This window comes from Numida meleagris, chromosome 6 (genome assembly GCF_002078875.1).
Source record: "Numida meleagris isolate 19003 breed g44 Domestic line chromosome 6, NumMel1.0, whole genome shotgun sequence".
Taxonomy (NCBI): domain Eukaryota; kingdom Metazoa; phylum Chordata; class Aves; order Galliformes; family Numididae; genus Numida; species Numida meleagris.
The window spans coordinates 52,937,757-53,009,845 of NC_034414.1; the positions used below are offsets into that span (position 1 = coordinate 52,937,757).

The 72,089-nt window shown below is 41.7% G+C and overlaps 2 protein-coding genes across 2 annotated transcripts in view; one reads left to right on the forward strand and one right to left on the reverse strand.

Moving 5' to 3' along the window:
- On the forward strand, nt 40,308–59,432 carry C6H14orf180 (chromosome 6 C14orf180 homolog). Its single transcript, XM_021402755.1, has 7 exons — nt 40,308–40,483; nt 41,629–41,807; nt 49,052–49,152; nt 49,952–51,376; nt 53,749–53,875; nt 55,641–55,667; nt 58,655–59,432. Exons 4-7 carry the CDS (start codon nt 51,323–51,325, stop codon nt 58,852–58,854), a joined length of 408 nt encoding a protein of 135 aa, XP_021258430.1. The 5' UTR covers nt 40,308–40,483; nt 41,629–41,807; nt 49,052–49,152; nt 49,952–51,322; the 3' UTR covers nt 58,855–59,432.
- The window catches only part of TMEM179 (transmembrane protein 179), an 8,797-nt gene continuing 6,846 nt past the window's right edge, over nt 70,139–72,089 (reverse strand). Inside the window, exon 4 of the mRNA XM_021402754.1 lies at nt 70,139–72,023. Within this exon, the coding sequence (XP_021258429.1) occupies nt 71,844–72,023 (180 nt within the window). The 3' untranslated portion in view covers nt 70,139–71,843. The remainder of the gene's footprint in view (nt 72,024–72,089) is intronic.

Genomic DNA, 72,089 nt, shown 5'->3' on the forward strand with positions numbered 1-72,089 from the left:
GCAGTCCTCATTTTGTCTCCTGCCTACTGCATTCTTTAAGGACCATAGCACTTGCCTTCCCACTGGCTGCAGTGGTTCTCTATGGCCAAACTATGCAAGTTGTAGGTGATGTCTTGGAGAAGAAGATGCCACCTAAGTCCCTTCTGCTTAGGCTCTTTTTGTTGCTGCTTGCCACTCCAGTGAGAAGCCAAAGCATTCAAATTAGTGAAAAATTTCTCCAAAATCTCTTTTCACCTCCTCAGAGCTGCTGCCACATGCAGCAGCTTTCATGACTTCACTACATTTGACCCACAAACTTAAAGGGAATTTTCATCTCTTATTTCCAGGCTCTCATTTGATGCGCTGTCTTTGCCAGAACTGCCAAATCCTGTCTTTATCTCCTTCTCCACCAATCTGGCTGCTCATAGAGACAGGGTTTAGTGGGAAATACTGCTGGTAGGTGGACAGTTGGACTAGATGATCTTAGAGATCTTTTCCAACTTTTATTATTCTGCAATTCTTTGATTCTTTCAGATGAATTAATTGTGATGCTGGCCCTTAATGAGTTGGTGAGTTAATGTGAGCAGTGAGTTAAATAACAAGCTGAATTTAATCCTGTTGTGACTTACACTGCTGCAGATCTAAAAGAATTGCTTGAGTTACAGCAGCATTAAGCAGAGCTGAACAGTGGGAGAGTAAGATGAGTACTTCCCAAATATCTGGATTTTCAGCTCATTTTTCTTCACAGGGGAAGTTGTACATTGTACCTCTGTAATTTCTTCAGAAATTCCAGCAGTTTAGTCCCAAAATGTGATAAGAACTTCTGAGCAGAGAGATTGAACGCTGCATAACCTTGTTTAATACATCTGCATGAAATACATTTTCAAGACTGGCCAAAGAGCTTTACTACATGTTCCAAATACATTGTTGGATGGGGATGTACCTTTTTACACATGTCACCAAGCTCTCCCACAGATGTGAAGCTGGCCCAGCTTTTTCCTAATGGGAAAAAGATAATGTTTCCAATGTCTTTCATAAATTTTCTGCCCAATAAAAATTCCCATTAACAGCATAGAAAGGGGCATATTTATTTCCAGTGTGCACTTTTTGGGATTGTGCTTTTCCAAAAAGAAAAAGGAAAAAAAAAGAAAAAACAACACAAAGAACCTCACTGCAGCTTCCTAGATTTTAAGAGTTGTTTTTCCTCTTTTGTGAGGCAGAAGTGTCACCACGAAGCCACGTGCCACTACCCAGTATCATTTGCTTGCTGGTCTATCCAAATTTGTTAGCTTTTTTATCTTGGGAGTGACAGAAATGACAAAAAATGTGTCTCATAGGGGGAGAACGGGTGATGCTTCTGAGGCTGACAACACTGCCACCCTGCGTCCCACCGGCCCCAAAAATGCGGCTCTTAAACCCCTATCACAGACACCAGTCTCCTCCAGCTCTCACGCATCGCTCCTTTCCTGATGTTTCCCAGCAATTACTCACTTCCTAAAGCTCTTCTTTAACTTTCAGCCAGGCAGTGGATTTATGGCTGCCTCGCAGAGAGCCGCCGTCGTGCGGCACAAACAGCCATCGGAATGAGGCATCTTTCCTCAACCAGTTTGGTTGCGCAGTTTGGGTCGCGATGGTTTGATGGAGCTGCACATCAATATTCCTCTGTAAATTTTTAATGCTCGCACCATGTGAAACGTTGTAAATAAAATAAGCTAACCACAATAGGCTATTCTTTGTAGTTCATTTAAAAAAATGTCAGTTCAGCAGTATGGCTAACTACTTGCTGTAGATATGGCTTTAAAACTGTCTAGGCTAATACATCAAGACCACAATTTGAATAACCTCTAGTGGCAGGCAATTTTTCAGAACTCCCAAATACTACAATAAGTAACACTAGATTTTTTTTTAAGTTATGTGCTAATATGGATGGGACAGAAAGCAAGTAAAATAAGTGTGGGAGTCTCACTCTGACATATTTATTAATCCAGGTTGTTAATTATTAGAGATGAGCTCAGAGTCTGGATTTCAGCCCCAGCCACACATAGAATTCCTGGGAGTTTGGAGGTGAGGGACTGCTTATTAAATGACCCCATTAAAAAAATGTGTGTAAGTACTATTACTGTTACCTTGGGTCCAGGCTTTAAAAATTGTCTTTTTTTTTTTTGTTGTTCCATCCCATCAGTTGTTTCCATAGATACATCATACAAGAGAAGAACTAATGCACAAAAAAAAAGGAAAAAAATGACCTAAGCAAACATGGCTGCAAAATACATCTGGGAGGAAAAAAAAAAAAAAAAAAAACAGAAAAAAAAAAGCATAAAAAGCAAACACAAACATCTGCAGTGTAACAAAAACATCTTTTCTAACTTTCCTTCTTACCTGTGCCTTGCCTAGAAGAATCTTGGCAGGAGATGTGTCACTATGGAGACAGATTGATGACTTTTCCACTGGTGGTATGTCACTGACTGATTTGAGGGTCTAGTCATAGCTGCTGCCACGTGGGGGATATCAGCACACTATTTGATCTCGCAGAGTGAGCAGTTTTTGGAAGCAATATGCAAAAACCAGGCACAGAAGGACATATATGATTATATGCCATCACTTTTGAACACGCCTTTCTATTTCAAATGAAGACTTACGTCCTTATCTTTTGGTCTTAGACAGAGTTTGGGGCAGGGGCAGAGTGGGATAGAGAAGTACAAGGACTTTCTTTGGCTTGAAAAATGGATTAAGAAGGAAAACTGATGAGCTGGTAATATTGAGCAGCTGATCAGCAAAGGCCAAATCCTGATTTGATTTCAAACTAGAAGGGAGGAGAAAAAAGTTTTTTTACTATAAGAGCATATAAGAAGCACTGGCACGGGTTCTCCAGAGAGGTGGTGGATGCTCTGGCCCTGGAGACACTCAAGGTCAGGCTGGACAGGGCTCTGAGCACCTGCTGGAGCTGTAGGTGTCCCTTTTCATTGCGGGGGAGTTGGACTGGATGACCTTTAAGGGTCCCTTCCAACCCAAATGATTCTATGATCCTAGTCCCACTGTAAAGTTACTGAGTAATTTCTGGTACATCTTCACTCTCCTATTAGGAACTGCATATTTTGGGTCCCATTTCCCATAGTGGGGTGAGATGATCAGTTGCTCAGGGCTTTATCTAGCTGTGTGTTGAAAACATGCAAGGATGGGGAAAGCACAACCTCTGTGGGCAACCTGTTCCAGCATTTGACTGTTCCCAAAAGTTTATCTGTGTGTCCAGTCTGAAATTTTCCTTTTTCAGCTTATGCCCATTGTCTCTCATCATGTACTATTGTGAAGAACCCAAATCTGCCTTCTTGCTAACTTTATAGCTATTTTCCATCTAAACAACTCACATTTACCTCACATTGCCATTTCCACAAGGCCTGAATTTGTTCAAATCTGAAGATCAACAAAAAAGTTATTACTTTATGATTTGTATACCCAAAAAGTAAAAGGCAGCAAAGGAGAGACAGAAAAGAATATCACCTTACTACCATGATAAGGATGGCCAGTCGTCCTGGTTGTGATATTATCTCAAAGCAGAACTCAGTGTGAGTTATAACATAGAAATGGAAGGGAAACGAGATCATAACAAGTGCAAGCTACAGTAGAACCCAACTCAGAACTGTGCCCAGAAATACCTGCCAGGCCCATTTTGGTCTGTTAGCCATCCCATCTCCTGACTATAGAAGAGGAGGAGTGGAAAGACAGCCTTCCATCACTCATACACACACATACAAATACGTATTGTTTTCAGAGCAGTTTTTTCCTGTGTGAAACACTCCTTAAAAGAGTTTCCAAAAGGTCCTTATGAGACTGGCTCTGTTTATTTGGCATTCAGGGCCATGTAGCGATTTGTTAATGTATAGATCTGTCACAACTAATAAATCTTTACAGTGTTATGGATGACATTATTATTTTTGATCAAGATTACAGCACTGGCTGGCTGATGTCTCTGATATTGATGCTTACAGACTATCAGCTATTCCTTGAATATTAGTCTAAAAAAAATGCAATTCAGAGCGTAGTTCCATTTAAATATTAATGGCATAATGATTTTGATGGTAACAGTATCCCTGCAGAAGCTGCAAACCATGTCTTCTGTACATGCATTCATAGTATTAGGCAGCAGAAAGAGCACTCTCTGGGGCTGGTGCTGATTGTAATGCAGAAATGTGCATGTGCAGCTGCTTGTGGGAGGCGGGAGGAGGATGAAGGAAGGAGGGAAAGTGGCTGACATGGAAGTCTGCACGCAAACATACAAATTGAATTCCAACAGAAAGAGTAAAATAAATCCTCGTCCACTTCCTATTCTTTGGTGTCAGGTGAGGCTTAAAGAAACTAACAGTAGACACAGCAAAAAAACCCCACAACCGAATGCAAAAAAAAAATACTGTATAACATAAATAGCATATGTGCCAAATGAATTCTATAATAAAACAGATGTAGCAAATTACATTTAATAATGTTTGTCAATTCCCCACGCAGCTAATGGTTTGTTAGAAATTAGTCCCTAATGTTTTAGGGACTGCTGGCATTTATGGTCATTTTCTTTTTCTTAATTTACATGTTTGCGTGTTGTGTGCAGTTTTTTCCTGCTCCTTGCAGTTTTATGATCTTTCTTGGCTCACCAGGACTTCAGACATTGTTTGAACTTACTAGTTATTCTAATGATATCATGACCATGAGAAGAATTGGGTAAAAGTCTTTTTTTCCTCTTCATTATGAAATAAAAGCTCATGCTGCTCTCACATTGAAACTCCCATGAGACCTACTTATTGCCAAACATGTAACTTCTAGTCCTGGATTTTTTTGGTATGAGTGAAGAAAAATGCATTGTGTGAGGCACAAAAGATAATTCAACTCACACCAAGTTTTCACCACTAAAAGTTTCAAGTGCTATAACAAAACTATTTCAGCCCCTTTTTTCCAACCATTCAATCATTGTTCAAAAGCACATAAAATTATTTTGCATCTTTGTGATAGAATAAGTAAAAAAAAAAGGGATTATATCCATTTTCCATGAGAAGGAATTAAGCCACATAAATGAATGCATAAGCTTTTGTGAGTTCAGGTGAGAAAATTCAGCTAAAACATCACATCTCACGTTCTTAACAGCATAACTCTGTCACATTTTGCAGACATGAGAAGCTGGATCTGGGTTTGAACTTCTACGCGTGAGAAGAATTCAGACCATTTCTGGAAAGAATAATGAACAAACCTCATCTCTATATATCATGCCATGATAATACTGTACCTGCTATAGCATAGCATTAAAATCTGCTATTTAGAACAGACGCTTCAATCTGAAGACACCAAATCATTCTACTTTCATCATTCATATAATCCACCTACTGTGTATGCTCCGTGGTCATTTGTGTGCCCATCATAACATCAAACACTCCAGAGAGAACTGGAGTCCAAAAGTTTATTTTTTTTTTCCAACTCTACCAGGTGTTGTAATTTAAAAATATATTCTCTCTCCCTACAGAAATTAGCTTGAATAAGAAATGTTGGATCAACTTGAGCTCATGGTATCCTCATGCTTTCAATCCAGAGCAGAGGTGAGACAGAGAGAGGGCAAGTCAGCTCAAAGCACCAACTTTGTCCCAAAGTTACTGTAACATGCCTACAATAAAACAGGAAATACTGCACTTCTGTGACAGAAATACCAGGTCTACTTAAAGGAAAGAAAGCATTCTTTACAGTTGCAGAGATGGAAGCCCATTTCTCCTGGGGAAGAACCCAGCTCTACTCATACCTTCTTTCAGCAATCTGTCCTCACAGACTGGGACAGCATGTAAAGATAACTCAAGGCAGAGGTCTTGACAGCATGGCAACAGAGCTACTGGTGCCCCAGGGCAGCAGTCATGCCAGGAGAAAGTCCTGTGCCCAACTCTGGGCCATTTTTGACTAAAACAACCGTGAATAATTTTGAACATCCACCAAAATATGAAAGAGATCAGATTTTGGCTTTGGTGTTGGATTTTTTATTTTTTTATTTTATTTTTTTTTTTTGCTCGTTGTAGGTTTTTTGCTTTTGCTTATTTGGGTTGTTGGGTTTTTTAGGTTTCGCTAACAAATATGACAAAACTAATTTTCTCTCCAAAAAAAGAAAAAAACACCTTGGTGCAAAACCTCCTCCTCCATCTTTCTGATGGAGACCACTACAATTTGTCAGGAAACAGCTAAGTTCAACGTATTTTGAGTGTGAAAGGTGAATGACCTTGATGTATACAGTGAAGTTTCACAGGGGACATAATCGTAGGACATAAGTCAGACTAGCTGCCATCTCAGGCACAGTTTTGATCCACCTGAAAATACATTTTAAAGGAGGTGTAAAACTCGTTCACATACTGGGCAGCTTCAAGAAAATGTATTTAAATTTGGTAACAGAGTGAAAGGTGGGAAGATCTGTCATCTGGAAATGTGTTTGTATCAAAAAACTGTCAGCTCAAAATGGCAAAACCTAGATGGGGATAAAAGATACAGAAAAGATAAAGATATCAGTCTCTCCCTCTTGGGCAGCTGATGACAAGTCCTATTTGATTCTGCTCTGTGGCCTTTCCCTTTCCCTTCAAAAGCTGACATGGGTGTAACTAAACACCAGTGAGTCCAAAAGCTTGACCATTCATGCTGAATATTGTCCATGAGCCCTACCCAGATTGCAGCTCAAAGCCAGACATTCTTCTGCTGTCCTTCTCAATCAGCTTTTGGCACAAAGACGTCCCAGTAAGGATCCTTGGCAGGTTTGGGGAGCAATGCATTTAATAAACAATGGAAGTGGGAAAGGAAGCTGCTATTTGTTACAAACCCCTTCATCAAAATTGTTGGCCCAAGACCAGATCTGTGGGGAACACCAGTGTTCTTCAGTGTCTTGCTAACTATAACTCTAATTTGAAGCATTAAACATTTATTCCGGTAGGTCCTCCTGCTAAAAGATGGCAGGAAAATTCAATCCCTGGCAATGTCACTGAGGCACCACAATTATCAAGGCTGTGACTTACACAAACAAAGCTCAGCTCCTTTCTGAAGGATACCACCGGTGTCCAGTTTTCAGTTCCCAGAGTCTATCACACCATCTTGATACTCAAAGACCTTAACTCATCTTGTAGTCATATCTAGCCATCACCTACAAGGCACTTTTGGAATGAGGTTCATCTTGCCTGCTAGCATAACACAGTCATCATCTGCCCTGTCATCTGAAGAATATAAATGTTTCATGCTCCACTAATAAATCTGCTACAATATTTGCTATTGCTTGTGCAATTCAAGCTCCTATTTTATGGAATATTTATGAATTGCTTGACTGATGATAACGATCATTGCTAATTGTGAGCATCTTCCCTCCCCTGACCCAGTAGGTGGGACAAGCTGAGTGCTCCAGTGTAGACCCCAGCCATCCTGCTCTTTTCCCATTGCCTTTCTCACCCTGCAGTCCCGCCAGGGCACCAATTCCCCTCAGCATGATAGGGTGGAGGAAGGTGGAGGGATGTTAAGATTCTGAGGAGACAGGTTGCTTTCTGAGGAGCACAAATTCCTCCATATCCTTCCGTTAAGGATACGTCAGTGGCCCTCAGACGCTTGTCAGGACAGGGTCCCTTAGTAGTCTAAAAAAATATATATTCTTCACTGAGAGCCAAGACCCAGAATGGGTAACATTGGTCATGGAACGGGATTTTTCTCTCTGGATTTCATGCAGGGATACTGGGTCCCAGAGAAATGAAATCCTTTGGCCCAAGATAACATTAAGTAATTTGGGATGAGTTAAGGACTGAATTCAGGAGTCAATCAAAGGCTGTGAGCAGCTGCCTGCAAAGGGGCATCTCCTTGATATCAGAGACTTCTACTAAGTTCCTCCTCTCTTTTTCACAAAACTTGTCAGAGCCCAATGTCTTTAAGATCCTGCACGCTGGCCAAATGTTTAGCCAAATCTGGCTGAAACTGGATAACAGAGTCAAATGACCATCCAGCAGACAACCATGTGCTGCACCATAAACCTCATTTCCTGAAGAAAACAAGTTAAAAAAAGAGCTTGTAGCCATCAGGACCCCCCTTCCTTTTGACCAAATCAATGCATCCCTTGGTAGGACTGAGTATTGATTTGTTTCATACAGACACTGTTGTTTGGATTCTTGGATTTATGCTCCTTGCCCAAAGCTCATCCCTGAAAGTGAATGAATTGGTGAATCTGCTAACGGCCCCTGCTCAAACAGCTAATCATTCCTTTTCCTAAAGACTTTTAAGTCAGCTATTGACCTGTATTATTCTGTCCTGAAAGAGCTGTTATAAGCTACACAACAAATTGGGGAAAGAAAAGACTAATCAAGATTGGTCTCAAACCTCCAAATCTTCCCATTAAGAGCTGCTTCCATTTCCTATTATTCATTGTTTCGTGTAAAGATTGTTTATGAGGTACTAGACATTTTATTGGTTTCTCTTCCATTTTAATTTTGGCTGTTACACATTCAATTGATAAAAGAACATGAATTTTTTTCCCCAAAAACTTATTTATTGACACTCATTATAAGGTAATTTGGAGGGAAATGATGAGAAACTAAATGATCTGTGTTTTTTGTTGCAGCCAGTGGGCCCAGCACTGGAATCTAACTTTTACTACCAGCAAAATACCTAGCCAAATCTCACACAGACACAAGGAATATTCAGGGCCCAAAGTGACAAAAGACTACCGAATACATCATTATTTTTCCACTTCACCTAGCTAACTCGAAAATCAGTGACTGCTCACTTCAAAGCAAACACAGCTGCAAAATGACGCAAATACCATTAGTGACAAGATGACATATCTTTGTATTTATTTATTTGTATTTAAAGAGGAAGTTTGTCACAGTATGAAATTGGGCTGCAGGTGCAATGAGAGCATTTCCAACTCACAGACTCAGGGTCAGGGAGATGCTGGCACTGTGGTGTGAACTACTGAACCAAAGCTAAGAAGGGGTTCAGAGCAGCAACTTGGAGAGGTGGCAGGGAGCACGAAGGAAGGAGCCAACACCAAAAGGTAGGCTTGAAGAAGAGTTTTCATTCATTTTTTAGCTCTATTTGATGTTACTTTGAAGCAATGAAAAACATAGCAAGCAAATGAATCTTGTTCAAGTTAGCTTGAAATTCACTTTATAATGCTGAGAAGCAGAAATGTGTATTCCCAAATATTTCATACTGAAGTGTTATGAATTCTTCATAATGGAAGATTTCCCTGATAAGCATGAGCTGTTGTTTCCAAGGAAATCTTTATTACTATACAGCATAGGGTTGTGTGATTGCATCCTTTAAACTACTGGCTGCAAGGTACCCATGCCAGAAACAAGTAGTGGAATGGAGATAATACACATAACGTATTTATGTCAAAGATAGCAGCACACATACTCAGAGGTTGTATTTACATAGATATTATAGGATCTTTCTCCAAAATACACATACATACATTTACAACACCTGTTTTGCAGCTGCATTTGCTACAGCATCCAACTATTGTACGTCTACTCTTCCCATGGCTAATTCTGTGAATCATGGATACACAGCTCCATATTCTACATTGGTTCTCAGTTTTATTTTAATGAGAATCAAGCCTGGAATAACTGAAAATGCTGTTGTGAGATGGCATTGTGTAATTTGCAACCTGCATTTAACACAACACTACCAGAAATTTTCTCAAGCTTTTAAAAACAACAAAACCTTCAGACTTCCCATTTTTCTATATTGTTAGATGACCTAATTCAACCCAGAGAACCCATGCTTGCTGAGCAGCTTTAATAATACAGAAGCAATTTAAGTTCAATGAGAAGTTTCCCTATGAGAACTGTCAGAGAGCTGAGGCTCGTCAGCCTATAGAAGAGAAGACTCTGGGGGACTTGTAGCAGCCTTCCAGTACCTGAAGGGGGCCTACAAGAAAACTGGGGAGGGACTTTGTACAAGGGCAGGTAATGACAGGGCAAGAGGAAATAGTTTTAAACTGAAAGAGAGTAGATTCAGACAAGATATTATGAAGAAATTCTTTACTGTGAGGGTGATGAGACACTGGAACCGTTTGCGCAGCGAGGTTGTGAATTGCCCCTCCCTGGAAGCATTGAAGGCCAGGCTGGATGGGGCTTTGAGCAACCTGGTCTAGAGGGAGGTGTCCCTGCCTATAGCAGGGGGGTTGGAACTGGATGGTCTTAAAGGTCTCTTCCAACCTAAACCATTTTATGATTCTATAAAAAAATCTTCCAGTTATGAAACAGCAGCATTTTTGAACATACATTTCTTGGAAAAAAAGCAAATGACATGAAGACTATGGAATCAGGCAGAGGTGTCAAAAGACTAAGTTTTTCTGCCTGAATTATTTAGTGCCTGGTACATTCCTGCAATTTTGCTGCTTTAGACTTCTACTCCTTGCGGTGCAATAAATCTCTGATGATTCCCACCCAGTGCTGCGTGAACCATCGCTGCCTGGAAGAAGAGCACTGTACCAGCAGCCAGCCTCAAAGCAGTCAGACCCAGCTATTAACAGGCTGCACTTTTCAGGAAGCCTGCTCATCGTACACAGATTCCAACTGGGAGATTTCAGACCACATTTATGGTGATACAACTGCAGCACACCCTCAAGCTCTGTAGAAAAGTTGGGAGTGTGCGGAGGTGTCAGCTGTTGGTCCCAGCTTCTTGTAATGTCCGTACAGCACTGAGCTGACCTTGACTTCAAAAGGATCCTTCCCAATTTTCCAAGGCTGGTGCCAGGTTACATTGCCACTGTTTGAGCAGCCGCATCACGTGCCATTCTCACATGTGAAATGGCAAAATCAAGCAGTCAGATGTGACATCTCAGCACTGCAAAACTGCTCATCGTTATCAGCAAATACAAATCCAAGGACTTGAAAGAAGCTAGCCTGAACCTTTTTTTTCCTGAAAAAATAATAATATGCATTGCAAGACCCCTCCCCCATAGCATCTTACTTGGTATATTTACCTCAGATGGACAAGTGAATCTCTTAGCGCTCTCGTAAGCATGATTTACACTTCAATAAGCATTAAACAATTAAACCACTTTGAGATCCAACTCTGTACATTATGTGTGTCTCGCATTGTCCTTCCACAGCAAATTTCTAGGACATTAAGCCAGCAAGCTAGACATATAAGAGGAGATTAAAAAAAATGAATACCCTTTTTCCAAAAGTTGCTATTTTCTGTTCAGCATGAGAACAGCAAGGGTGTCGAGTGCTAAATAAAATGATCTTCTTGAAATTAATTTCAGACTTGAAAAAAATATAAATGCAAAAAGTATGAATTTTGTAAGTGCTATTCTTTAATCCTACACTGATTACTGCGGTTCACAGAAAAGCTTATTTGGTAGCATCTCTTAGGATTGCAGTGAAGGAATTGATTAGGTCCCACAAAGATGCACACAGTTTAAAACTAGCCCAAGCAGAGAGATTTGCATGTGATGTTTGTCAGTGTGCACATAGAAGACGGAAGAATGATCAGAAGTGCAGAAAGAGATATGCTGCCTGGGGATTTCATGCTGAAGCTGTCACAGGCACAGTCTCAAACAAAAATATTTTGATACTCTCTCAATTCAGATGATACAAAACACTGCTTTCCTTTGACATTCGGGGTCAGTTTAGGCACAGCCATAAAAGAAATGGCCTCTGGAATGCACTGCTTGTATCAGCAGTCCTCCTTGCCATTAGGAAAGTGGCCTCGGAGATGATGTGTTGCCTGACTTTTATCCAATAACTCTATTGAATTTGTTGTCTGACCTTTTCTTTCCTTTGAATGGCATCATCCATGGAGTAGTATATCATCATCATCCTCACTCCAATGATGCATTTTACTAATAGATCATTAGAAAGAAAGCTCACTCTGAAGATATACGAGTGCAATACATCATGACGGAAAAGGGTGTACTGTTGATGTACTTCTCAAACAATGGCAGAGTCCAAAGAGGAGAAGGCCCAAGAGGAACGCTGCTTAACTGGTAAGAGATGACTACACCACAATAAAAAGCCTCTTATATGTCCTCACTTTGCATTATTGAGATATGCTCTGTGGTTTTTGCTTCTGTTAACATGAAAGAAATGACTAAGTACTGCCTTATTTCCATTCTTTTTCACAGTGTGGTTGCACACGGGCAAGCTGTGACTTTCTATCAGGTCAGAACTGGCTCAGCTATGTCATACATGTGTAGCGCACATGCACTGGGTCACGAAAAGTGTCTATAATGAGATGTTCTACAGGACACCTGCACATGTTTCTGGCAAAATATGCTGTGACTACACAGGTCATGGCCCATGAGCCATTCCCAACAACACCTCTCTGAGGAATATGACAAACATCTCCTACCTCCCGTCACCTGAACATTTTGGAGTGTGGGTTGGAATACCAGCAAAATTGAGATCCCTTCCCAGCGCTGAGTCATTTATACTGCAGATTTCACCTGAAAAAATTGCTTTTTTACTCAATCTCATCTCTATTACTACCTCTTCAAAACCTGCCGTGTACTTGACTAACAATTATATTAGGGAACAGTTTCCATCAAAACTGTTCTAGAATGTTGCCTCATTGCATGTTTCCTAACAACCATTTATATCTGGGAAGCTGCAACTTGGTGCAGGAAAATATTCGAAAAACATATCTGCACGTTTGCCCTGCAGAACTACTCCTTTGCATGAACCCATCTGCTTTGTTCAGCATGACACACTGGTTAAAAAGCAAAAGGACTTTGGTGTCTGGCCTTCACAGTGAATATGACACCCTCCCACTGTCATTAGCTCTTTGCCTACTTAATTATCTCCTCCACAGTGGAGAGGGGCACCTGCAGTGCTGCATGGGGACAGTGCTCTGGTAGCACTGCTCCTCCTACCCCTGTGCTGTTATCGGTAATTTTGTTCCGTATTGTCAACAAGCGTATCAGAAAAGTAAAACACAATTAACCACAGTGCCAAATAGTGGCTTAATGCTTAATTGCACAACCCACAATGAGGTCACAATTACTGGGCAATCAGATAAGCTTTCACAGATGTATTATATAATCCATGAGCTTAATTCCTCTGGAGGTAGCCAGAAAATTGCTATTCATTAACAAAGCGGTCCCATTATCAGAAAACATATTTAAATCATCATTTTCTACATTCTGGAAATAATGACGCTTCTTCTTCAAAGGGGAAAAACACTTTTAAGAAATGCTTCAACTGGAAACTACTGTCCCAGATAAATCTAATGACAGATGTTTAATGTGATCTTCCCCCAAGTAATAAAAAAAAAAGGTTTTTCTTAATTTCTTCAGTTTACTGCTCACAAAATGGAAAGATGAGGTACGTTGCTGTTCCACTGGTGGACACAAATCACCCAATTCTGCAGCTTTGTTCTGTAACATGTCCCACAGGAACCAAGGGAGCAACATAAGCAAGGGGCCAGGATCAAGCACAGAGGGCCACGTGCATTTTTCTTTCTCTCCAAACCTTTTTTTAAAGTGATTTACTGCCTCACTGTATAGGACGTGAAAGCATAATGCTGTTTTCAACACTCAAATGACGTACTGGAACTGATGCTTTTTGTGTACATTTATGCATCTTGATGCAGCCACCTCCCTTCCCATGACAAAACTCCCATGGAAACAAATGGGATTTTTACTTGCAAGTGACTGCAGGACCGTCCCCTCTTTCACAACTATTAGAATACATTGACTCCCTCTGAAAACCCAGAATTACTTTGCAAAAGTAGAGAAGATGCCCAAATATTTCACTGATTTCAAGAAGCATAAAATCATAGAAATGACTTCAGGATACAGTTTCAGAGTTATCCTGAATATTTTCTTATATCTCTCTCAGAATGAAATAATATAAAAATCTGTTAAGGAATAAAAATTGTCACATTTGATGTGTATTTTTTATTAACAGCACTATACAAATTCAATTATGTAGCAAAAGGACAACAAAAATCTTCCTTTAAATCATGTAGTAAACAAAGCACTCAAAAAAAGAATCCTTTGCTCATGTCAGACCATTAAAAAATCTCTGCTCCATTGGCTTAGGTATTTAAACTAAATTCCCTCTTTATATTTTAAATCAGATTTTCCCTTTCCTCTCCCCTTGCTCTCATTCCTCCAAATGCTTTCCTGGGGGAGATTTATTTAGCTAACAATCTGTGCCTTCCAGACGTATTATTTCCTCTGTCCACTTCGCAAATTCCCATATCTGACATTTACTGTGGGGGGAGAACACGGCTGTACAGATGGATTAATAACAAAATCAAGATGCAATAGCTCCCACAAAATGCCTCCTCATTGATAAATTGAAAAGTAACTATGGGCCACAAGATAATCTGCTAATTATGTGCAACATCATCACTTAGGGATGTACCAAAATGTACTTCTGGACTAGGTTTCAGTGGTACTGCTTCTACCAGACAGTGAAGTGAACCTATTTTACCTTGCGCAGCAGGAGATCATCTGGCATAAAATAGCCATTTTTAATGCTTATCATGCAGAACTAGATCACTGCTATCCTCACTGGGATGCATGGGGGAGCTGTCCCCCATCTCATCAAATCAGGGCTCCACCTCAGAAAAAAAGGAGGATGCTCCTCTGAACCCCTCCATGTTCCCAAACGCAAATAAATGCAAACAGAAAGGCGGATGTAAATGTAGACTTTGTAGGAGGAAAACTGCTATTCGGCCAACAAGGAGGCAGATTGTTCTATTTTATTTCAGTCTTCTCCAGACTGAGGGAGCAGTAGAAAGACTTGAATCCATCCAAGGTCAGCAGCACCCCATCTATCCTCCCGAAGAAACTGAAACTTATCTGGGAACCAAAGTCCTTCTTGAAGCCCACAGTGATTCCAGACACCAGTGTGAAACTGTCAGCTTTTCAATTCATTCATGTCTGTCTAACAAATAAACAGAACCAGTTTCTGCAGGTTTCACTGGGTTTTGAGGGAGGGGTGTTATTTCTCCAGCAGCCATGACAGAAGTGACAGGAGTCTTCATCATCAGTCTTCAGCCCACGAATGATTTTGTCCCATGCACTCCCTTTAGCAGTGACATCCACGTTGTGTGCACTGGCACCACTGACCACAGCACTTAAAATCAGAGCTCTGTTTCTCTTAAATCATAAGTGGTAATAATCATAAACCATAAATGGTTTGGGTTGGAAGGGACCTTAAAGATCATTGAGCTCCAACCCCTGCAGTGGGCTGGCTGCCCCCACCACCCCAGGCTGCCCAGGGCCCCATGCAACCTGGCCTTGGGCACCTCCAGGGATGGGGCACCCACAGCTCTCGGCAGCAGTGCCAGGGCCTCACTGCCCTCTGAGTAAAGAATTTCTTCCCAACATCTAACCTAAATGTCCCCTCTTATAGTTTAAAGCCATTCCCCCTTGTCCTATCACTATCAGATCATGTAAAATGCCAGTCTGCTCATGCTTACAAGCTCCTTTCAAGTACTGGAAGGCCACAATGAGATCTCCCTGGAGCCTTCTCTTCTCCAAGCTAAACAAGTCTTGAAGCCTCAGATTTGTGCTTCAAAGCAAGATTTTGAGCAGGGTCACCTCTTCAGCCAGTCTCAACAAGCCACTTTCCATCAGCCTCAGACCCAGACACAGCATCTTCCCACTGCTCTGTTCCCACCTCCCAGCCTGCCTGCACCTAACTTCAAATTTATCATAGCCAATTTTCTCCTCCTGTACCAATTCACAGCAGCATGTCCCTGGGGTGACTGGAGGCAGAGATGTTCGCCCAGATCTGTGCTTCATCTGTGAGCCCTGAGCAAGCCGCATGAAAATAATTAACGCACATAACAAGGAAAGGGAAGGAAGAATAAATTATATGCAAATTTAGTCAAGGAGCTCCACAGAACTAATTAAATTGGATGGGAAATCTGACAGCACAACAGCCACAGATACTTATACCCCTTCTTCTCACTAGAAAAAGTATCGATTGCTTGCCTTAGTATAGCCTGGTGCAGAGCAGCTAGCTTTGGATTTGTTGTTTGGACTTCCGTGTTATACATACCATGGACAAACTTCATGCACGAGGAGTTTATGTAGTGCTGGGGTAGCATGAACAGCAAAAAAAAAAAAGCCCTAGCAGAAGGGGCTCACCAGGATCACACAAAAAACACTGGCAAACCACTTCGTAAAATAAAGAGGAGAGAAGTAGAAGTGGTTGGCACATGTAATATCCAGAAACACAAAGGAAAAAAAAAAAACACCCTTGTAAAGCTCCTGAGTTCCACAGCTATGTGCAGCTTTGAGCACAGCAAGGGAGGGGAGATCCACTCCCCTGGCCCTGCATTTGTCCTCCAGCCACAGCTCTTGCACCAGAAAGAAAACCAGTAGAGTGGACTAAGCATTCATTTTGCATTTTCTCTTCCATGCCCCAGGATTGTTGCATTCCTGCCTTCACAGTGGCCTAGTTTCAATAGCCCGTAATGGACTTCTTCTGTGGTGCGTGCACTGTATGGAAGAATGAGGGCCATAACTTACTAGCTAATAACCAGGAGTGGCAGAGGTCCCCTGTGGCTCGCTTGTAGTTCACACCTCCATCACCTTTCTGAGTTTCATCACAGTCATTTCAGAACTATTTATCCCAGAGGAAAATAGAGGCTTTTGGTGCTCAGTCTTTCTCCTTGCCATTTACACCTTGTGTGACATGACATCCATCACTTTGCTTCTCTGTGCCTCAATTTCCCTGATTTTCTTTTTTTTTTCTCTTTTGTAGAAATGTTTGGCACCAGGAAGAAATCAAAGGAAAAAATATAAAGCCATTCTTGGAGTTGTCTCTCTTTTTTCCCTGTTCCTATCATCTTCTAATCAAACCAGCATGAGATATCAAGCAATTACAATGCCATTTGCTCCCTGCTGGATGCAACAATTAGCCTAAGATATCTAATGAAAGGAATTAAATTCTAAATCTTTTACACCAAATAGCTTTAATTTTAATTACAAATCCCAAATATATCATCTTCAATAATGATCAGACCATCACATCTGCTAGGGACTGATGAAGATTTGCTTTTTGCGTGGTTTGGACTGAAAATGAAACCATACTCTCCCCACAAAAGAGCCCTAGTGAAGTAAATGGAAATTAGGGTACAAGGATCAGAGCCCACAAAATCCCTGTAGAATTTCCCATAGGCTGAGGCTGTTACCACACTACTCTTTATCTGCAGCTGTGAAAAGCATCCTTTTGTATCAGATCTGCAGAAGTTGCTTGGGGTATGGGGACATAATTAATTGCTGAGTGTCTATTGCATCTCTCCATTTGGAATCAATCCACATAGTCCATTACATCTCCAACTAGAGCTCATTTTGGCAATTTGCATTATTCCAGGTACCTGTTCCTGAGCACAAGCTGCCCACTGGCACACAAGCATGAATCCATTATGGAAAGGTGAGGGCTTGGGGCAGCTCATCTCCTGGTCTTCCCCCTTTGCCTAGATAGGGAATTGTGATGGGTTGAGAAACGGGGCAGTCCCAAAGTGGAACACTGCCTACCATGCCTGACTTTGATTTTCTTGCCATGGGAGATGTGTGAGTTTCTACCAACTTTCTTCTTCAGATTTCACTAAATCCCAGGGATTTACACTAGACTGAAAGACATCCAGCACAACCCCTCCTGTCTGACAGCTGCCAGCATCTCAACACCTGGAGATCCAGGCTCAGTGCCACCCACAGCCATTGATGGCTCACACAGGTGTGGTTGAGCAGCCAGCTGATCCATGACAGCTGAGAACCACTGTGCAGTACTACTACTTCCAAAGACCCTGTAATATAGAGGCAATCAGTTCGTGTTCATGGCATTGTCACTGACCTTCATTTCCATTTTATGATATCTCTTATGCCCACGGGCCTCCTAACTGCTTGCTGAATCCAGTTTATACCTGTCACTTAGTAGCAGCTACCCCAGAGAGTCTTGGGATTGCACAGACCTGCACATTCCTTTTTTTTGTTTTGTTTTGTTTAACAGATACAGGAAATCAGCACTATGGAACCTATCTAATGAATCATGGTCCCTGTGCGTGCCTACAAGGCTGCCCACGTAATGCCACCAGACCTCCCTGCCACTCCAGAACCTTCTGCCTGCCTGGCCACACACAAAGTTCAGGCAGTGCTGAGATTGCAGAGAGATGCAATGCTAATCCATCAGACCTAATCTTCATACCACATATCCAAGCTCCATCCACACCCATCTGTCTCCTCCAGCACCCCAGCACAACCAATAAAGCCAGCATTTATAGCTGCAGAATCACGCTGAGTACCTCCTCTCACTCTATAATTTATACAGGGTGATTTATTTGCAGTGGACATGTCTTGAAGATATATTTGCTGCTTCCCTCCCCTTTAGGTGGGGGTGTGGAGTCAGGCAGTGAGAGCCACAGACATGGAGCAGAGCTCCTAAGTCTGAATTCACAAGCAGGCTCAGTTTAAGGTTGGGAGCACTGTGCTTGTCTTGCCTGCAGCAACAGGCACAGGCTCTGGTGGGACATCGCGTTTTCTTCCTATTTTCTGGGCAAACGCCAGACTGATCTGGAATTTTCTAACACAGTAATGTCCTGGCTGGGATAACAAATTTTCACAAGAAAATATCAAGTGGTAAAAGCGATAGGTCAGATGGAGCTTTGGGAGATCTTAGAATCACAGAATCATTACAGCTGGAAAAGACCATGAAGATATCTAGTCCAGCCATCAACCCACCACTGCCATGCTCACTAGCAAGGACCATTGCTAAAAAGAGGTCCACTGCTGTCTGGAACACCCTTCACAATGTGCTTGCTCTACCTATGTTTTGAGCTCTTCTGCAAAAGGGATTCTTTGCTGTGGGAAGTATCACAGCAGCCATGTGTGAGGATGGCGCTGCAGCTGGAGCACCAGTGGAATCTCCACAGGCTCAGAGCAAGGAGCTGACCCTCCATCATCTGCATCCCCCAGCCAGGGCTTTTGCAAGGCACTATTCCCTCTTCCATCCTAAACTTAGACACGCACATTTGCCATATTTAAGGTCTGGGTTTCACTCCGAGACAGAAAGCATTCATTGTGAAATTTCCAACATCTTTTGTTAAAGTGAAGTTTCCTTTTTAGAAATGATCCAGTTCACAGGAACGGCGCGCATATGACATGGTGCCTTTTTTTGCTAAAATTTGTTCCCCAAATTGCTGTGCTTTGACCATTTCTACTAGCTCTATACAAGCATGGAACAGTGAGTGTTTTAAATGTAATAGCTTTACCCATCATCACTAGAAACACCTGCCTTGGGAGCAAGAACGCTAAGATTTCTAACGATATAACCATCTCCAGTAAGCCCTAGAGATTTTCCTGCTCTCAGGCCTTAAGGCTATGACAGTGATCTATGGAAAAATCTATCTCTGATGATTTAAAGGTTTTTAACATTTATTCTGCCATCCAACACATATAGGCACTGACTAGGTCAGAGTGGGTTTACAGATGAGTGAAGTGGGGAAAAAAAAAAAATGAAGTACAAATATTCTACAACTCTAAAGGGAAATTTTTAATGCTGTATTTACAAATACTTGCTAGCATATGTGTGTGTTTTTTTTTTTTAACCTGCTTGGAAATGAGCAGTTTTTACACTATGCTTTTCACAATATGTCTACACAAAAGAAAATGTGAATGATATAATATTTTCATATGGGCTATTGTACCATCCCCTATAAAACTTTTCAGTAGAGCAGATCAGAAAGAAGGTTTTTCAAAAATACTGATTTAAAAAAAAAAAGGGTGTTTAAAAGTAAAATAAAGCATTCTTTTTTGTAATTTAAACAGTTTGACAGGCTTCCTCTGCGAGCAAGATCTACTGATATGCATTCACAGCAATCCACCACCCCTGTTTCCCAGTCATCCTCTGTTTTGTCTGATTAGACTGTAAATTCTTTGGGAAAATGGTTGTCTCTCAGTGCGCGAATTCACAGAGGCAGGGGCTCCCTGTGTGCTTTTGTACTCTGATAGAGTCCCACCAGGTACTAAAGATCACAGCAATAACAGGGAGATAAAAATAATTCTATTTTATGAATGTAGCATTGACCACTTAAAATTTGATTTCATTTGATTTAAAAAATAATTCCAGAACAGTACAACTCTCTGTGGAAGGTAACATGTAAGTATGGGTAAGACATTCATAAATACTGCCCAAAGAAGTTGAAGGTGTCCCATCCCTGAAGGTGTTCAAGGCCAAGTTGGATAAGGCCCCGGGTGGGCTGATCTGGAGGGTGGCAACTCTGTCTACGGCACAGGGTTGGAAGTGGAGGGGATTTAAGGCCTCCCAAACCATTCCATGATTTTGTGATTCTATGATAGCTCCAGATCGTTGCCCTGGACCTACTGGCCTTATGAGGGGGCCAGTGGAAAAATGTCCATGTCTTCCTTCAGTTGGGTAAGAAAACAACTGAGAAAAACTTGACACTAAGCAGGCAAGGCTGGAAGGTGGGTCCAGTGAGATGCAGCCTGTGTCTAATTGGAAGCTTGTCCAAATGGAAGCATCACCAACTCTTTAAATGGAAGCAGACCAACACCCTAACAAAGAGTGAGGGCCAGCAAGTAAAGCTTATTCCAGTTTTCTCTGACAAATGTATATAATTCTCAATTCCCTTGTATATGTGAGGCACTGCCTCAGGTTGCCCAGAGAAGAGGTAGATGCCCTGTCCCTCGAAATACTCAAAGTCAGGCTGAATGGGGTTCCAGGCACCTGATCAAGCTGTAGGTGTCCCTCTTCACTGCAGGGGAGTTGGACCAGATGGCCTTTAAAGGCACCTTCTAACTTAAGCAGTTCTATGATTCTGTATCATGAGGGCATGCTTGGAAAATAGAGAGAAAATTGCTATTATTTGATTCGGTTGCTTGAGATCTTTACTGGATTATTCACACAGACTAATATCCTTGAACTCATCATGTTCAGCCTGTGCCATTATTTTGACCCAAGTTTTGAAGTTTCTCTGAGTTTCATCTCTTTTCATGTCCCTGCATATATACCTGAGCCAAAAAGGCGAGCACCTCTTTCTCCCTCCAGAAAGCTTGCTCCTGGTAATGGCAACAAACTGTTACATACCTGCAAAAATGGGCATACCCTAAGCATGATACCTGCATGTAACTATTGGCCAGGCATAGTCCTTATATGTCTCTTTTTACGTGAACTTGATAAATGTGGTCTGCTTAATATGGTTAAGATGAATGAGCCAATAATTTCTAGACAAGACACCAGACAGGAAGGCTGTTTTGATTTACAAGGCTATGTTAATAAATACCGGTGGCATGTTTTGTTCTTCAGGTTGCTGTGTGTCTCTGTTCCTTCTGGACTGTTGTTGATGAAAGGCTGTGAATTCACCCACTGGTGCTGAGTTTCAAGAAGGGAGGTACTGCGGGGCTGTCAGGAAAGCAGTGTGGGAGAGCAGTTACCTGAGCCATGCTACAGGTGTTATTTTTGTCATATAATATAAGCACTGCATATCCTTGCTCATGTGTCAGAAAGGTACAGGGGTGTCCCCAAGTTATTTAGCATACCAAAATTAAAAAAAAAAAAATCAATGTTGCAGCAGCACAATATATCTCCACTCTTCTGCATGCTCCTTCTCTCCAGTTTACGCTGGTGGGGTTAATGCTGGATTTCGCACGAGTTTCACTCAGAGGTCAGCCTCCCCATAAGTTCCCCCCCACTGCTAAGCACCAGCACAGTGACTCCCAGATGGGCTGCGATCCTTCAATTTGCTGGGCATAGTGCCCTTTAAGTGTTTAAATGAGGCCCCTGAGAAGGAGAGAACCAGGGAAACCCTGCACCTGAATTAGCTAACTACATTAGGTGCCAAAGGTAGGATGATACTAGTGGCCATCATCTTCTGCAAATGGAAGTTCTGCTCCTGAATCACTTGAGGTATTTGTGAAACCCAAGTTACAACAGCTACCCTAGTTTTCTTCTTTCAGCCAGGTTTTAGTACTTGCATGCTTCTGGGAAAGATTTTCAGTCAATGCTACTTTAAGTGCATAAAACATCAGTAAATAAATAGCAGGGCAAGGTATTGTGGAGATGTATGCAATGATGAATCTGACCAGCTATCAAACCTGGAAAATTCCAGAGACAGATCCTAGTCAGCAGAATTTTGAAAGAAATATGGTATAGGCATAAAAATCCTGATGAGCCATTGAAATAGTTATCTCCTGCAATTTTGCTTTCCTAAGTTTACATTCAAACTTTCAGCATTGCATTTGTGTCATAAGACTGTATTTGGAGGGTGGAGGATGGAGATAACAGGAAAAAACATTTAGTGTAACTCTCCTCATTGCCTTTTTCTCCCTATGCACAAGGCCAGTAAACTGATCCTACACAAGTACTGATATGAGCTGACAGTCAGAAAAATATAGGCAGAGAATTAAAGGCCTGACATCAGAGAAACAAGAGATCACCTTGTGAACTTATCTTGAGAAAAGTTTACAGTATATCCAAGCTGCTTCTCCTAGCAAGGAACTACGCACCTCTGCCACTCTGCTAATGAATAAGTCTGTCCCAGATATTTACCTTACCTCTAGTTTTAGATGTGGTCCAGAAGAAGAGTATGATAACACTCCCTTCACTGTACTCTTGGATCTGGTGCATGGAGCATTTCCACCTTAGTACTTCTACAAGCATTGGACATAGGCTAAACATCCCAGCATAAGGTTGTAAGAAGCTGACAAAACCTTTGACATTACTCCCCACCTCATCTCAACTTATTTATACCAACTACTGTGGGGATTACCCACAGCTGTGGCATTACCCACCTGTGCCATCAGCCTCTAGGTCTACTTCAGGTAGATTCCTGGGCTCCGAACCATACTGATTTAGGCTGCTCTGGTACTGTGACATCACCAGTGCATCCTATTTGCTTTGCACATCCTACCCCTTATTTCTAGGATGAAACTGTGGAAGGCAGCACTCTTTGCTAGAGCTTTCTCAAAGAACTGATACAGTATTACTCCAGCAACCTACAGGTACTTTTGGGCTGAGACATTTCACAGCCACCATAAAGCCCCAAGGAACATAACCCCAACCCATAGCAGAGAAGGAATAACCTTCCTCCCGTTCTCTAGCTATCAAAAGATTAATGGCCATGATTCAGCTGGCTAAACAAAGGTTAGTCTGGATCCAGCTTAAGCACCTGATTGAGCTGTAGGTGTCTGTGTTCATTGCAGGGTAGTTGGACTAAATGGCCTCTTAAGGGTCCATTCCAACTCAAACAATTCTATGGTTCTAGGATAAAGCCATTATACCTCTGAACCAGACCCCATCCCAGATCTCTATAGTTCTGATAATTTCTGTTTCCTTGAAATCACATACGTTTTAAGAACTGGAACAAGTGCTGGAGCAACCTACCAGTTAACTGTAGAGGTAGAGATGTCCTGTCTTGACAGCAGCATTGATCGAGAGAAGCAGAGCTGCCCTCTTTCAGTACCTCAGTGCAGGAACCTGGGCACAGAGGAAGCAGAGCAGATTTGCTATAGCATCCTGATATGGAGAAGGTAGTGCAGTGGTTCCTTCATGTATTTAACTTCACTGGGAAGTTCTCCAATCTATTTAATCTTCTTGAGAAGCAAAGCAATCAGAAGTATCTTGCTAGAATTAGCTCCAAATAGTCAGACTTAGCTCTCCAACTTAGCTCCTAATAGTGGAAGCCTGGGAAATTCAAGCCCTGTGGCTGGCATTTCAAGATATTTTTCTTAAAACTCCAGCTCAGGGTTGATGACAATATAATTTCCACCAGCTTTTTTGAATCATAGAATGGCTTGCATTGGAAGGGACCTCAGCGATCATCTAGTTCCAGCCCCCTGCCACAGGCAGCGCTGCCAACCAGTACATTTGGCAACTAGATCAGGCTGCCCAAGGCCCCATCCAACCTGGCCTTGAAATAAATAAATGTATTTTCAACTGAATCAAGTGTACGATGCATACCAGTTTTGTTGTTTGAGGTTTTTCTTACATCTTGAAAAATAATATTTTAAAATCATAAGTCATAGTTTAAGTCCATACAAAAGCTCTGCCTCCACACTGTCACATGCTTACTCACAGGTGGGATCTCTGCTGAACCCCACTGAAAAGGGCCATATAGACAATCTGGTTCTAGTGCCAGCCTGCGTGGCAGAGAGGCAGCCAGCTCCAGCAAAGGCGCCTGTCCCTCAGGTAACAGAGGGGCCCCAATCTACCAGAAAGCACAGTTCAATTCAGTTTAAGAGTTAAAACTCTGAGAGTTTGGGAAGTTAGAAGTGTTATGAGAATGGGCATGGTCAATGCCGGTATATTTTCATTTTCAGGTACAGGACTGGCAGTGGTGCAGTGGCAGTGACAGAACAGTCAGTGAGATGAGGGTGGTGGAAAATAAAGTGCCCCTACATGTGCCATGCACAACACTTCCTGTTTTATAATCACTAAACATACCCCACCTAGACCAAATCTTTTCCATACTGAAGCATCCTGGTCTTTGTAACCATTCTGTGGGAGCCTCTACATGTCTGGGATTTGTGCTGCCTTTTTCCACTCCTTCCCTCTCCTTGAAGAAGCAAGAAGAGCTAAGCTCCTTACAGCATCTAGCATGTGGCTGAATAACATTTGGTTCAGTTTCCTTCCTAATAATTTCTAGCTGGTAATTTGCTTCTTTGCCACTGATGATTTGATCCCAACATCTGCAGAGATCTGAGCTACTAGAGGTGCAGACAAAGCACCTTGGTATTGCTATCGGGCATGGAAGCCCTGGCAGTAATGAGAGCAGGCACAAAACTATTCTCAGTTATAGCAGGGGAGATTTTTTTTTTTTTTTTTTTTGTAAGAATGTAGTTAGGAAAGTAGTTATCATGCAGGAAAACACAGAACAGGGCTGGACTGGAATAGAGGATCGAGCTGCAACAGGAAATTGGTGGGGAGCTGCAAATCTATCAGAAGAAAGGAAAGAATCCTTCAAAGCTAAGAACAAAGCGCAATCTGTCGGGAGCACAGGGATGGGCTAATTGAAGCGTCTCTCTTCGTTCTTCTCTGGGAGCACCTGCTATCACTTAAAGGCAGCTCTCACTGTCACTTTTTCCTTTGGTTCACGTGCACTTGCTCATCCTTTGAGCTTTAATCTTTTGCTATTGATTTCCACCCTGTTAGCTGAAGTATTGTCCTGCTCTTTGAGAAAGGCAATCGCCCAGACCACACTATTGCAAATAATATGTACTTTGGAAAACAATGATTGAATTCCCATATTATCCGCTGAAGCAAAAAACTCTGCCCTGCCAAAGAGAAAATGCTCTGCAGAGATAAGATCATAGAAATTCATCAAACTGGCTTCAGGGGTTTTGTGCATGTGCGTGTGTGGCTTTTTTTTTTTTTTTTTTTAATTTGCACCACCCCAGAGAGATGTTGAGATTAAAATGTATTATCCCTGGGTACGGGGCTAACCAACCCAGTGAGTCCTGTTAGTCAGAATTCAAACTATAATTCACACTATGGAAATTGCAGATCCACCCTGAGATAAATTTTAGCTAGAGAGCAAAGTAGCCAGTTTTAGATGCATATTTAGTTTGTATTCACATATATACAAATCTTCTGATAAACTGCCATAAATCTGCTACCATATGTTTCAATGATCCAAAGGAGAACTGTGTGAGCATAAGGGGTTTTATTACTCCCTCAAAATGTCACATGAAAAAGAAAATGTATCCATGCCTTATCAGAATGATCTGTAGATCTTTTAAGGTCATTGATTCATTTTATTATTATTATTTCACTAAAATACAGTATATTTGATAGCAGAAGATACTGTTAAATACGAGAGCCAGAGATTCAACATCTAGATCCGTAGCTTTAGGTACTTGACTAAGCTTACACTCAGCTTTTCAGATAAGTTCTCCTTTTCTGATGCTCCTGTACTGTCAAATTCATAGAATCATAGAATGGTTTGGGTTGGAAAGGACCTTTAAGATCATCTAGTTCCAACCCCCCTTGCTATAGGCAAGGACAACTTCCACTAGATCAAGCTGTTTAGAGCCCCATTCATCCTGTCCTTGAAATTAAGATTCTCCAGACTTTCATGATGGGATGCATGGTGGTCCTCCAGTCAGATATGCACCGGACAGGTTCTCTGCTGAGGATACCCTCACCATACCTGGAGGTGCTCATGGCCAGGTTGGATGGGGCCCTGGGCAACCTGATCTAGTGGGAGGTGTCCCTGACCATGGCAGGGGGTTGGAACTGTATGATCTTTAAGGTCCCTTCCAACACAAACCATTCTATGATTCTATGATTACCTAGTCTATCCTCGGATGCTACAGTTGAAATTAATAGAAATTCATATTGAATGAGTAGAAAAAGCTCCAGCAAGGAAGAAAAGTCATCCAAAGAACTTCTGGAGGAACATACACCATAAGGTATTAGTAGCAGTGAAGATGAAATAACTAAACAAGCTCAATCCTTTCTGCAAATCCCCTGTTCACTAGAAAAAAAAAAAAAGCAGTTGGTTTATTCACACAGTACACTGTGAAGCACCATCACCAGGAAACCAGGGTCAGTGTTGGCATCTTAGGATGGTAAAGGGGCTGGCAACTACTGAACTATCATCTCACTCTTCTGAATTTCATTTGAAGAACTGAGATGAGAAAGGATGTCCAACCCAGGTGACATCTCTCTCTCATGCTTCATCTCTGAAGCATTTTTCCTCAGTTCCAGGTCATCAGACTCTTTTGCTATTTGATCCTGCAAATCCTGTCACAAACAGATCCCATTTTGATAGCATTTTTCTCTGCCTCATGCAATTTCCTGGCTTTTCTTTTGTAATTGGGTACTAGTAATGGTTCCTAATACATCCTACAAGGGTCTTACATCCATTACAACAGCAATTCCATTTTAGTAGCAATTCACGTGTAATGGAAAGAGATATTAAACTGGAGGTTATGCTACAATAAAATATATACAATTATAAAAACAATATAATGTTAAAACCAGTATTACAACAGAAATGTTTTAATAGAAGCGCTAAATAAACACAACAAAAGAAAACAAGAGATGAAAGATACAATAAGAGCTTTTTACTGCCACAGTGATTTTGCTTTGATTTTAATGTATTGACTGGATATTTCATTGTGACATCTCCAAAATTTTATCATAAATTTATGCCACAGATCATCAATCCTGTAGGGAGTGTAATTTCACCTCCTTTCCAGCAGTAGGGAAGGGCATGTGTGGTAGATGGAAATGGCGGAGTGAATTATGGACTGGATAGAAATCCTGTCTGGCTTCATGGAAACATCATTTCCTGCTTTTTCTCTGTCAAAGGAACCAGAGCTGGAGCAGGGAGAGATGATCCACAGTTGAACTCTTGTTACCTTATCAACTTCTCTACCCAGTTATTTCACACAATCCCAAGGTCTTCATCACCTCACTGGTAAGTTAGTGTAAATGAAGATTTCAGAGCTTATAAAATCATAATAGTCATCTATTCACATGGGATGTTTTTCAGCTCTGCCATAGTAACAACTTTTTCTTATTTGTTATTTAATGAAGTATGAAAACATAAGCAATCACCAAGAAATTTAACTGTGGGGATGGAACTCCTTATGATAAGCTTTATTTTTAATGATTTTCTTTCAACCTCAGCCCATAAGTATTTTTCCCCAGAATATTTTACAGAAAATACTAGTCCTTTAAAAGCCTGGAAAACCTAAGAAGCCACCAAAATCTGTAATTGAAATGCAAATGGAAAGCCCCTGGCACATCAAATCAATTTTGCTATTAATAAGATGCGGAAATAGGATGTGACACAGAAAAGTCTTGATGCCCTCCATAAAGGTAGGGTTTCCTAAGTGGTCTGGCGCAAAACAGAAATTCCTGTTTGCTGTAGTCACACTTAAATCACTGCATTTTCAGTAATGATGTGATACAATTAACAGGCTGCTGCTTGGTTACAGAAGCCATTTTCTTCATGGTACAAACCTGCCTTACAACCATAAAAAAAGGCCTTTCCAGGCTCATGCCCACAGTGTCTGGCCTCACTGTATTTATGAGGGCTCCAAATAAATTCAGTGCATGGGAAGTGTCAACACTGTCTGTGTTGCAGTACTACCCAGGCATGAGGATCCCTGAGCCAGGGTGAACCTTGCCATGCAGGGATGCATTACCAACACCTCACTCTTGTAATTGTGTTCTGATATTTGATCCAAAGATCACTGAAGTTAATGGAAAAACACACCTTGACATAATAATCTATTACATAATGAAGGTGGGGGAGAGCAGAGAGGATTGGTTTTTAAGGAACTGAATCACCTAATCAATAAATAGAAATGTTTGCAGGGTCAGACAAAGTCTTCTGCTGGAAAGTTTCACTGAGAAGTTAACTTTCTACTCAAAACTCCCCTGGATAGAATGTTTTGAAACAGACACATTTTGTGTATGTTTTTTTGTTTTTCAAGAATTGGTCTATCCAATCTTGTTTGAACTTAAACTGATCTACTGTAATTTCATCAAGAGCACAGACACAAAGCTAGACAGTGATATGGATTTTCTGATGCTTCCAGTCAGAGTATAGATGACTCACTTCTTAAAAAAAATAAGAACAAAATCATTTAATAAATCAGAATTATTATTTTTTTTATTGTAAATGTGCCTTCTCTTGGTGCGCACTGTTGCATGTCCTTGAGCGAGCCCCGGCTGAGGACTCACATGTGGCTAAGGCAGGGTCCATGGAGCAATCTTGGCCTCTGAAAGCTGCCAGGTACTCAGCCTGGACAAGTTATCTAATTTCTGTCCCTGCCCCTGATTCTGTTCAAGTCAGATTGATGATAATGATGTTGGAGACACTCAGGGTCAGGCTGGACAGGGCTCTGAGCACCTGATGGAGCTGTAGGTGTCACTGCTCATTGTGGGGGAGTTGGACTAGATGGCCATTAAGTATCCCTTCTAACTCAAACGATTCTATGATTCTGTAATTCTGTGCTTGTCTGTCCTGTGTCCAGATGGCCCCTCTGCCTGAGGTGCTGAGTATTTTCTCTCAATTCTTCATCAAAATGCACTTTGAGTGGCAGGAGGGAGGCTCTGCTGCTGCATGCTTCACTTCTGAGTATGTCTGGAAAAAAATAAAATCACTGTACAGTCTCATTTAGGATACTGAGAGCTGGCTGGTATGTGTGACCTTAATGCACAAAATGCCAGCTTCACTTTTCCATTTTCCTCCCTTAATAGACAATAATTACATTAGTGGGAGATTTCAATCCGGGAGCAACCTGCTCCTCTGACACGAGCAGAAACACTCTGGTGACTTCAGCAGCTTTTTGATGCCACTGGGGAGGACTCATTCATCAGGATTCTGAGTGCCTTCCTCAGTGGCTGACTTGGGTCACGCTTCCCTGGGGACTCTGGGGAGAACTTTCTGAGATTTTCTTTTCAGAGATTTTCTCAGAAGGAGTGGTAATGCACTGGCACAGGCTGCCCAGGGAGGTGGTGGAGTCACCATCCCTTGAGTTGTTCAAGAACTGTGGAGATGTGGCACTGAGGAGGGACATGGTCAGTGGGCATGGTGGAGATGGGTTGGAGTTGGACTAGATGATTTTAGAGGTCTTTTCCAACCTTAATGATTCAATGATTCTATGATTCTATCTGTGGTTTCTAGGGCACTGGACTCAGGAAAGACTGCAATGCTGGTAGCCAAACGTGAGTGACTGCCCCATGAAAACCCTCTGGCACAGATTTTCAGGTTTCAGTATATTACATTTGGTATGTACTCAGTCAGTCAGCTTAAACTGAAATGCTGGCTGTTATCCTGCATCTAGCAAGCCAGGGAAAAGCTGACACGACTGCGTTTATCCATGTTCAATCAGCCTTTCCTGGCTGCACAGGCATGGTTTAATTCTGTCTTTTGCTTCTGGGGCATTACCTGAACAGCACAGGAACAATCTTTATTTATTGGTCCTGCTGAACTGGTGTCCAGGACTGATTACCCGATGATAAGGCTTATCTGGCATATCAAGTTTATTCGTATAAATTGCATTAAAAAAACATGTGGCAGAAAAGGAGGAAGAAGAGACTGAAAATGTCATTGTTTCAATGCTGTCGTATTTCTAATAGGAGCTGTATTTTACCTGGTAAATGGCTGTCTATTATGAACTGTGCTGCATATATTTGCCCCCTCTTAGTATCAATTCAACAAACTAAATATCTTGCTGTGGGTTAAATGTAATGTCAGATCATGCTGTCTCTCAACAGAAACATATAAACGAGTGGTTATTTCACTGGAAAAAATGATGTATGCTCCTGGGCCATTAGGGAAATACCACCAACAAAATTCTGTGGTATAAAAAAATATAGTAGCTGGGTTTGCAAGCCCATTTTCAATCACTGTAGCCTTGAACATCAGGTTAAAGTCAGGGAGGGCAGTAAATCCAGCCATGGCTCTTTAACCAGTAGAGCCAGAAACATGGATCTTGTGCCAAGAAATAATTTACAGGTGAGGAAAATCATTCCCAAAGCTTATTCACAAATAAATAGGGAAAAAACTACTGTGTGTAGACATCTGAATACAAGTGCCAGGTATGAATGAATGCCTTTTGAGGAAAAAAAATAATTTTATTTAGCTAAATTTCATCAGAAGATGTGAGTTCGGTTCTCACTTTGTAAGCATGCAGACAAGAAGTGCAATCATTTCCCTAGAAATACTCAGAGAACACTGAAAACCTGCAAATGAAATGCAGAGCGAAGTCTGACAAAGACAGGGCTGCAATAACCACTGAACACCAGCAAGGGGAGATGAGGCCACTCCAAAGCACTCTCCGACGCCTTCCAACCACTTTCTGACAAGGTCAGCTCTCGCTTGCTTGGCTTCCACTGCAAAAACAGAACCTGTGGATTGCATAAAGACTCACTGTTGCACAGCCAATTGACAACAGTTTAATTGCAGTAAATAAGCAGTAAGAGTGAGATTTCCTTTCTGTATTTCTGGGATCCTTGTCCTCAATTTGAGCACAAAGAAAGCCTGCTAGGTCTCGTGTTTGGAGAGTGAGACTCAGTGTGCCCCCATACATCCTCACCACCCCATGCACATCCCTCCTGTGTGCTGGAAATGCTGCTCCTGTGAGTGGTGGGGCTGTGGGTCTTAATCTTGCAGTTCTGCCCTATCAAACATACAGGGTCTTGGAGCATGTGTTTGCATTCATGCACAGTAATGTAAGAGTATGACACTGTGATGCTGTCCCTCTGCTTGGAGCAGTCCCACTGGGCACCCACAGGACAAATCAGAGAGCCCCCGCTCCTGGCCCCACACCTCTGCAGCCCAGGCAGGAGCCCAGAAGATGCTTAGAAGGTTCATGATCCATCAGTTCTCCAGTGCACACATATGTCTTTTTTTGAATCACAGAAGCACAGAATGGGTTGGGTTGGAAGGGGCCTCAAAGACCATCTAGTTCCAGCCCTCTGCCGTGGGCAGGGTTGTTAACCACCAAATCAGGCGCTAGATCAGGTTGCCCAGGGCCCCATCCAACCTGGCCATGAACGCTTCTCACATGTCTTGGACAATCACAATGAGGCAAAAAAAAACTGCCAGTGAACCCTTTGTCACCTGTCATGAGCTCCTCAGGATCAACAATATCAATCAAACAAAAAAGTTGTGACTGCATTGTGTCAGCCTCTGACCCATTACTGCAGGCTGCTGGGTCAACAGTGTATAAGAAGACATCACTGGCTAGCAATGCATCTTTTCTTTAGGGCTGAAAGTTACTGAAAACAAGCACATAAGCCAAAACCTCTTGTGAATTCAGGCTAGCCTCAATCTGCACTGCTCTGTGCTGCCCAACAGTGATATGAAAGAATTAACAAACCAGATACAGATAGAGTTATGACCCATCCATACAGCTTGTTCTGCAATAGTTGATGAAGACCGCTGGTATTTTCAACTTCACCAGTCACTTATGAAATCCTGCAGGTACAGAGAAACCTGAGAGACTTGGTGAGACAGGAGGCTTCTAGCAGCACCAAGTCCTGAACACAGAACATCAGCGCTGCAGAAATATCTAATTCCATGGCAACTTCCACAGTCTTCATGACTTGATCAACACTGATTGTGTATATTATTGCAAGACAAAAAAAGCAATCAATCAAGGCTATATCTTTGTTTTCTTGTTCATGCTGGTATCACTTCATCTCTCCATCTCTGCACTTTCACGGTCCTCGTAACAATAGCAATCTCACAATCTTTAATGTACGTGTCATTACGTACATTATGTCACAACAGTCCAGTGAGGTGTGACATATTTTTATTCCTCTTAGAAGACAAACCACAGAGCACCAAAGTCTCATATTCACCAAAACTGTTTAAAGCCTTGCCCCTGAGGGCAACGCCCAGGGATGACAAATAAATCACCATCATTCAGATGACATCAGTAGGACTTACACAGTTGCGGTGGTAGACAGACACAGCTTCTCTGGGTCTCTGCTGAAGCTGACAGTCAGCCTCTTTGCTGCCCCATACTTAGGAGATCGTTCAGTTTCAGCAGTGAAGTAATTACGCAGGCTAAGCATGGAGGGGGGCGGGGGTGCACTGTGGCAGGGAGCAGGTTCAGCAAGTCAGCCCTGAAACAGGAGTACAGCTCCTCATTCCTATAAATGAAAGGCATCAGGGTACCCATCTAACGGGACACCAGAGCTACCTTAACCCCCAGTCGCCGTCATGGTTTGCATAAAGTGGCATGGCAGAGTAACCTAGGGTCTATCTCAATTATTTGTATGGCATTCATGGTAACAGTAACTGAGAAGCCTCGTGATCTTTCATGTATTTGTCCATACAGCAGCCAGGAAAAGAAGTTCTATAGTGTCCCTTATTATAGGAAGGAATACTGAGGACATCAACAGTATGTCCCCAGAGATAGATTCAATACAGAGGCGAGTTTATATTTTCTAAACTGGACACTTACAGCTATAATTTCAGGGGTTTGAGTTTTACTTACTGAAAGTTTACCCAGTGCTCCAGATGGAAAACACATTAAGATTGATGCTGGGATGTAATGCCAGTAATGCGAGAAGCATGGAAATACTTCAGTTGGATAGATGGAAGAATCTCCTTTCCAGCAGGCATGTTATTAGTAGAGCCTGTACTGCTGAAGACACCCAAAACATTAAATCCGCTTCTAAACAACTTCTAATCTATCTCTGGCTGAGTGGAGACAGCACACTGTCCAAGTCAGGAATAAAATTTCCAGTATGTTGGAGAACTGCTCCCAAATCTTCCAAAACACCCAGACATGTACTGAATCTCAGCAGAAGCAAGACAACCTCTGATTTATTTGGAGCTGGAGATACAATGTTCCAAAGCACTGCATCAGGTGTTTTGAATTCTTCTTGCTGAATGGAGGCAGAATTTTAGTTATTAAATGTTCAAATATCAAGTCCAGGCCACACATCTACTGTGAATACTTCCCTTGAAGCTAACCTTGAATATCACAGAAAAACCTGGTCTCCTTGATTGAGCTATATTGTTTGAGGTGATAAAATGTGAGCAAAAGACATAATTAACAGGCTGGTTGGTTACATGAATATTCCTCCCTGAAGTATTATGATGACATTTCTTCTCTTAATGCCTGAGTGACTTTGTTGAAGTAGTTTACTATTGTCTCATGCATTAATTTACTGCTTGAGGGGGGAAAAGATATGTTAAAAAATGACATCAATTTCCCCTTTCAAGCCCCAAATGCTTTCTGCAGCAACCTTACCTGCATATTGAGGATGTTAAAATATGCTGAGAAAAAAAAATATTGTGGAAGTCACTGGTTTAAACCCAGGCACCACTCCACTGAGTTTTTAAAAGATCTTATCGATAACGGAATAGATTATGAATAGGGACAGAAAAGTTCTAGATGAATCTTTCAGGACTACAGCTAATCAATTCTGCACACATAAGCAGCTCACCAAGCTGGTGCATGCATAGAATCCAACCCTAATTAACTGAGTGTGTGAATTTTGGATTACTGGAAAAGTATGCATTTTTAATTTAATAAATCTTCATTAATGTTGCAGGTAGCAGTGACCACCACAAGAACCATTACAAACTGACCCTTTTCAAATCGTCATAAATCTGCAATGGAGAGACATAGCTAATCAGGCTCATTAGAAGTAAACACTGATTGACAGGACCACTGAGATCCTTAGGAAGGCTGCACGGACAAAAAGAATTGCTGCTTTCTTGATCTCTCGAGCAGCAGCCGATCATTTGTTCCTTCTGCCGTGATCCACAAAAGTAGAAGGAAAGCTGTGGGTGACAAGTGGTGCATAAGGCAACAAGGAAGGGTGTGCAGTTACATTTGCAGGCAAGAGCCCTTAAATATGGAACATTTTCAGAGTCAGGTCACATTCACTTTCATGTGGTTGATGGGAAATGCACACCACAAATAGATATGGAGATGAGGGAATTAAGGACCTTTGAACTGTCATTGACTCTTGTTAAGACTCTGGGGCTGTTTCTCCAATGGCTTATGCTTTAAGTCATTAGCATCTGCCCAAAATGAGTGTAGAAAAACACGGTCAAATTGATAGTGTATTACATAGGCATCAGTAATCACATAGCAGTGGGGCTTTGGGATTTTCAATTATTTTGTATTGCAGACAATGCTCAGATACCATTTGGGAAATCGTGTTTTGGTCAAACAGTAGGTATTTTGCTCAGTGTGGGTCAGTGTTATGGAGGTAATCAAATGATATGGATCTTTTTAGCCTTAAAAAAATCCATCATTTTCTAAATCTCCATTTCTGAGTCCGAGCCAATATATACCTATATATATTATTGGCTTATTATATACCTTGAATGTCATCTGCCTGGAATGCTCATGGACATCAACTTCAAAACATAATTTTCCTTGTGTAGTTTTTCTGATTTAAAGTCAGTCTCCAGCATTTTCTTCTGTAAAACTTGTAAACTTATGTTGGCTTTCTTTATGCCAGAGCCATGCAGACACATGAGCACTTTAACAACCTCTAAAAACTTGCCACACATCAGGTAAGTTCTAGTAACGGACAATGTAAGTGCTCCTACTATGCAAAAAAGGTACAATAACTTCATGTGACCTAGTGTAGACCTCTCAGAGCAGTGTCAGATACACTGGAGCATCTCCTATGAGCTGTGAGAGTACATATGGGTGGTCACTCTGGGCTTCCTGGTGATTAGTAACTTTCTCAACTGCCAGAGTTACATGGTGTGTCTGAGCCCTCTTCTTCATCCATTGCCTTAATTCTCCTGCACCAAAAATCTCCTGGGTGAAGAGGAACCACAGGATTGTGTCCCAATTATTCCCCTCACTGCTAGCTCTAGTTTCTCTTCCAGGAGAGATCAAGGGCAGAAGCTTCTGAGCAGACTGTGATGGAGACATGGGAGGCACTCCATGTTTCATTGCAGCTTGAATGTGGTAAAGAAGTGAAAGTGTCAAAAAGGATTAGTGTGTCAGTGGTTAAAATGATAGTGGCATGAAGATTCTGAGGGCTGCCAAACCAAAATAACAAGAAATTGTCCCTGAAGGCACTCCTGACACATTGTTTTGGCAGATGTGCAGTTGCTCATTAACAGTGAGTTACATGGAAGAGCACACTTCTGTAGCAACCTCCCTGGCCTGGGACTGGGAGGAAATTTGGGATCATAGAATCACAGAATCATAGAAGAATTAAGGTTGGAAAATGCCTCTAAGATCCTCTAGTCGAACCCCAATGCCACATCAGTCCTTTTCTTGAACACCTCCAGGGATGGTGACTCCACCACCTCCCTGGGCAGCCTGTGCCAATAAACATGAATGGACTGAGTAGAGACTGTACTATAGAAAGAGCTGTCTTTGTAAGATCAGAGAATTTTCTGGCTGCTGCGAGCTGAAGGGATGGGGCTGAACATATAAATAACACCTTTTGCAACTTCAGGACTTAGCAGGATCCAAGGGGGGTGTATATCAGCCACCACACTGATGAGGCCTTCAGCCTGGGAATCCAGACTCACCCGCACCCCTGATGTGTGCTTTGCATCCACCTCTTGCTTCGAGTGGATGGGTTTCAGATCATTTACCAAGTGTCCAACATCCTTGAATGCCAACTGGGATAACTTACACTGCTCTGACACATGCCCTGTGGGAATCCAAGAAGGAAATAGCACACACACACACACGCAAAAACATAAAAAGGTAAACACAGTTTTATAGGATTGATGGTTGTGTTTCTGCCTGATTTCTTTGGAGTTGGTTTCCTGACAAAATAGAGAGAAACCACTGTGTTAGATGTGCAGTACAGTTTGTGCTGTGCCCAGACTGCCTGCTGCTTTGTATTTATTAATTGAGAAATCCTTGGGCAAATTGCCACCAGAACCACAATTGTGCTGATAAAACTCAGCGGTTGCTGGTACTTCAGCAGCATGCAAAGAAGCTGAACGAGACTGATTACGCTGTGCAACTATATCTGCAGAACCTTGATTATATGACTTGCTTCCCAATTAAACATCTAAATATCCTTTTATCAAGGAAAGCGAAGTTGAAGGACCTTCAGTTACAACAGCCTTATGTAGAATAAGAGAGCCAGTGTGAAAATTCCTGGACTATATAGACACTGGGTAGGCCAAGCCCGCTCCAAAAAGCTGGTTGGAGAGGTTTGGCACAACAAACATACCCAAAACCTTGTCGCTCATTCAGGGTGCGGGCAAAGTGAAGCCGTATGTGGATGAAGCAAAATCAGCTTTTGTCTCACCTTTTAATTCAGACTGGGACGGAGTAATGGCCATCAACAGGAGATGCCACAGCAGGGTGTCTGTTGACATGGACACAGGGATGAAAACCTCTGCTCCAGTAATTATTCCAGTGACTCCTGTAGGACTGAGTGTGACACACACGTCACTTGGAGGAGGCAAAGCGAGGAGGAGGAGGGTTTCTTTTGTAATTTCTTTTTTCTTGTTCCCTCACCCCCTTGTCTCTCTCCGTCACTGAATCAGACATTTGCAAGCATACTCAAACACAAAAATTACCATATGGGCTCAGCAGGATATCTGGGAATGATTTTCCCCATCATAGCTACACATTAGGCCTCGTCCTGATCTCTAGCATTTAACAGCATTATTTCTGATGTGAATAATTAAAAATCAAAGTAAAATGGTACTGCAGTTTTTTCTGTGGAAAAGTTATGGCAGCTAAAGGATGTTGCCCTGCAAATAAATGACTATAAACTGGCCATCAATAACTTCAAACATGATGATTAGAAGAAGAGAAAGTCTTGGAAAAGGTTTCTGACAGATGCTATAAGCTGGGAGTTACTGCACCGTCTTTTGTATTAAGGCTGGTACATACAGAAATGAAATTGTATGGTCTGATTGCTGAAATGGGACTGGATTTAATGCCTATTGCATTGCTTTCCTTCTAGGTCACCATCCAGCAGATCTCCATGTTTCATTGGAGGTTTCAGGACTGTCACTTCAAGGCAAACACAAACTTTGTGAATTCTCTTAATATCCTGACTTGTTGAGTTATGCAAATATATTACTCTATGTTCATACTCAAATTCATGCTTGGGAAAGCTGGTCTAAATTAGCACTTTCCATTGCATTCAACAGAGATATACTTATCTGTAGCTGAGGCCAGATAATATCTACAGAATTGCTTCACAAAAGTCTACATCTTATGTCTAAAATAGAATCTTACCTTTGTTTTCTATTTGTCTCATTTTCGGAAAGTGGCCACCCCAGAAATATGTCCCATTATTGCAGTATCTGTGGTGCAACAGATGGCACTTGCAAAATTAAGGGGACAAGTGAAGCACCAAATGATTAGGATCAGACATAATCAATTAATAGGCATACAGTTTAGCTTCAAATTTAGTGGTGAAAAGAATCAGTTGTACATCAGAGATGAAAAGAATTAACAAAAATAATGAAATAAATTACATGCTACTGGGCTGTTAAATATTATTACCATATGAGCAGCCTGTAGTATGTAATATTATCAGCAGAAAGTCTGTGGCTTTGTATAAAGGAAAAGCAGATGGTTTAAAGGAAACCATGGTCACTTTAAGTTATCAAATTTGTTTAAATAACAAAAACAGATACTATAGCATTTTAAGAGCACATTTCTCTTAGAAGAAAGCAGGCCACAAATAGTTCAGTAATTCCCAAGGAAATGGTTGGGGCTGATTGTGCTATTTAAGCGATGTGTCTCATAGGTTTACTAATGTCTGCCTGCTGCATTTTAAATTACCAGCCACTGCCAGCCCATTGTTTTATGCAATTTCCCCTCTGGACAGATATATTTATTCATAAATAGCTGGCTGTTCACCGAGTCTCCCTCAGCTTTGTGGGTCTCACTAAACAGTATATTTCTGTAGTCAACTTGCACCAAACACACCCCATACATGCTTCTTTGAGCTTCGCTCAGACGTACCGTGACTGAGTCACTTGTGAAGCCTACCAAGGGGCAAGAAGAAGTTGCTAAATGCTGTAGTTGGCCATCAAACATCTGTTAAGAGCAGATAGGTTACAGGGATGTTTGGAGGAGCAGGAAGGGTAACCTTGCTGCTTGCTCCAGACTCCTGCATGGTGTTCGTACTGTGGGTAGTGGTAATCTGTGAAGCTGAGATGCTGGGGCAGGAGCACTGAGCACAGTGCTCATCAGTGTGAGGTCAGTGAGCACCACGCTGAGCCAATGGATCTGAGCAAGGCCAGGGTGAGGTCACCTCTCTGTCACAGAACTAAAAAGGCAAGAAGATAACAGCAGGAAGGAGAATCATAAATAGAATAATAGAATATCCCGAGTTGCTAGGGACCAATAAGGATCATCGAGTCCAACTCTTGGCTCCACACAGGATCACCCAAAAACCAAACCCTATGTCTGAGAGCATTGTCCAAATGCTTCTTGAACTCTGGCAAGCTTGGTGTCGTGACCACAGCTCTGGGGAGCCTGTTCCATGCTCACTGCCCTCTTGGTGAAGTACCTTTTCCTGATAACCAACCTGAACAGGAGAGGATCCATCCCTCTTCTAACAACAACCGTTGTAATTAGTCTGAGGACAAGGGAGTGACCAAACTACTGCAGTGCTGATGGGACACGGCCAGCTGATGTTCACCACATTTTGGTACTGTGTCCAGAGATGAAAACCACATGGAGCAACAACACGCCTAGCCATAGGATCATGCCAGGAGCCACTGTTCAGACAGAGAACCTCACAGCCTGCACCAAAACAGCAGTGATACCAAAGAACTGGTATGACCAAGGCTTAAATCCAACTTTTTCTCTCATTCAGTTTTGTCCTCAGTTTGAATAAGAGTTGAAAGCTTTGTAAGATGAAGACTTCAGCATACAGTGAATTTCTGAGCAGAGTTATTACCTGGTGCCTGGAGCAAAAGTAACCCTTGGGACATTTGACAGAACATAATGTCTGACTTGATGACGGAAGCAAAGAAGTCCTGACAATGGCAGATTTAGTCTCTTGAATTTACTGACAACACACTCTCTTCCAATAAATCACAATTCCACTTCACCCACTTAGATGGCTATTCTGTATATTGCTGACATATAAAAAAATGCAAACTTCCCATAAAAGTAAAAGAAAATGTAAATTGTATTCTGATAAATAAAGAGGTATTTCAGAATCAAAGTAGATTTTGGACAGATTTAGCTCACCAACCCAAATCCTTGCTCCCAGGGAGCTGGTCCTTTCTCTCATCCCAGCCCTGTGAGGAGTCCAGACAGCAACCAGGGCTCCACAGTGTGTGGTTCCCAGAGCTGGCAGCCCAGGCAAACGGCGCAGATGAAAGGAATCCAGGCTGCTTTAATTCATCCCTGGGCTTCAGCTCTCCCTAAATCATCGATCTGTACAGTCAGCCCCAGCCTGCCTGCACATTCGTATAAATCAAGCCTGAACAAAATGTTGACAGAAGAGCTGAGTTTCGCACACTAATTCAAGAAGCAGCCTTGCTGATGGGATCTCAAATCTAAGTGCTTCCTTCCTCCAGTTCCCCATTTCACCCAGCTGCTCTATTCCAGCACAGCTGGCATCCCATAGCACAGGGTAAGGTGTGATTGGTGGACTCAGGGTGTATAGCCAAAACTCAGAAATTCCCAAATCCCCTCTGTACTCTTGCTTTATGAGCTGCTGTGCATGACAGATGAGCACTGTGGCAAGGGTCAGTGCTATTGCAATGCTCTAATTATAGTGCTGGGGAGACTGGAGGCTGCCAGGATGGATACAGGAATAAAGAATCCTCCTGTGGCATGGGAGCCACTTGTTGTTTTGTTCTTGGTTGCTTAATAGACCCAGGGACGTATCCTTTGAGGAAGGAAAAGCAACTTTGAGGTTATAATGAGCCCCAGGAATGCTGAATGTATATATAATTAGACACTTAGGAAAAAGTCAAGGAGCCTCATGTTTACCGTGCTGGCTCCGTCTCCTGCGCTTTTGGCACTGTGGTTTCTCAGCTGAGCTGCAGGCAGTTGCCTGGGCTGTTAAATAGCCTTCACCAGGACAAGCAGCTGAGGAATCCCTGCGGCTCACTCCGCACTGTGCCGCTGGTGGGTATTGCTCTTCCAGAGGGCTCAGGCAAGTACAAGACTTAATACATACTGCGTTATTCCTCTCTGCTACTTGCTCCATACTCTCTTCTACCTCACTACAAAGATCTCACAGGGTTGCTCTTGGGTATTGTGGAATTTATAGCAGCATTTCCCTCAGGTTTTATGCTCTGATTTTTTTTGATGTGCTGTCTCTGGACAGCTGTGAGCCTGCAGAAGCCTCCAGCAGCACATCTCAGAGCCTGGAGAGCACGGGCTTCTTGGGGAGGTGGGAGCACTCAGACAGCCCCAGCTTTGTTGCTGCCTTGTAGAGTGGAGTCAGGTGAGCCACTGTGCAGCCTGCTACCTCAGTTTCCCCTTCTGGCTGATGGAAAAAGCAGCACAGGGACTCTGAAGGACTTGGATGAAAATAGCAATTAGAGCACAGCAAGTGTCTCAGAAATCATAGAATCGTTTGAGTTGGAAGGGACCGTTAAAGGTCATCTAGTCCAACACCCCTGTAATTTCTTTTTTATTTTTTTCCTGTAGTTCAAACAATCACACCTGGCGTTGAGAAGTTTTCTTTTTTCAACTGTGAGTGATAGGAAAGAGCTGGGAGCCATTACCTCGTGTAATGCCAAGTACAGGAGAGTACAGGAGACAGTGTGAACACACAGCAATCCTCCCTCAGTGGTCGGCATGGCTGTTGGGCTTCATTCCACTCTATTTACAAATTATTAAACAGATTGACCACCGATTCATGTTTTGAAATCAGGAAGACAAAGATTCCATTTTTATTACTTTATTAACCTTTTTTTTTAATTTAGCCTAGTAATAAAACTACTCAACTGTGTGTTGAAATCTCGATTAAAATTTGTTTTAGCTCCAAGTGCCACACAGAGGAATGCTCCAGTAGTTAGATATCTACATTGGCTTTCTGGTAAAAGCTTTGCTCCACTATCAGATTCTGTTAAGTGGTACATAGATCCCTGCTTTACAGCCAGAATCATTTCAGGAGGTAGTTTGAAAGCTTTCAGGCTCTCCCAATGATTGCTTTGCTTTTCTTTCACAGCAATTACAGTCCCTTGATTTAATTTCAGTGGAAACTTTAGTGTTTGAGACCTTGCCCATGCAGCTGAATGCTCATCTCTGGATCTTATTTCCAGTCCTCAGGAGGACAGGTTTTGATGACCTAGTCTGATTACAGCATCTTTGACAGCTTTAAAGGAATTTGCTCGAGGGAAGGCGACAGCTGCTGCTCTGATGAAGGATTTTTCTGAGCAGGCCTCCCAAGCAAGACGTGTCAGGATGAGATGCTGCCTACGCTTTTCATCACAACCAACAGGTACGTCTGAAAAAGGTTTTGTGCTCTTGCCTGCATAGGCCAGTGTAGAGAGAGCCTCTGTCATAAAAACTGCTTCACCTCCTTCTGTCAAAACTCTGCAGCTTCCCTTACGTTATATGGAAACCGATGGCCAGGTTGTTACTCTTATGTATTGCTCTTTTGGGCAGGCACAGTTTCTTCACCAGTATCTGTACATTTGTAGGGCTCTGGTCTTAAGCAAGACAAATGACTACAAGCATATTTTTTTATGATTAATAATAAGCACTATCAGGAGCAGCAATAAAGTTTATTAGCAGGCTTTTTTGAATGGAATCAGAACAGAGGTACTATGACAGGCTGCTCCTTTAGAGCCTACTGTGCCATTAGTGTTGAAAACAATGCAGACAACATTTCAGATCCTCAGCCATCACCTTTGTACAGGAAGGAGTTCTGGGCTTCTCATAGTGCATGGATCAGGAAAGCTCTATGTGCCCTTCAAAGCACTATCCACAAACCCAGGAACTACTCTCCATTCTGCTTCTATAAAGTGCCTGGATTGAATGGGAATGAACTGATTGTTATGCAGTAAATATTTTTGACAGGTATCTGAAATTATAAAATCTTATGTATAAACCCTGGAACAGATGCTTTACTTATTTGGAGAGAAAAATTTGGTTGCTTCTTTTGGGTGCACACACTCCTAGGGCCAGAGATGCTACTGTATGGCCTGTTGGACAGAACTCAGATTTGGGGAACTAATCCCCAAGGCATCACCAGCCCTGACTTTGTGCAGAGAAACCTTCCTAGATGCAGGTGGTTTGAAGGACTGGGGACTGCTTAGCGCAGTAGATTCTACTCTCCAGGGCCAGCCCATCTCCTCTATTACATGCTGCCCAAAATCCAGCTTTGGGCTGACAAATTACAATGACAAAAACCGCCAGTGCTACCTGACCATATTCCCCTTCTCTTTCATTCCATATATTGCTTATTTAAGTTGCACGTCTCTATAAAAACAGGAAGCAGTGCTGTTTCTGTGTCTTGCAATCTTTGATTTCTGCTTGAACACAAAGGAGATGAAGGTGTCCTTTCTGAGATAACAGTGGAGCCTCCTTCCTAAGAGTTAGTTTGAAAAGATCCTCTCTTCTTGCTGTCTCAGAAGTGCTTTCTATAGGTGCTTTAGCTGAGAGAAACATTTTGCATCTGAGAAAAAACTTGCAGGCTTCAAGAAAGCATGTCTTTCTCCATATGACCACATATTTGAACCAGCGCCTGGTTCGCCCACCACTCTTCAGTAGCAGCCAAGTCTTCAGCACTTGCTGCCACCATGGGATTGTTTAGTCTGGAGAAGAGGATGCTCAGGGGAGAGCTTATCACTCCCTAAAATGCCCTGAAAGGAGGTTGTGGTGAGGTTGGGATTGGCCTCTTATTCCAAGTAACAAGAAAATGAGAGGTAATAGCCTTAAGCTGTTCCAGGGGAGGTTCAGGTTGGATAATAGGAAGAATTTCTTCTCAGAAAGAGTGGTAATGCATTGGCACAGGCTTCCCAGGGAGATAGTGGAGTCACTGTCCCTGGAGGTGTTCAAGAAACATAGAGATGTGACACTGAGGGACATGGTCAGTGGGCACGGTGGAGATGGGTTAAGGCTGGACTGGGCAATCTTAGTGATCTTTTCAAGCCTTAATGAAATCTATGATTCTATGACAAGTACCAGGTAAAGTCACTCAGCATAGCCCCAGTGAGTCCAGGCCAGAGGGGCAGATGAGGTGTGGGCAGGCTTTGGGATTTAGAAATGAGAACTGGGTGTCTTTGTGCAGAGGCTGCTGGATATGAGGAAAATTCATTTAAAGAGAAGGAAGTGTGAAGGAGACAGATACTTTCTTCACTCATGTACGGCAAGCAGAGTGTATTATTCAGAAGACTATGCTGTGTGTCAGTGCATCGTGAGTGCCAAAATGCTAGAAATTCACCAGTTGTAATAAGCTAGTGACAGCAGAAAAGCCAGTGGGAATGTGACAGATGAAATTACTTGGCTGTTCAGCAGAAGCCAGTAAAGCTATATAGCTCAAGAGAGCAGAGTGCCAACCTCGCAGTCAGATTGTGCCCCTCACATTAATGTGAATTCAACCAGAGGAAAATAGAAATTATTTCTCTAGTCAGACAATAAACTAGATATCTGTGTTTGGGGCTCAACAATTCCTTGCCCTAGCCTTTGTGTTTCTTATTACTTCACTTAAACAAAGAGTAAATGCTAACAGATTTCCATTTGCTGAAGTACTTTTGTAGTGAAATAATTAGAAAGGCAGCTTGACCCCAAAGAATCCTAAGAGATACATTTTTCTTATTCTATCAGTCTAATAGTTGTGAGTAGCAGAGATTGAGTCCTGCCTGGGTTCCACATGCAGAACTCTTCATTGGAATCATCAGCATCTCACGCAGTGGGGAAGGAGCAGGTCTCTTTTTAGTTGTACAAATAAAGGTTTTGGGCAAATATGTCATTGAAACAGAGGAAAACTTCTATGTAAAGAAGTTTTATAGAATCCCATGCTAATAGCATTTGGTTTGCACCATCAAATATGTCCATTGTGGAAACTAACACAATTCCTCAGCTCTAGAAATATCTCTGCAGCAAGTGACAGAGTTTGCCAAAATCAGGAGTGTCAGGAAGAGACGTTTCAGTCCTACAGCCTGAGAGCTGCTGAGTTGGAGTCATAAAAGCAGGAGGTCTTTTTCTGGTAAAGAGGGATATCACTTCTCCATCATCTTTACTTCAGAGCTGGAATGATTCCTTTGGCTCAGTGTCATCCAAAAGGGATGTCATTTTATCCAGCTCTCCAATACACAGGGAGAAATACTAGCCCTGAATAGAGAGTGTAAGAGCATTCCAGTCCTCAATATTTGTACCTAGAAATGTTTGCTACAGCAGGTGTAATGCATGAAAGAGAGAATACAAGGCACTGAACATGATTTGCTTGAGTCAGAGAATAGCCACATAGCCAAAATCATGACAGAACAAGAGCTCGGTTTCAATCCTTCTCCCTTCAGACACTATTAATTTACAAACTCCATAGCTATCCTGTGGAGCTTATTCTTTGCTTTTGCATATGCCTAGCTTTAACAGAAAAGGCACTGTTATTTTCACTCTTTCAATGAGGAGACTGATTGAAAGGCATTGTACATTAGAAATGATGAAAAATACACTGATGAAAGTGCTCCACATTAAAATTAAAAAAAAAAAAAAAAGATTTGTTGAAAAAGAACTGATTCTCAGAAACATACTAATTTAGGCCAAGAGATTTCCAGGTCCTAGACCAAATTTCTGTTAAGAATGAAGCAGAGAGAAGGAAAAAAGTAGAGAAAAGGCTGTACCTATTACAAGGCAGCCAGTAACAGGCTGGTAAGACTACTAGAAGAGGCATCCCATTTTACAGATCAGATTCAAATCTGTCAAGGATCAGGGCTGGATCCAGTTCTATGCTCTCCAGTAAAAATATGTCCTGTTCTCAGCCACCCCTGACATGAGCGGGTTTCTTGGACACTGCTGCCAACATGCTGAATGATGCACTGCTTGGAACAAAAATTTTCACTTGCTTAGCTTCCTTGCCCCAGCTTAAACTGAAATGCAATTGAATATAAGTTTCAGAAGCATTTGCCCAGATTTGGAAATTGTACCAATTACTCTTTGTTCTAAGTACTTGTTTTATTCTGAAAACACTAGCCTCCAGGGCATGGAGATGAGGAGAGAGCCTTACGCACTAATTACAAGAAATTAAATCCAGAACAAATATCAGCTTTAATAGACTTTAATATACTTAATGTTAGCATAAAGTAGCTGGCAACAACAGCAGGATATGATACTTGCTTTTTGTATTCTTCATCATTTGGTATCAGTGTCCAAGCTCCTTCTGATTTGTGAATATTTTAATCATTTGGGCTTTTCTCATGCTTCAGTCTCTTCTTCTCTCCATTTTTCTGTTCTCCTTTCATGTCACTAATCTAATCTAATCCCCCTCCAAGGTGACACCACAAATGGAGCTAAAGAGCACTTACATCAAGGCTTTCAAATCACCTTATGCAGCAGTGCCTGCATCTAGATGCTATGCAACTCCCCTGGCTTCTCCCTCCCCACTGCCATAAGTGCCACTCGCTGCCCTTCTCAAGACTAGTCTGGCATTAACAGCTTCCAGGTTTCTAAAATCCATTCAGGACAGACCATGGCCTGCAGTAGTCAGCAGAAGCCTTTTGATATCACTGGGATTTAGATAAGGCTGCTAATCCTCATTTTAGGCTATATACTGCTGTTATCCTATCCTGATTTCTCCTCTGGCCAAAACTCAACTGGGGAAATGAGGAATCATTACAGAATGCCCCTATCAACACAACGGAGAGCACAAAGGAATTACGGCTTAAATAAAGCTCCTGAAGATAATTCTGCTTTTTCTGCTTCTGAGGGTTTTGCTTTTCATGCCTTTTGCCTCCGTTTTTATTTTACGCCAGCTCAGGCATCTACCTGCTGGCTGTGGGTTCATCCTCCTCACCCATCTCCTGGCTAGTGGCAGCCTGGATGCTGCAAGGAGAACTCAATTCCACTCCTTTCTGCTGCTAAAATATGATAACATTCAGTTAAAAGCTGACTCAGAATGACCTCACCCACTTCAGCTCTCTGTCTCCCACGTTCACCATCAGCAGGACTGAGTGATGTGGAAACAGGGAGCCAACAGCAGGTATTAGCATTTGGTTACTTGGTAACTGTTATTCAATCAATACATGCTTTACATTGTAGATCCCAGTGGCAGGATGAACAGAAAGAAGGGGAAAACCTCAAGTGGAATAAACCTAATGATTTATGGGATATTTCCAAAGTCAAAATGCATGTTGAATCACAAATAATAGCTTGGCTGTAATCTCAGGAGTCTAATTACGGAATGGATGCGGAATCGTTCTGTAATTATTTAGAAAGTTTGTTTCAGCAGCACAGAAATTCCCACTCTGTTTACTATATATCATCACAAGTGCACTGTGGCTGTTTGTAACATCTACCTGGAAAGACACATGAATAACAGAGGCAATTTTTCAAAATGGAAACAGATCCATGCCTTTTGCAAGTCAATGGATTCATGCCAGGGATGAATTGAGACCAGGTTCTTCAACAGAATTAAATCATTTTTAGCCAGCCCCCAACAGAGCAGAAATCTCACTGCCCTGCAGTGGGGACCTTTTCTCAACGCAAAGTCTCGCTACGCATTTTTCTGGGTGCTAGTGTCTTTGCCTTAGAGAAGAGCTCAGTTCAAAAGCAGTATGAGTCCCCACACGCTGGGAGTTTAGAACAGATGCCACAGCTCCAGGAAGATGATCATCACCCAGAAGTATTTGCTACACTTAGAAATACAGCCAGGATTCTGCCTTCAGAAGTAAATAGGAAACTACAATACTATAGGACTATAGGAAAATGTAAACTGATTGCTTTCAGTGAAGCTGGCTACACACACACCAAGCATTGTAAGACCATCTGCCCATTCATTGTTGTGTCTCCATTATGCTTCATTCTTCAAACTCCTCAAAAATGCCCCATTTTGGAGTGACCATCAGAAGAGGGATTAACATGACCCTTCTGCCGCTGAACACACATGGAAATGCACAGCCCCAAGGACTAATTTTTGTCTGGAGATTGGGATTTATGCAGTGCTTTCTTTCCTGGAAGGTCTGAGGATAGAAAAAGTGCCGTATGACACCTCATGGGTGTTCCATACTTTTCAGCAGTAAATCTGTTTCTCCAGAGGCCGAAAAAGGAAGAAGTAACACAGCTAATGATGCTCTGTGGGGCAATTCGCCTTTTTATTTCCTGATGTATCCCCTGACTGATGGAAAATCACTCTTGGCAAACACAAAACTTACCTTGCTGCCAAAAGGCGCGTCTCTAAATTATTAATCAAGAGCACACCGAACCACGAAAGGTGGAATATTGAACAAAGGCTCAGTTGACACTCTGGAAGTTGAAGAAGATATGGAAGTCTCCCTTCTAATTTATTTATTCCTTTTCTGTTCTGTTATCCTGATATGCTGCTTCCAGTTACTTCTGCACCCCGCATTGTATGGTATTACGTGATTTTGTTTTCAGATTGTTGGAGATAAAGTTACTTCATTATTAATATATATGCACCATGCATATCCATAAATATTGAATATATACTTGTGTGTATAAACCTCCTGGAAGTGTTAATAGTTAAGATAAACTAAGTCCATTATCAAAATGAGTGACTATTTCTATGACCCTATTTGCAATAAAACCAGATTCAATGATATGAGAAAATTGCTAGGTTTCAAAATAATTGAACCAGGCCATACGAATCCCCACAAAGGCATCATTTACAAAGTACTTTGCTTGTCTAAAATATTTATTCCTGCAGAAGGAAATGGAAAAAGAATTCATATGGTTACACAGCTATCCTCTGAGCGTAAAATTGTTTTATCATGTTATGTTTATTTCCTAGACATCTTCCATTGGAGTACTGTGTGAAAATACTGGCTGTGCAGTTAGTTCCTTTGTGTGGACTGTTCATATTTATTCACTGGAAAGTCAATCATGTTTTGTTCAGGCTTGTTTTATTTTTCTGCTGAGCAAACACTTAAGCAACCCTTTTCTTGTAAAAACTCATTTGCATGTACAATGTAAGCCATTCAAAGTTGGCACTGCATAGATATTTGACATGTCTTTGCTTTCTCTCCTACATAATACAGAAAGTAGTGGAGTTTGTCCTCAGAAGAGGTGATTTACTGATTAAGACTGCAGTGTGTTGGTCACGCTGAAGGACCCATCAGTACTTACAGATATTTTTAGTTTGTCTCACATTAAAAGCCTGGATAGTTTTTTACTATTAAATGGTCACAGAGAAATGCTTCCAGGCAGTCTACAGACAAAGAATTACTCCCAGCAATTATCCACTGAATAAATCTGAATAATGAATACGTTCACAAAAGTCACCATCTATTTGTGAACAATTAGCAGAAAGAAATAGAGGTGACACTCATCAGCTAAGTAATTCATTTATGAATTCTTTGTCCAGCTTTGGTTCTGACATATGTTGCATGAAATGACATAAAAGCTTCAAAGCTAAAGGAAATTATTCCATCTTAAAGCAGTAATTACTCCAGTATTGTAACTGTTATTTATTGCCATTGATTTCAGAAACTAGAAAAGTTATTTTCAGGGAATTCTTCACTTTTTGCATTAAACAGTGTTTTATTCCTAATGTACACCCAATTTTAGGTTGTTAAACTGCAATCAAAAGCACTTAGTAGGAATGGATCTGTACCTATTATGAGATTTGAACTCCCGACATCTTAATCCACTGGAACTTGAGTGCCCAGGTAACTACAAATTATTCAAGCATTTACAACCATTACTATCAATATAATTAACACACTGTGGAAAAAGAAGTGAGAGCTGTACTATTAAATGATCATTCCTAATGTTTAGATAGCAATCTTTTATGAAAACATTTATAAGATGCCTTATTATGTTTCAATTAAATGAGCAGAAAAATTATTTACATTTAAGGGGAATGTCTGGAACTGAGAAGAGATTTCTGGATTAGAAAATTAAAATATCCATTGCTTGAAAACAATAGGAAAAAAAAAGAACAACATTTCTTCGGGGGGTTTTCAGGAGAATCTCAAAAAAAAAAATCAGATCAATTATTTTAAAAAATGTAACCTCATTTTCAACAAAATCAGATTTGGTAGAAAAGGCAGGAATAAGGTTTGTCATTCAGGTCTATAAAAGTTTCTTAGCTAATTTCCACTGTCTGCAGAAGAGGCTACAAAAACTTTTTATGTGCCTTGATGGATAACACTAGTACAAATGAATGAGACAATTTGTGTAGAGAACTTGTGAGCGAGGTGAGATGAATGCTAGACTTTGACTTCTCTCTTCCCACTTCCGCCCATTTTTCTGGCCAAAGTATGCACATAAATTCTATTAATTAGTAGCAAGTGATTACAACAGTGGGAGCAGGGAGGAACCTTGGAGATAAGCGAGGTATCATGGTTTGGAAGGTTTTGTTACCTTTCTGTCTAGGATCTACTCTCAGCAAAGTTTTGAAGAAAGAGTTTTCCCCTCTGAAAGCTCCTTACATACCGCAAAATAACTGCTGTGAAACACTTGCAGGACACACCAGAGAGGGGATTTTGAGATTGCTTTTCAAGCACTGTGGCTGTGAGCCAGTTACAGCATGAGGAAAAGCCCTCCAACACCCCAATGTACAGGAAAGAGAAGGTAAGGTGATTCTCTCCAGTTGGCTTTTAGATATGGTGCATTCAGTGAAGTGCCCTGGGCCAGCAAAATGTGTCCACCTCCATGCTGACACTGCTTCCGCTCCTGGAAAGGGCAAGGTGTGAGGACAGCATCTCTTCAATCACTGTAGTCTCATGCAGAGACTGGTACCTAGTGCCAATGTAAGCCGCTTGCAACCCTCGTTCCACAGGGTAGGTGTAAAACAATGCCCTGGTCTGAGCACGCCGCTGGTGTAACAGATTAAAACACTTGGGTCTTTCCTCCCACTCTGCAGCAAAAGTTCCCCTTGTGAAAGGAGAAATGCCAGAGTTATTCCATGGGAGATTCCCTCCAACCTGGAAAGTAACACAAAACTGTAGTTCTTTAGACATTTCACAGCAAGAAAATAGCTCCAGGAAAAGAACAACAAAAAAAAAGTTCAAGCTTGTGCTTGTAGAGACAGTAAACCACCATATTTCAGCAGTCATGGCAGGTAATTCTAGCTGGAAATTGTATATTTAATGATGGCCAGCCTTCAGCATTTGACAACAGGCTGTTGAAGCCTGTTGAATGGTAAATCACCTCTCTTCACTATCAATAATCCTATTATAATATCTGTAGAAATGTCTTAAGTTAAAATCTCATTTTATTACTATAATAATGAATCTAATTTGTAAAACATATGAAATGAGGCCATAACTGTACTGGAGGGAGATATATGTGAACCCACTACATCGATATCTACTTTCTGATGTCTTTTGCCCACATATTTTTGAACAGGAGAAGGATTAAAAGAAATGCCACTTGCAAGATTTTTTAGATTGAGTACGGCTTCTAGAAAGGAGACCAACATGACCGTGGAAATGGAGTAATCTCCACAAAAAGAACAGCTTTGAATTTACGTTTATGCATATGGATATGTAGGTGTTAATCTGTGATTTGCTCCATTCATCCCTTTCCAATTGCCAGAGAAGCCCAGCTTTCGAGCTGCACATTCACTATTATCTCTATATACTATTTTTGGCTGCTGAGTACATTTCAAGCCACGTCATCCATCCCAAGCCAACACTGGCATGAAGGGCAGAAACTCCTCTCTCCGCTCCTCTGTCATCTGTCACAGCTCCCGTCCCTTGGTGGCACTGCCTGCTCAGCCCTCGCTGCAGAGGGATCTCCAGGAGCTTCACCCCAATCCTCCCTGTTTCCTTGAGTGAGTTGCTTTCCAACTGAAGCTTCATGCAGGAGGCTTCATGTTAGCATCCAGAGTACATGTCCCAAGTATGCCCAGCCCCATCTTCTGATCCTAGCACAGAGCAGCTCCCGGTAAGTAATCTCTTGATGGGTAATAGAGTCCTTGTGCCCAATGCCCAGAGCTTTTCACAGGTCGGTTGTTTATAATGGCGTATATTTTCCAGCCTAACACTTGGTAGGTTTCCAATCCTTGTCATTGCATGCTGACACTGGGTTGCTGTCTGAGGCGGAAATGCATAATACTTTCTGACACTGCATAGCTTTGATTTCCACGGGTTGTTAAAGCCTAGTAAATATTGTAAATGCCACTTCTTTTTTAAGGTTTTCATTGGCTAGGTGCTACCCAGCTATATATCTGTTTACCCTTTTTTCTATTCTGAGGTGACACCGCTGTGAGCTTTTTGACAAATCTCATATGGAAAAAAGCATCTTGTGGGGTTACAAATCTCTTAAAATATAAGGTTTCCTTGGCTGTGCCACAGGAGGACACCTCCCAGCAAGAGCTATGACAACTGCTGGTCTGAGCTGGGCATCTTGTGCTGTCTCCCTGAAGCTGTTTCCTTTTTCAACAAAGTAATTAAATATTCATTATGCCAGAAAGCATGTGTGCATGCGTATGCGTATGTGTGTGTAAGACTACAGCAGAGTGATCAGGGCACTCACCTGATAGACGAGAGACCCTGTTCCCAGTGACTGCTCCAATGAATATTTAAGTATTTCACATTAAGTATTTATTGGAGCAAGGATTGGAGCAGACCTCTCCCAACCCCAAGGGAGCACCCAAACACCAGGCTGCTAAGTCACTCTTTCATTCTTTTTTTTCTTTGTCCCAATGAATATTTAATTATTCCAGGCCAAACAAGATGGCTTCAGTGGCACAGACTGAGATTCCCCACTATGCGTACCACAGGTCTGCTGATTGAGACATGCATATAGGAGATGTGGGTTCATAATACCTTGGACTTTGAAGCTGAGTCCAGATCTCCTATACATGGTGCATGTCTTCCAGCTTCTAAGCTGCTGGACAAAAAAACACAGACCTCCAACATTCTGCCCTTGAACATGAGACAGAGAAGGTATGGATGCTTGCATAATCCTAAATTCAGAGAAAACATCCTCACCGGTGATTTGCCATGCCAAAATCTAGCTTATTAATCCCTCAAGAGAAAGTATCAGTGCTGAAGATGTTCCTCACTCCATGGCAGTTCCTGCTGTATGTGTGATATGCCTTCCTGTTCAGAGGGCCAGCTGCTGTGAATGCTATTTTTAAACATACAGTTGTCTTGTGAATTATGTAGGAAGCATGAGTATTCACTGGAAAGCCATTCTGGTAGGCTTGATATGCCCAGCAACGTCACCCCTAAATCCCTCTCTGGATCTATCCCATAGTAGCATCTCTTCCAAGGCCAATGTGATCAGCATGTGTTCAGTCATGGGAATATCCAAGGTGTATATGCATTGAGAAAACTACAGGTTTTTCACTGAGTAGGAAAAAGACAAATTAAGATAAAGAGGAGCAGGGACAGTGCATAGCAGAAACAAACAAAATATCTAGAAAATAATATCCTTTACTGAGCAAAAGATGAAGGGAAATTAAGAGGTGTAGATGAAGGTGTGTAGAGAAGAGGTATGGAGAAGACAACTTTAACTTAAAAATAAAACGTGCAGAATCTCTGCCACCCCCTTCTGTGTTTGAAAAGTAGAAAATTCGCCATCTGCTGCTCCACTTTGAGGACAATGGATGTATCTGAACTGAGATGCTTTGGATTCATTTTGGAGTTCAACATTAAGAATATTCTGGCACAGAAGAGGGACTTTTTATTATTATTCCAGCTCTGTTTTTTGTCATTTGGCAGAATCCACAGCAATCTGATTTCATTATCAAAGACTGAGTGTGGTTTCCAAGCAAAAAATAGAACAGCAACACAATTGTGATATCGAAATGCAAACAATTACCTTCTCATACCCAATGGGATAGTGTCCAAACACAAGCCTGCTGAATAGTCACAGTCGTTGAAATGGCAACACTGCATCCAAAACAGAGCTGCTTAGCTCAGAAGAGCACTTCAAAGATGCTTCCAATGACATAAATCATATTTCATATCACATTTTTGTTCTACTGCCCTAGTTTGTTGAACAGCCACCTTCAATAACTTCAGTAGCATAGATAAGTGTTCAGAAAGGATTTTTCTGTCTGTTAATTTCAACAAGTTTTTTCCTGAGAAGACAGCTTTAGAGTACTGAAGATCCTTGACAAGGAAGGAATATCCGTATTGCCCTGATGTAAGTATTACAGGGACCTGACTGTAAATGTCACATCAGATGTGTTTTGTGTCATGTTCTTTGAGGGATATGGTAAAAATATAGGCACAAAACCTCAAAGTTTCACTCAGATTCATTACTCCAGCTTGAAAGCCTTGTTTGTTTTTTGATCAACTCTTTAGACAGATGACAGTAGCTGTCCTCCTTCAATACTGAGGAAAAGGCCACCTGTGGACCAGGCTGTGGGGGAAAAGCGGAAAGCAGAGAGGAGGGTTCGATTTCGTGAACCAGAAGAAGTCATTGAACATGGTATGTTCAAATTATTAGGACTTCCGCCATGACCTGTCTAGTTCTTAATGTTCATCCTGTTTGTCACATCATCCTTCCCCTCTGCTAGTTTTATCTGTTATTTCAAGCTCCACACAGAGCAGGGGACAGATATCTTCTGCAGTGCACTCCGCAGAAGCACATCTGGTCCATCTGCCTGCCTGCCTTGGAGGAGAAAGTCATTCTCAGGCTTTCTCATGGTGAACTTATGAGCAAGCCCCCACAGGGAGCATTGCAGATCATGGGTTTGGCTGAGCATCACCCCAGAACAATGCTTTCATTCATCAGAAAGGATCTCAGACCAAATTTAAACATGCTTGTGTAATTCTGGGTAACTAGGATGTAATACCACATAAGGAGCTCACCTTCCATGTGTTTGAGTAGTTCGCATGCTGAAGGACAGAAGAGCCTAGCTGGCCTCTGGTCTTTCATTCATGAGACAAAAATAACAGATTGCAGGTAGATCAATTGAGAGTGACCTTAAGCTGAGATCTAGCACAAGGATCCAGTTTATACTTATGCACAAGCTATATACAACTCACAACCAAATAAGAACCGTTGCTTTAGTCTGGCTTTCACAAACATACCCAGCTAAGAAAAATTGTGTTTATTACTAAGGAGCTAAAATTGTAATGTTTTGATATATCAGCCAGCAGAAACACAGGTGACAAATTTCTATCAACCACCTGTTTTTAGAAGCTGAGTAGCAGTCCAAACAAGGCCTGGCATCCATTTGCTGTGTTTGTATACAGTCCTCTTGTTGGCTTAGAAGTATGCTGCATCTGGTGCCTCCTAGTGCAGAAATGAAAGCTGTTTCTTGATAAGGCTGTTGACATGCAGTCTGGACTTTCCAAACTGAACTCATGAATCAGCCTTAAATCCTTCAAAGCACATTCAGCTGCTCATGAGCAGGATTTTGATGGGGTATAAAACCCCTTCAGCTCCCTGCCAGAGCCCATGCCCAAAGATCAACACTTAGCACCCTACAGTCAATCCAACTTGAGCTGAAGGATCGTCCCCCGCCGTCCCTGACATAAGCACAGCTGTGCTTGAGCTGCAAGGAGAAAGACTCAACTCTTTTTCATGGAGACAGGAGAAAAGTCCCAACTCATAACTGAAATTCTGTGTTACAAATAGCCTGTAGTTTAGATGGTTTGCTGTTTGCCCATACAACATTATTCATATAAAGGCTGGTAAGATGAAAGTTGCCAGCACCACTGAAGTTTCTCCATACCTGGGACTTTTCATGCTGGGACTGTATCTGGGTCCCAGCTGCCAAGCAGAGGCAGTTCCAGGATGTTGGATGAAGGTTGTATCTTACAGTGGGGTTTGTTTTCTAAACTTCATTCTTCTCTCAGCCTTCTGCTCTATCTCATTTCCCTTCTATAAATGATGAAGAGTAGAAAGAGTCTAGGTGGTGGTGGGTGTGTGTGGGTGTGTGTGTGGGTGTGTGGGTGTGTGTGTGTGTGTGTGTGTGTGTGTGTGTGTGATCTGACTCCTGAACTCCCTGTAACAGCAGAAATCTCTACCTGGTAAATCAGTTTTTTCCTCCCTTTCCTGAAGTGCTTCTGCAGTCTGCATGGAGCAGGTAATGCTCATGCAGCACAAGTGTATTCAGCCAGAAGTTGCTGCCCAGTGGTTGTAAAGCAAAAGGCAATTGCAGACACACCACCCACTGTGTCTACATCTGCAGCAAAGAAATGCCACGTTTCCAGATATCTAAGAACATTTTCTTTCTGTTTTCCAGTTATTTCCTGCTGTGACTACGTAGTGGGTAAGTCAAATTTCCACATTATAACTTTGAGCCATCCATGGCACTAACCTGAGTTTGCTTTGCAGCTGTGGGAATGCACTCTGTAAACAGACCCTCCACATATGAAGTATTTCATACTGTCAGCAGCTGTTGCTTTTTCTTTCTCAGCATATAAAGCACAAGGTGTTGATGAGGTCTGGTGCAGTATTTTAAACAAGACATCTAGTAAGACAAATAGTGGAAACAAAAATGAAATCCCTGAAGCTATTTTTAATTTAAATATAATTAATATATTTTATGGCAATGAAACAGGTACAGGTTTTTCACAAAGATATGGAAGGAAAGCACCCTAAGCAAAACAGTAGATCTCCCTGCTGAGTTTCTTATGTGGGGAAGAGACAATTCATTTATACACTGGCAACAGTGTAGAAATAATAAAAATAATGTTTTTTCTTTCTGTTTGCAAGGATGTTTGAGGCCTACCAGCCTCAGTGACCCCAAGGAAACGTGTGTACCTAACTGTTACTAAGATGTTGATCATTTCTAGAAGCCTTGGCCAATATCCAGACCTCTGTATGCAGTGCAGTAAGAGGGAAAAGAGTACATACATATTTGTATGTATACAAACACACAGAGCCATAGTATCGGGAAGCCAAAAGGAAGCAAATGTTACCACATCCTCCAGCTGTTGCAGTTGCCCAGAAGGAGGGCTTGTATGCTCATGCCAACAGCAGCATTTGCTGTGGGAGTTACTGGGCTAGGAACAAGATTCTACTGGGAGGAAGGAGCTTGAAAAGACCAAACAGCCCTCAGGCAGCAGCAGAAACACACAGCCAATACAGGGCGTAAAACAAGATCTCCTGTATGCTGGTCCAGTGCTTTTCTCACAGACAATTTCCTTTTATCTTATGTGCATGGGCACGTGGCTAGGGCTGAATGCGCTGTTCCAACCAACAACACAACAAATTTAAGCACCGATTTTCTATTTGTAACTTATAACAAAGCAGATTTGCACTCAAGCACACTTTTGTAGCAGTGTGATAAAGTTATGCGAGCATAGCTCATCACTCTTCTTGAAACTGCTCTTCCATTATTTTTCTGTATCCCTGAACTAAGCGTATTCCTGTACTGAGAGGATATAACGAAAAGCCAAGTTTGCATTTTAAGTAACCCTAAAATTTGACTTGGAAAGTAACTTTCACAAGAATGAAAATCATTTTGATCATTTAACAGAAAAGGGCTGATGTCAAAAGCTATTGAGGATTACGGAAAAGTTTCACTCTTACAAAATATATGCATAAGACAGGCCCTGTGGATTGGAAGCCCTGTGTGCTCCACACTCAGTCAAGAGCTGTATCATGTGGTCTGGGAGATTATACAAGGAAAACATCACCTTCCAAATTACAAAATGCTGCAAAAGCAGGAAGGTGGGAGTAACTTCATAAAAATCATAGAATGACTTGAGTTGGAAGGGACCTTAAAGATCATCTAGTTCCAAACTCCTGTCCTGGGCAGGGTTGCCAACCATTAAATCAAGCAGTAGATAATTTTGCCCAGGACCCCATCCAACCCGGCCTTGAACACTCCATCGATAGGGCAACCACAACTTCTCCAGGCAATCTGTTCCAGCGCCTCAGCACCAAAATGGATCCCTAGGGGACACTACTCATCACCGTCTTCCTGGCTAAACACCTTCATATAAGCCATCCATAGAATAATACCAAATAATGAAATTTATAAGAACTGAAGACTGTTCATGGATAATTTGCAAACAAAGAGAAGCTAAATTCAAATGAATAAATTATTTGCTGCAAATAATTCACTCAGATCTATTATGGGACATTGATTTGGTTTCTAGAAGCTATAAAATGACTGCCTATTAACATTTTACCTTTTCCCAATACACTTTTTAATACATTATTATGTGTTTCTTGCTTGGTTTTTATGACTTTTACCTTCCTCTCTGTACATCTGAATGACAATTTAATGGACTGCTGTGTATTCCAGGGCTGGTAGTAGAAGCTAATTTAAATATGTTATAGCTAATGCTGATCCTTTAGCCACAATAATCCACACATTTTTATCTTCTTATTGATTACATGCATATGGCAGGAAAACAGCTGCACACTCTGGGTTTCTATTCAGGCATGAATTTGGTTTTATACTGCATGTTTAATAATCAAAGTGCTTTATAAAATAATACTAATGGTGCAATGACCACACAGTCAAACAGAGCTGCCAGATTTGAATCAAACTGGATACACACATATAAGAGCTGAGGCACCTCTAAAGAGCTGTATGAATGTACACAAGCTAAATGTAGCCCATTAATTTCCATGCATGTACTATGCCTGACCTACAGCACTTTAAACATCTCTGAATTATATTTTAACAGGAAAGAAAAATGTTTACAGTGTCCTATTTAAGAGCAAACGCTGAGGATGTTCCAGTATAATTAGCACACCTAGCACTTACAGAGAGGTTAAGCCTGCCAGAGCTTCCTAAACGTGTCTCTTGCCTAACAGAGCCTCTTCCCCGCTCTTACTGTAATTAGCATGGACGCAAAACAGGCCAAGCAACAAGAGAAAAGGACAGAAATCTAGATCTTCTCTTTTTATGAAACATTTGTGAGCATTAAATAATTAGGTGAGATAGCTTAATATTCTCCTAGTATTTAACCTAACATTTAGCTTAAAGGCATAAAAAATAATTGCTGGAAGGAAATTTGAGATTGTGCATTAGCTATGGTAATCCTTTTCTTATTGTATATAATTAAACTCTCTAAATGCACCACGAGATGAGATCTTTTATACTCACCAGCCTGCATCAAGAGTGTGACACACTATCACTTAACTAATGCCTACAGAAGGACTCACAGCCAGAGCCCCATGTACCCTGCTGTTCCCAGTAAAGTGGGACAAAGGCATCAGTAGAGCATCAAATCTGGGAAGTGTTCGAAATAACACTGAAATAATACTGCTTTCTTTTTCCTCCTCACCTGCTTCCAGTGCATGACAGGTCATCACCTGGATTGCCTGTGCTCCTGGGGCTCTTCTTTTGTGTGGTGCTGATCCTGGCTGTGAGTCTCTACTACACCAGCATGAAGCAAGATACCAAAGTCCTGGAGGAGTTTCAATCCCAACTTGTCATCTTCTTTCTTCAGATAAGACGCATTGCTCACAAATGCTGGACTTGGTTTACAAGGTAGTAGCAATGTCCTCCATTTGCAGGAAGGTAGCACTGATAACCGTAATAAGGCAGAGTGAACCTCCCAGCCCACTCAGTTCACATGTAAGGAACACATGAGCAACCACCTTGAAGAGCAAAAAAACCAAAACATCCTTTTGTGTACTTTCTAGCATCTACTTGTTTTTGTTTTTTTTTAATGTATATAATTTTAATATTTCTGAATGATAGTAGTAGCACTAAGAGATCCCACCAAACTCATGTTGTATCATCCTTAACAGCAAACAAGGGCCTGAATTTTGTCCCCTGAAGAGACTATAAACTGTTGCTATGAGGAGCAGAGGCGGAGAGAGAAATTCATTGATCTGTATGTACAGAAGCACATTGAATAAAAGCCTCTCAAGTCTCAGGTCAAAGAATTAAATACCAAACCATTTTTCTCCTCAAGCCTCCTAAGAGCTATTCTACAAAATTTAACATAAAGCTGAACTATTGCACAAACATTGCTCCAGTGGCCAAAGGCTTGGCAAGCTGCTATATTTATATACCTGAAATGATTGCTAGTAAAATCTCAGTAAATGGTTTTCTTGTTTCCCTTCATGCATTTTTTTCCTCTGTGGGCAAAAGCTGTTTCTTAATGTTTCACTTGACTCCCAGGTGTGAAAAATAACATGAAAACTCATTTAAATACTAAACAGTGCATTTGCCTAACACAATACACAGCAGCACTGAATCCCAGGTTAATTATCAAATCAGTAGCTTAATCCTTTGGGTTTGATTCAGTCCATAAACCCGAGATTTATGGTTGCATTTGTCTTCAGTCGGAGCTTTTGCATTTATGCCTGTGTGTTCAAGGGTATTATAGTCTGTTTATGAAGGTGTGGGGTCAAAGCCCTGTTATCTCTGTGTTGTAGCACCCTACAGTGCACCTCTCTGGAGGGAACCAGACACGTGCAATCTTACGAGCTTCAGCTATGTTTTCTTCTTAAACAGAAACAGCATGATCCATTTTTCGGGCCCTAGATTCTTGTCAAGTAATACTTGATATATGTATCAGGGTGACAGCAGAGCCCATATGAGATGAAGAAAAGAAAGAAAACACAGTAGAGAAGAGGGAAGAGAAGAAAAGCTGGTGCTTTATTCTTGTATTTTTGAAAAGAGAGGTCAATACTCCTCTGCCCCAGGAACCTTGTCCAGGCAGCCCAAGGACTTAAACCAGACAGAGGGTAAAAGGAAACTAATGACATGGCCTTCACCTAGGGCAGAGTGGGCAGCAACTTGACCAAGAACAGGTACAAAAATATTTGTAGACAGTAAGAGCTAACTTTAGTGGCTACTCTCATGCTCTGAAGGCCACAGCAATTGCACCTGAGGAGCTACTGGTCTGGGACCCAGAGGCTGCTGTGGGAGCATTTAGCTCAGTGGCTTTTTATGCAAACCAGTCATGCACCCCCAGCTCACAGGGTAAGTCCCCTGCTCCTTCCCTGCCCTGTCTCCACTCACCCCACTGCTTGGATAATAAAGAAGAGGTTTTAAACTTGTATGCTGGTGAATCTATGGCGGGAATGTTTTTTTCCTTAAGAGACAGTTCCTGCTCTGCAAGTTGCAGCATACTGCAATACAGGAAGGCAAGGCCCGGCCTGACAGGAGCTGGGTCACCTTGAGAGGGAGAGCAGTACCACAAATCCTTCCTGCGTGCTGCAACCTGGTTTCAGTAACTTGAAAACAAGCCAAGGGTTTAAAATTAACCAGGAACTCCTTTTAGGATTGTGAGGGAGGATATGAAATCCATACACATTTTCAACACACATGAGGCCTCCTTCCAGCCCTGCTTGAGATGGAAAATAGCCACGCTCACCTCACTGGGCCTAGGTTTATCAGTGTGAGAGGCCCACTCTGGAAATGGCTATCACGTCCGGGTAGTCAAGGGAAATTAAGTAGAGGAACAGCTATTCCGAGCTCTTGTTGGTACAGCTTTGGGCACAGGAAAAAGCAGCACTTCAGTTGTTTGCAGGAGCCTCCCCATGGTTTTGCAAGGCATCCTGGGCCAGGATTCTTTACTGCAATCAGTCAGGTTTACAGCAGACTGCAGAGAGCTAAAAGAACGCATTGCAGAGTACCACCAGACAGTCTGAAACAAATAAAAGCTAAAAATCTGTCCCTGGGAGAGCAGTGACCTTTTACAGCTGAAGAATCTGCAGCTGAGAAAACCAATGCTTCCGTGCAAGTGAATGAAGCAGGTCAATAGCCGGGATGGGAACAGAAGTGAAAATCCTGACCTCTGTGGCTGCCTTTAATTACCAGTGCACAGCTTCACTGTGGACATACCTGTTTTCCTTTCTCCACACACTGAAGCACTTGTCCCCTCCAACCATTCTGCTTATACACACACACACACACACCCCACCCTTCTCCCACTCTGCTCTTTATCCATCACACATCTGTGCATGCTGCTGTGAGCTGGATAGGATTTCTCCTCACTCTTGCTCAACACTTTTCTAGGCAAGACTCCTCTAGGAGTTTGGAGGAGATGAGTTCTGAAGCTATACAGAACAAGTTGTGTTGGTTACTGTTTCCCTTGTAGGCTATGCAGGGTAATATTTTCCTCCAGTGTGACTCCTGAGAATTGCTTTATAAAGAGGAAAACAAAAGGAGAGGGTCTACACAGTTTGTAATAAATGGTCTAAATGTTCACATGAATTCACTGTGGTGCCAATGTGAAGACTAACTATAAAAGCCAACCATCTCTGAGCAATTATTTAGTCTAGCTTGGAAATGGTGATGTTTTTGCCTCAAATTGCAGAGAGTAGTGACAGAGGACAGGACTCTTGCAGCAGGTTTTGAAGAAGGCAGCAAGCAAGTAGGCTCGTCATGAGCAGTGTCTGGGTTGGCAAGAATCAAATGGCCAGAAGAGAGCAAAGAGAGTTCCGTGCATGAAAACAGGCCTAAGGGCAGAAGGGCTCCCTGTTATCCTTTATGCAATGGGTGTTAAATTCATGCATAGCAGGAATCAGCAGATTGCAGCAGTGATGTTTTGACACTGCACAGCACATTCCTGCAGCAGGAACAGAGGGCAGCTGCCAGCACCCTCTTCAGGCAGGCTCACCCCATCAGCAGCACCTGATAGTGCTAGCTGCCATAGCCATACCCATATGATTACAGAAGATAGAAAAGCACACAGTGAGATGACACTAGATTTTTTTTTTGCATTAACCTGTTAATGCACTTTGCACTCATGTTGGCAGCCCCAAAGACTGCTTCTAGTCCTACTCGATTGCTTCACCTCTCCAGCCCCATGAGTCTGGAAACAAGTTAAGGAGAACAAGCAGTCTGTGGCAGCAATTTTAGTTCATGTTTCTGCCTTTTTCCACTTCAAAGTAAGCAGAAGTTGGGCAGCACATGACTACATAAAGAGAGCATTGCAGCTACCCTCAAGAAATAAATCAGGAACCTCCAAGATAATAGAGTGGACTCCTTTCTCAGTAATTCCTTCCTCCACAACAGCTGTTGGGATCATTTAGTCTCACTCCTGGAGGGAAAGGCTGCTGCTACAGGAAGAAAATTAGTCAGTTAATTAGAAAATGAACCCACCCATGCAGCCTGCAATAGCCCTCTACTCCTGGTAACAAGCTGACCTTCAGCTGCATCCTGACACAGGACCATTTTCTCCTTGCCTTCTGTAGCATTAGAGTTCACTGCTGGAAGATGGTGAAAGGGCTCAGCTTAGGACAGCTGGTCACATCCTTGATTATGCAAAGCTGCAGCAAGAAGATACCAGGGAAAGAATGCACAAACTAGGGTGCCAACACTAACTTTGGTAACCACTTTTTAACCTTCATGGTAACAATTTGAATTCACCTTCAAAAAACAGACACAGGAATACTAACTTTTCAAATAGTTTATTTGTATATATCAACAAATCATAAAAAGCCAATGCACTGTCCAGCAAAAAGCATCAATATATAAAACACATTTAATCATTATCAGTAATACTTGAGTATACCACTTACACTGAACCCAGCCCAGCTCCCTGCGAAAGCCAAAGGAAACATTGTCAACGACTCCATTAGCAGAAGGATTGGACTCTCAATTTCTATTTGCTGGGTGTTTACAAATGCTTGCATTAAAATACTAGTATAAAGTTTCCCCTTTGAGACAGTATCAAAACAACAAATGTAAGTCCAATTCTGTTTCTGTCAAAAGCATGCAATTAATGCTCCAAATCAGCACTCATTACATTGCAAGAGAGCATATAAAGTATGAGAAAGAATATTCAAAACAGAGCAAGCTCTACCCTCAGCTTGTGTGGACTGGCATGGCTCCAGCGAGGCTTACAAAGCTAAGCTGCGTACACCAGCTAAAAATCTGTCCCAATCCTACTTTCAGCAGTTAAATTATGAAAACCTGAGTGGTCCAAGCTAAGGCTGAAACTGGAGTCAGCACCGTCAGCCCAGGCTCTGTTACACAGCATCTCTCACATCACAGCCTGAATGCCAAAATCCCTCACAGGAAGAGCACTAACAGTTCTCATTATCTATTTTTATTCTGACTTATGGCACTTTCCTACCCCCCCCTTGGCTGTCCTTGATAGGAAGAGATGTGAGAAATAAGGCCTGATTAGCCTGATGGCAATAAAACTCTGTAATGTTTCCAAGAATGTTTTTAGAGAAGAAAGGATGCAAGAGAAGGAGATGCCAGTGAAGGAGATGCCAGTGGAAGTGGATTATTATTTTGCTGTATAAACCTGCAAAAGCCTTTTAGCAGTACACTTTAAATCACAATATATTGATTTCTCAATCAAGCTGAAGAACAGTAAGTTTATTCAGGAAGTATTTGACCAAAATATTTGGGATGGCTCCAGTTTACGCTGGATGTGGACTCACTGCAGTGGTCTTGTGTTCATTAGCCAAAAGGACTGTTTACATCTCCTAAAAAAAATATTGGTTTGAGGAGACTGTCAGCATCTTTAGAAGCCAAATGGTGACCACACTGAACAATGAGGATTTAAACTGTTGCAGCAGCCTAGAAAGTAGCAATGGTTAATTGACAACATCAAGATCCAGTGGGCTGCAGGAGGATGTGCTGTATTTCAGACACAAACTGTTGCAATTTGCAGTGTCAACAAGAAAAAAAATAGTTCCTTCTGCTGTGGGACTGAGTGCATGAAGAGCTCTGGACTGTGTTATGTGGGATACAATGACAGAGGATTTTCAAACATCTCCCTGCATTAAAATCTATGGATTAACATAACACTCATCTGATTCCACCAGGTTGCTAAAGGGAATGCTGGCACCAGCCTTGGGAACCTTTCAGAGCAGCATATCAGCCGTATCAGGCCTGGCTTGTGTAAAAAAAAAAAAAAAAAAAGGGGTTTGGCACCAAACCCCATGGAGTCCAAATGAGAAAAGAGAAAGACTGAAATGCTTTTTTAATTACTCTAACAAACTGCAAAGTTTGCCATAGGAGCTGCCATTTCACTTACATTCATAAGCACTATTCAGAAGCTGTATACGAATGGGGGTCAAGCATGCAAAAATCTGGGGGAAAAGGAGGGGAAAATAAGGAGTCTCACCTCAGGGTCATCTATCCTCTTGTGTGAGAAATCACCCAGGAGGGTCAACTGCAATGATGGATCTTCATTCCTACCTCCTGGCAGGGTATCTGCACCTTCTCTTTACATCACAGAGAAGTGGAAATGGGGAACAAAAATACCTCACTCTGCATTTCCACCATAAACAAATAATTCAAGCTATTTTAGCAAGTTGCTCTTTCTGCCAGGTACTTTATCTCCTTGATAAACACCACCACCACTTTTTTTTTTTAAAAAAAAACAATTCCAAGCCAAGCAGAAAGCTTCTAACAGGAAGACTCTCCAGGCAATGGGGAGGTTAAAGCTGTGCCTTGCAGTTTCTTGCCTGTGGGGAGGGCTGGGCAATGACTGCTACAGCCCTTCTAACACAATTGCTCAGTGCTCTCTGCCACCCCCATGAAATACAATATTACATGTAACATATAAACTTACATCTCTAATGAATCACAGTTGCTGGCTGTTCTTTTTTGGTGAAGAGAATAAATAAGCATTATTTGACTAATCAAAACAGCTAATCTCTCTGCCCTTCTTGGTCTTCTATTTGCATCTTCTAGGAACAAAGAGCATATTTTTAAATTCAGTTAAATCCAAGGAAGCTAGTAAGAGTTAAATCCTAAATCCTTATGCTACCTATGAAAATAGGATTTGGGCTCTTACACACATTCAGTTCTTTTGGCTGTTAGATGCAATAACACTTCAAGCAACTATAGCAGCTATGAGAGGTAGAAAGGTTTAAGCACTAAGGTGAATACATTCACATTAATCCCTTTGCAATATCAGTTCAATTCTAGTCTTTGGCATGGACAAAAGAAACTAAAAAGAAAGTGAGGTTAGATAAATACTCCTCCCAGTAACAGAATGGAAAGATGCTATCAATTATATCCCTGCCTTAAAATAAGCAGTACTAGCTATATATTAAGTAAATTGCTGTCCAACCTCTCAGAAAAAAAAAACATTGAGTGCAGTTGTTTTCTTCCTGTCTATGCCTGGAGTACATCAAAGTGCTGCATTTTATGCAGCTGTTATATTCAGAAATTGAGTGGAATGATGTCACCTCAGGAAAAAAAAAATCAGAAAAACTCTTAAGTATCCGTTCAGGTTGGGTTTACTCTTCATTGTGGAGGACAAAAATAGAAACGTACACTTTAGGGGGGTAGGACCATGAACAGAAATAATTCCAATACCATTTCTCTGCTCATGAAGCCATGTGAGCATTTTCTTGCTGAATGTAGATGTAGAAATAGCCAGGAAAAACGTATTCTCCTCCCTGATTCTCTAAGCTCAAGGATAGGATACTTGTGATCTCTGAAGCAAACATTCCATTGATATAAGAATGACTGTTTTAATCAGTAAAGGAAGTAGTCTAAGATGCAAATTTAGGATCTATATACAGACAATTCCCATTAGTTCAAGGATGTACAGAGAGACCATTGATTTAGAGAGAAAAGACAAAAGTTTTGTCAAAATCCAGACTGGTTTGTCTCAGAAAACTATGAATTTGACCAATGAATGACTGTCTACATTTCTGTTCAATTTATATTTTAAACAACAAAAGTGATTTTACATGCAGTGTTTGAGGTGAGAGCTTTGGAGAATGGGGATAATGAAAGCCACATTCACCTGAACACCTGGTTTGCATGGACTGCCTTGCACTGAATATTGTGCAGATGACATCAGCTCTTCTAAGACCCATCACAGAGACTGATGTGTATTTGAAGTTGTGCAGAAACCCTGTCTCCAGCATAAAGACTATACAATGGGCCACGGCTCACACTTCCCTAGGAAGCAGACCCCAAATTCTGTATCCGCATCAGCCTGAAGAGACACATATGCATACTTCTATTCCCCAGAAAAGTCTCCAACCACCAACCTAAAGGCTAAAATACATGAGGTGCAAACACAAGCTGGATCAATATATGACAAATGCTAAAAGATTCTGGAGGACAAATGAAGGTGAAGCATGGCTTCGTATAATAATGTTGAATGCCTTCATGTGTACAGGGGAATGCTGGGTGCGCTCCCTCAGTTTGTTTTGCATTTCACATCCAAGTCACTGTACCCCAAGAACTCAGAACAGGAATTAGTTTGTCCTGTGTAGCCCTCTATTTCAGCAAATAACACAGCCAAGGGCTTTTTTACCCACTATTTACACTGGTGGCATGTACACATTTTGTTGAGTTTTCAGGTTACGTTAAATACAGAGGGCCGGATTATCAGCCACCATAGATCAGCTTAGCCCTTTTATCCTCAAGAACTGCACATTAACTTGCTGTATCAAAGATCTGCTTAAGCTTCTTCAGTGAAGAAGATATGCATTTCCAAATTAATTCTCCCATTTAGATTCCCACTTCTACATAACTGTATCCAAAATATGTCTTCTGTCACCTTATCTTTTTTCCTCCCAAATTAATGACTGGTTCCAAACAAAACATGCTGGCTGTTTTAAGCCAATGAATATGTTTGCAGCCTACACATTTGTATTTAAGATGCACAAGAATTTATAACAGGGTCACGTCTGTGCCAAGACACCATATTTTTTTCCCTTAGGAGCCCATGGTGTAAAATTCCTGAATCTTGGGTAAAATTACTATCGTAGAATGCATGTTCTTGTTCTCTGTAGCTCTACTTCCATCCTGAATATTACATATATTAAATCAGCAGTGTTTTATGAAGGTGAGGGATGGTCTTGAAAGGAAATTTGACTTTGTTCTTACCAGAACTAATACACCATAACATCAGGACATTTCCCAGAGACTGGGAAGGAATGAAAACCTCTCAAAACTCCCATTAGAAACACATTTCAGCACTTCAGAGGTTGCGCACTGGCCACTCTGCTCACATCCCATCCACCTCCAGATATCATAACCTGTAAGTTATTGCACAGACTCCAACACTAGTAAGAAAAAAGCAGTGTCAAAAGTTAAGGCAATCTAACAACTACTCCAAACCAAGCTGCACATACTCATATCACAGTAGAGCAATACAATTATTTCTGTCATTTGTCTGTGTACATTGTACATACACACACTATCTCTCTGACTCTGAACGCTTCCATGAACAAGATCTATCCGTTCAAGCATCCATCACCATTTATTACAATAACCATTTTTCTGAGGGACCATAGAAACACTGTCATGGCACACATACGTCCTTCAGTTCTTGAAGTAAACCATTAGGCTCTTATCTTTGTAATTCCTACTGGAAGTTCACAACCGAAAGGTGCCTCGTGAATTAGCAGGATAGGATGTTGTAAGCATTTGTGCCCTATTCCAAAAACTGGCCTCAATTGTTTCTCCATTACAATAATAATAACCAGCACTGAGCTAACAGCTCAGCCAACATGCTGTAGCTCAGATTTTTCTAACCCAGCATGCACTGCTGGCAGGGAAGTTAACCACAGATGGTAGCCAGGATGGGGAGAATATATTCAATACAACAGAATAATTGTGTGGCAACACTCCATTGTCTCATAAAGCAGTATCCATTTGTCTTTCATTATGTAAGGTTCACTCTGTCTTACTAGACATTTACACAAGCTGAAATTAAGACCTCTGACTGTAGCTTTACCATCATAGGGAACATAGCAAGTAAACCACAGCAGTACACAAACGCCCCAGCTTTGCTATGGGCAGCAACAGGTGGGCTGCACAAGCAAATGTCACAAAGATTTTTCCCCCTTCCATCATGTGATAATAAATATAAATGCCACACAGGGCTCTAGTTCCTTGAATGTAGCTCTTGGTAGAGTGTTTCCAGATGTCTGCTTTTGGGCAGCAAAATAGAGATGGTCTTTAAATACCACAGAAATGCAACATTTGACTAATGCAAAATCCTACTGCAGCCAAACTGCAGTACCAACTTCTGCTTGGTAATGAATGAACTAAAAGCAGAAGTTAGAACAGTACAAAAGAGAGATGTGTGAGTGAGATCTTATATATGTAGATAGGTAGGTATAAATAATGTTGACTTTAACACATTTTCAGTTAGTGGTCTTGAATGTCCAAGGTTTAGGAAAAGAGTTTGCAGAAAGCTAAATACAATCAAAGCCGCCAAAGTAGGCCCCAAAACTGCACCTTTCCTCCCCTTTACTCAGTCTGAGAGCTGCTCACCTGCCCAGGGGCTTCCTTCAACATCAGCTTTACTTATAAGCATTGCTGATGCTTACAAACTGGGTGCCAGCCTCACTCTACCCATTCAATCGTGTGAAACTGATGAAGAGAGACCTATTGCACATTGGACTCAAAGCCTCTTTTTAGTTTACAAACTAACTCCAACAACCAAGATGCTTGCACACATGAGTACTGAAATGGAAGTAGCGGTAAAAGAATTCACACAGGTGAATGAATTAGAGGGGCTGAGCTTTGATGACAAAGTTAAAAGGTGAGCCTTGTTGGGGTTGGGTCTTCCGAAGGTGTTTCTTTCCTATTGACTTTTTCTTGGTGGGAGAAATGTAGTTGCCCCAGATATTCCAAGCTGCATAACAGCAAAGATAGAACTGGCAAGATAGTGTCAGAGTAATAAATGTTATTAAAAATACTAACCACAAAAGCCATCAAGAGTAGAAACTCCAGGCTCAGTGTCTGCTGCTTCTCGTGGAAGTGGAAAGGAGGAAAAGACACAGAGGGAGAGAGGTGGAAGAGAGCATTAGCTCTGGGCAACCTCACCAAAGAGAAGCATCATCTTCCTCCTCAGAGCCAGCAACCAGGCTCAAGACTTGGCGCTTGAGGAGGAATAAGGAGGAAACATTCACTGCCTTCTGTCCTTAACTTCTTCAAACCCCCAATCAAGATAGGGAACCATGGCCCCAACCCACATTACTTCAGCTTAAATATGATTTGTCATATACAAAAAACACCTTATACAAAGCAGCAGCGTGGTCCCCTGTGAGGAGTCGGGCATGCATTGACGTAACTTGTGGAAGGAGACGTCACCAGTGAATCTTACATTCAGAAAGAAATTAGAAAGAGTAGTAGCGTCTTCTACAGTCAAAAAAGCAACTGGGAAACAGGGTGGCCTTCATGCCTCAAACACTTCTTCAAGATGAGAAAGGGGAGGTCCTGCCCTGGCAAAGGACTTGAGTAACTATCAGAATCTCTCTCTGATTAGACCATGTAACACGATGGAAAGCACAGCAATGGCAGCAGAGCAGCAAGGTCCTAAGCTGCAAAAAGTGAGGATTTCATAAAATGTAACAGCCATAGGCACAGAAATAAAGGAAAAAATCTGCTTACCTTCAAAAAGCCTCAGGAACGTAGAGAACTTGAGCAAATTCCCCTTGCCTCCACTGCCAACCCTTAAATGAGTTCTGGGAAGGGGTGGATCCTGGCTCTATGCCTTCCAGTCACTCAGGTGCATTGCATGTACCTGAGCTCCCCTGGGTTGGCCCTGCCTTCCCACCAGGTGCTCAATCACTGTTTCAAGCTGTGACTTAGCATTTCCACTACAGACCAACTGAGGAAAAAAAAAAAACTCCAATAGTTCCAATCTTTGAATTTTAAATTGGTATTAGCTAACTTGAGCTCTGATTCCCTCTTTAGGAACTTCACAACTCAAAAAAAAAAAAAAAAAAAAGCCACCTCTGTAAAGCTTTAAAGGAATTACATTCTCTTGACTGCGGAAATCACACTGAAAAACAAGATTCCTCTACAGGGAGCCATGTCCAGCTAGGTATATAAGCAACATTCACAGGGCCAGCTCACTGCTTCACACCCCACAGCCGTTTGCTTTTTTTTTTTTCCCCTAAACCTATGAGAACAATTTGGTTGTTAAATGTACTGTTAGATTTTATGCCGTAAAATCTTTGAAAATGACAAGATTTGTTATGACTTCAAATTCTGTTTCAGCCACTTAAACAGGTACTTAACTTTAAGTACCAGACAGTCCCAGAAGACACTAGTAAATGGTAGAAGCCAGTTCTCCTCAGGCCTATCCACCAGGCAGTATAGATGGGTATGATTTGCACCTGTGTTGCAGTAAATTCAGTGTCAACTCAGGCTCAGCTGCCACAGGCAGTGTCAGGGTACTCTTAGAAACGTAATTTCTTGCTGAAGTTTTCTGCTGAATGAGGGTCTTGTGTACATTGTGCACACGGGGATAACTGCCTAATTCTAGCACAACTTTTTTTCTCTGCCATGCAAATCTCACATTCATCTGAGTCATTCTTCTTAATTATTGGACCTACTTCTTATCTACCTCATTCATTGAAGTGCTGGCTAAGCAAAACTGAAAGCAACAACTGGATCACTAGTGAGCTTTGTGAAAGTAACAGTTCTCCCTTTTCACATCAAAATTTGTCAGCCCTGGAACTCCTGCCTGGGAGTGTGGAGAATGGGCCCATTCAGCACTGAGCTACCTATAGAATAGTTCAGCTGTTCATGCTCTTTGCTATGTTGATAGATACATAGTGATACCTACAATGCAAATGCTTACGGTAATTTTGCATACTCTATATGAAATAAATACAACAAGTAAACTATAATATTCAGAACTCAATAGCATACAGTATTAGGGACCAAGTTACTTTTACAAATGCACGAGCACTAATCCTATGAATTCGGCTTAATTTCTTTGTATGCAAGCTTCAGGAATTGCTAGCTAAGCTACGCTTCAAGAAGCCATAATAAATGATGGCCATGCCAAAATCTAAGAAGAAACAAAAACACAAACATTCTTAAAAACATTAAGGTTGGAAAAGATCTCTAAGGTCACCAAGCCCAGCCATCAACTCATCACCATCATCACCCCTCGAAATGACACACAGCTTTTTACAGACACTGTAATAATATTGTATTTTCATGAAAGTAATTAAAACCGTCTAATAATAAATTATCATCTGGAACATAGGTCTTATGTTCTAAACAAACTTGAAATCAGAGCAGGAGCAACAGCATGGTGTCCACACATAGCAAAAACAGAGACAGCAATAGCCTGGACCTGGACCAGAGCTGCAGTTGCTCAGAATAAAGTGAGAATGGGACAGATTTACTGTCAAAAGGGAAGAGACAGAGAGAAGAGGGCCTGGACACAGCTCCGGTTACAGCTGTTGTTGCAGAATAGTTTGGAGGAATAGCCTAGACTCTGTAGCCCGCTTTTGCCAGCATGGTGCTCAGAAATGGCCACTGACACAAAAGGCAGCAATAGCATACAGGAGCTCTGCTAGCAACAGCGGATTACAGGCTGTGCTGCTCCCTGCCTGTGCAGGACAGAAATTTTGCTGCGCCAAAGGCACACGTGGCAGTTTGTTCTCTGTATCCTAACATAAATACTTCTGCCAAGAATTTTTCATTGAGGAAGCGAGTGATTGACAAGTACATCCTTTTTCAGGAAAGAAAAGATCTCACACACTCAATACTCTGACTCAACATCATCTTGAACTATTGAATAATAAATACTAGATCCTGCCCTGGAAGTTTGCTTACACTTTAGATCATGGCACTTTTCTCATCTTGCAAAGAGGTTCGTGAAGAGGATCTTCCTAACAACAACTCCTTCTCGTGGATCAGACTGTCTAGCAGGTCCTCTTGTCTGTAGTTGTGATACACCTTCAGGAAAGCCAGAATGGTGATTCCCAGCCAAGTCAGCCAGGCAGCCCACAGACCAAACTAAAGAATAAAAGAAATTATATGGATGTCAATAGTGTTTCGTAAAGACAAAATCAACCATCCAAG

Bases quoted from the DNA above. Each gene is read 5' to 3' on its own strand.
- C6H14orf180 (XM_021402755.1), top strand. From the start codon at position 51,323: ATGTCCCAAGTATGCCCAGCCCCATCTTCTGATCCTAGCACAGAGCAG. The intron at 51,377-53,748 runs GTAAGTAATCTC...TCAACTCTTTAG, and splicing joins CTAGCACAGAGCAGCTCCCG to ACAGATGACAGTAGCTGTCC. The intron at 53,876-55,640 runs GTATGTTCAAAT...TCTGTTTTCCAG, and splicing joins AGAAGAAGTCATTGAACATG to TTATTTCCTGCTGTGACTAC.